Source organism: Capricornis sumatraensis, chromosome 1 (assembly GCF_032405125.1).
Source record: "Capricornis sumatraensis isolate serow.1 chromosome 1, serow.2, whole genome shotgun sequence".
NCBI lineage: Eukaryota > Metazoa > Chordata > Mammalia > Artiodactyla > Bovidae > Capricornis > Capricornis sumatraensis.
In genome coordinates, this window is record NC_091069.1 from 15,956,705 (window position 1) to 16,028,793 (window position 72,089).

Sequence of the window (72,089 nt, forward strand, 5' to 3'; positions counted from 1 at the left end):
CAGGGAGGCCTGGCGTTCTGCGATTCATGGGGTCGCAGAGTCGGACACGACTGAGCGACTGAACTGAACTGAACTGAACTGAACTGATAGTTTCCTTTGCAGTGCAAAAGCTTTTAAGCCTAATCAGTTTCCACTTGTTTACTTTTGTTTTTATTTCCATTACTCTAGGAGGTGGGTCATAAAGGGTCTTTATTTGATTTATGTCGTCGAGTGTTCTACCTATGTTTTCCTCTAATAGTTTTAGTTTCTGGTCTTACATTAGGTCTTTAATCCATTTTGAGTTTATTTTTGTATATGGTATTAAGAAGTGTTCTAATTTCATTCTTTTACATGCAGCTGTCCAGTTTTCCCAGCACCATTTATTGGAGAGGCTGTCTTTGCCCCATTGTATATTCTTGCCTCTTTTGTCAAAATTAAGGTACCCATAGGTGCATGGGTTTATTTATGGACTTTCTATCTTGTTCCATTGGCCTGTATTTCTGTTTTTGTGCCAGTACCATACTGTCTTGATGACTGTAGCTTTGTAGTATAATCTGAAGTCAGGAAGTTTGATGTCTCCAGCTCCATTCTTCTTTCTCATCTCAAGACTGCTTTGGCTATTCGAGGTCTTTTGTGTTTCCACATGAATTGTGAAATTTTTTGTTCTAGTTATGTGAAAAATGCCATTGGTAATTTGATAGGGCTCGTGCTGAATCTGTAGATTGCATTTAGTAGTATAGTAATTTTCACAATATTGATTCTTCCTATCCAGGAAAAACATGGAATATCTCTCAGTCTGTTTATGTCATCTTTGATCTTTTCATTAGTGCCTTATCATTTTCTGTTTACAGTTCTTTTGTCTCCTTAGGTACGTTTATTCCTTGATATTTAATTCTTTTTGTTGGAGTGGTGAATGGGATTGATTCCTTAATTTCTCTTTTTGATTTTTCATTGTTAATATATAGAAATGCAAGTGATTTGTGTGTCTTGATTTTGTATCCTGCTACTTTGCTAAATTCACTGATCAGCTCTAGTAATTTTCTGATACTATCTTTAGGGTTTTCTAAATGGCAATCCACTCCAACACTATTGCCTGGAAAATCCCATGGACAGAGGAGCCTGGTAGGCTATAGTCCATGGGGTCGCAAAGAATCGGACACGACTGAGTGATTTCACATTCACATGTACAGTGTCATGTCATCTGCAAACACTGAGAGCTTACTTCTTTTCCAATCTGTATTCCTTTTATTTCTTTTTCTTCTTTGATTGTTGTAGCTAGGATTTTCAGAACTATGTTGAATAGTAGTGGTGAAAGTGGGCACCCTTGTCTTGTTCCTAATCTTAGGGGGAATATTTTCAGTTTCTCACCATTGAGACTAATGTTTGCTGTATTCTTATCATATATGGCCTTTACTATGTTGAGGTAGGTTCCTTCTATGTCCATTTGTGAAGAGTTTTAATCATAAATGAGTGCTGAATTTTGTCAAAGGCTTTGTCTGCATCTATTGAGATTATCATATAGTTTTTATTTTTCAATTTGTCAATATGGTATATCACATTGATTGATTTGCATAAATTGAAGAATCCTTGCATTCCTGGAATAAATCTAACTTGATCATGGTGTATGAGCTTTTTGATTGTTGCTGAAATCTGTTTGCTAAAATTGTGTTGAGGATTTTTGCACTTATATTCATCAGTGATATTGGCCCATAGTTTTCCTTTTGTGTGTTGTCTTTATTTGGTTTTCGTATCAGGGTGATGGTGGCCTCGTAGAATGGGTTTGGAAGTGTTCCTTCCTCTGCAATTTTTTGAAAGAGTTTTAGAAGGACAGGCATTAGCTCTTCTCTAAATGTTTGATAGAATTCTCCTGTGAAGCCATCTGGTCCTGGGCTTTTGTTTTTTGGGAGATTTTTGATCACAGCTTCAATTTCAGTGCTTGTAATTGGGTTGTTCAGAATTTCTATTTCTTTCAGGTTCAGTCTTGGAAGACTGAACTTTTCTAAGAATCTGTCCATTTCTTCCAGGTTATCCATTTTATTGCCGCATAGTTGTTCATAATAGTCTCATATAATCCTTTGTATTTCTGCACTGTCTGTTGTAACCTCTCCTGTTTCATTTCTAACTTTGTTGATTGATTTGGTTCTTCTCTCATTATTTCTTGATGAGTCTGGCTAAAGGTTTGTCAATTTTGTTTATCTTCTCAAAGAACCAGCTTTTAGTGTTATTCATCTTTACTGTTGTTTCTTTCATTTCTTTTTCATTTATTTCTGCTCAGATCTTTATGATTTCTTTCCTTCTACTAATTTCAGGGGGGTTTTGTTCTTCTTTTTCCAGTTTCTTTAGGTGTAAAGTTAGGCTGTCTATTTGATGTTTTTTGTTTCTTGAGTAGGATTGTATTGCTATAAGCTTCCCTCTTAGGACCGCTTTTGCTGCATCCCATGGGTTTTGAGTTGTCATGTTTTCATTGTCATTTGTTTCTAGAAGTTTTTGATTCCCTTTTTGATTTCCTCAGTAACCTGTTGATTATTTAGAAATGTGTTGTTTAATCTCCATGTGTTTGTGTTTCTTACAGTTTTTTTTTTTTCTTGTAATAGATATCTAGTCTCATAGTGTTGTGGTCAAAGAAGATGGCTTGATACGGTTTCAGTTTTCTTAAATTTAATGAGGTTTGATTTGTGACCCAAGATGTGGTCTATCCTTGAGAATGTTCCATGTGCACTTGAGAAGAAAGTGTATTCTTCTGCATTTGGATGGAATGTCCTGAAGATATCAGAGAGATCCATCTCATCTGAAGTACCACTTAAGAACTGTGTTTCCTTATTAATTTTCTGTTTTGTTGATCTGTCCATTGGTGTGAGTGACATGTTAAAGTCTCCTACTATTACTGTGTTACTGTCAATTTCCCCTTTTATGTCTGTTAGTGTTTATCTTATGTATTGAGGTGCTCCAATGTTGGGTGCATAGATATTTACATTTGTTATGCCTTCCTCTCCGATTGATCCCTTGATCATTATGGAGTGTCCTTCCTTATCTCTTATAATCTTTATTTTAAGGTCTAATTTGTCTAATATGAGGATTGCTACTCTAGCATTCTTTTGCTTTCCATTTGCATGGAATATACTTTCCCATCCTCTCACTTTCAGTCTATATGTGTCTTGAGGTCTAAAGTGGGATTCTTGTAGACAGCATATATGGGTCTTGTTTTTGTATCCATTCAGCCAGTGTGTGTCTTTTGGTTGGAGCATTTAATCCATTTACATTTAAAGTAATTATTGATATATATGTTCCTATTGCCATTTTCTTAATTGTTTGAGGTTGATTTTATAAATCTTTTTTCTTCTCTTGTATTTCTTGACTATATAAGTCCATTTAACATTTGTTGTAAAGCTGGTTTGATGGTACTGAATTCTCTTAACTTTTGCTTGTCTGAAAAGCTTTTGATTTCTCCATCAATTTTGAATGAGATCCTTGTCAGGTACAGTAATCTTGGTTGTAGATTTTTCCCTTTCAGTACTTTAAATATATCCTGCTATTTCCTTCTGGCCCCCAGAGTTTCTGTTAAAAAATCAGCTGTTAAGTGTATGGGGTTTCCCTTGTATGTTACTTGTTGCTTCTCCCTTGCTGCTTTTAATATTCTTTCTTTGTGTTTAGTCTTTGTTAATTTGATTAATATGTGTCTTGGTGTGTTTCTCCTTGGGTTTATCCTGTATGGGACTCTTTGTGCCTCTTGAGGGGATTGACTATTTCCTTTCCTATGGTGGGGAATTTTTCAACTATAATCTCTTCAAAAATTTTCTCAAACCCTTTCTTTTTCTCTTCTTCCTCTTGGACCCCTATAATTCAAAGTTTGGTGCATGTGATATTGTCCTAGAGGTCTCTGAGACAATCTTCAGTTCTTTTCATTCTTTTTACTTTATTCTGCTCTTCAGAAGCTATTTTCACCATTTTATCTTCCAGCTCATGGATTCCTTCTTCTGCTTCAGCTATTCTGCTATTGATTCTTCCAGAGTATTTTTAATTTCAGTAATTGTGTTTGTCTCTACATGTTTATTCTTTAATTCTTCTAGGTCTTTGTTAATTGATTCTTGCATTTTCTCCATTTTCCTTTCAAGGTTTTTGATCATCTTTACTATCATTATTCTGAATTCTTTTTCAGGTAGTTTTCCTATTTCCTCTTCATTTATTTGGACTTCTGTGTTTCTATTTTGTTCTTTCATTTGTGCAGTATTTCTCTGCATTTTCATTATTACTTTTTTTTTAACTTATTGTGTTTGAGATCTCCTTTTCCCAGGCTTCAAGGTTGAATTTTTTCTTCCTTTTGGTTTCTGCCCTCTAAGGTTGGTCCAGTGGTTTGTGTAAGCTTCTTATAGGGTGAGATTTGTGCTGAGGTTTTGTTTGTTTGCTTGTTTTTCCTCTGATGGGCAAAGGTGACTGAGGTGGAAATCCTGTCTACTGATGATTGGGTTTGTATTTCTGTTTTGTTTGTTGTTTAGATGAGGTGTCCTGCACAGCATGCTATTGGTGGTTGGGTGATGCCAGGTCTTGTATTCAAGTGGTTTCCTTTATGTGAGTTCTCACTATTTGATATCCCCTAGGGTTAGTTCTGGAGAAGGCAATGGCAACCCACTCCAGTACTCTTGCTTGGAAAATCCCATGGGCAGAGGAGCCTGGTGGGCTGAAGTCCATGGGGTTGTGAAGAGTCGGACATGACTGAGCGACTTCACTTTCACTTTTCACTTTCATGCACTGGAAAAGGGACTGGCAACCCACTCCAGTGTTCTTGCCTGGAGAATCCCAGAGACGCCAGAGCCTGGTGGGCTGCCATCTATGGGGTCGCACAGTCAGACACGACTGAAGTGACTCAACAGGGTCAGTTCTCTGGTAGTGTAGGGTCTTGGAGTCAGTGCTCACACTCCAAACGCTCAGGGCTTGATCTCTGGTCAGGAACAAAGATTCCACAAGTGGTTTGTTATGGCATTAAGTGAAATTAAAACAAATATCCAAAAATGAGAAAACAAAGATGAACCCCAGACAAATGGCAGTTACAAAATCAGGCAAATAATAATTAAAATGATGGAATATACACTTATAGATATACACCCTTGAACAAAGTCAAAATAGTCCAACAAAAATAAAGTACAATAGATTGACCCAGTGAACAAAGGAAATAAAAAATTATATTTACCAGTTAAGAATAAAACAACTAAAGCACAAACTGGAAAGCAAAACTAAAGCAAGGTGCCAAGTGGGGGATAAAACAATGAAAACAAAGCTAACAAATACATTGAGAGGAAAGGAAAGAAAGAAGAGAAAGAAGAATAGATATGCAAAGTTAAATAGAGGTAGATGGAGAAGATTTATGTATATTAAAGATTAACTGCAAGGGGAAAAGAACAATAGGAGAGTCAACTAAAGGAATACATGTGGAAAAATATAATAGGTTAAAAAAGTTAAAAGTTAAAGTATAAAAAAGAGAAAAAAAGATGGAAGAACAAACGAAAAAAAAAAGGAAATCTCCATAGAACTGCAAAAGCCCAATGTAGATGCAGAGGTTTATAACAACAATCAAAAGTATGACTGAATATACATACATATATATATATATACACACACCCCCATAAGCAAAATCAAAACAGTCCAACAAAAATACAGTAGACTAACCCAGTGAACAAAGGAAACCTAAAATTATATCTACCAGAACAAAACTAACTACAGTAAAAACAGGAAAACAAAACTAAAACGAGGTGCCAATTGGGGAATAAAGCAATGAAAATAAAACTAACAAATATGTTGCGAGGAAAGGAAAGAAAGAAAAGAAAGACTAGTTATGCAAAGTTAGAGGTAGATGAAGAAGATGTATATACATTGAAGATTAAATGTAAGGGGAAAAAAGAGCAGTAGGAAAGGCAAACAAATGAATAAATGTAGAAAAAATATTATAGATTTAAGAAAATTAAAGTTATAGAATAGAGGAGAGGAAGAAAGGGAAACGCCACGAAACTCCAAAGTCTCAGCATATCTGGTTTTTTGTTTCTTTTTTTCAAATTTGGTGAGTGGCATTTCTGAGCTCTGTGTCTCTGAAGTAGACTCCCCTCACTTCTTACCTTGGAGGGCTTAAAGGAATGTTGTGACTTCTGTTCCAGGAGGTCAGACATGAGCCCTTTCTTTCCTGGACCTAGAGTGCCCAAACAGTTTTATTTTGTCTTTCACTGAGCCTCAGAACTTCTACATCAGAGGGGACAGTATGGAGCTCATTGACCAAACATTTGAATGTCCCAGAGATGCAGATCGGTCCAATGCCATTTTGCTTGGAATCGACCCTCACTTGTATCTGAGACTAAGCATTCCTACTTTTTCACCCTGCTCTACTCTATGGGATTCCCTGGTGGCTCAGACGGTAAAGCGTCTGCCTGCAATGCAGACCAGGATTCAATCCCCGGGTGAGGAAGATCCCCTGGAGAAGGAAATGGCAACCCACTACAGTACTCTTGACTAGAAAATTCCATGGATGGAGGAGCCCAGTGGACTACAGTCCATGGGGTCGCAGAGTCGGACATGACTGAGTGACTTCACTCACTACTTTATGAATGCAGATTCTTAGCAACGTGCACCTGGGTTGTTGTGCAAGGAATTTCCCAGGCAGGGATACTGGAGCAGGTTGCCATTTCCTTCTCCAGGGAATCTTCTCAACTGAGGGGCCAAGCTGATTCCTGCTTGCTAAGATTCAACCAAGGGTCTCTTCTCCTGTGGAGCTGGCCTCACTCCTCCAGTTCCTCCTGAGCAGTGAACCATCACAATTCTTCACCCCACTGGGTAGCGCTCAGAGCACTGCTTGCACTTATCAGACTGTCCCCACGTGTAGCATCCCTTTTGGATCACAGCATCTTGATGGTTGAAACCATGACTAACCCACCATTCAGTCCAACCTACATAATACCTATACTTTACATGTGACGCATACATGTTTGTTGAATGCATATTTCCTTCTAGGTACATAACATTTCTTTCTTATAAAAAGTCACACTGGCTGATTCTGAGTAGTGATATTGTGGAGCCAACAAATTTATTTTATATTTCACTGAGCCTCAGAACTTCTGCATCGGAGGGGACAGTATGGAGCTCATTCCCTAAACATTTGAATGGCTCAGAGATCCATATCAGTCCAATGTCATTTTGCTTGGAATCAACCCTCACTAATACCTGGAATTGAGCATTCCTACTTTTGTTCTTATATAGGAATGTTCTTATTTCAGGACATATTTTTGTTTGTTTTTATTTCAAGGTGGAGGCCAGAATACATTAATGATGAGGGGTCCAAGGAAGAGAATGTACATTGCAGATGACATTCTACTTTTTATCTTAATATGTACTACATTTTTCTTATCAAATGTGTTATGTTTCCATAGCAGCAGTAAGAAGAAATCAGGCTGATTGCAGAAATAAAATACTGTTTCACCTTGAAAATGCATCCTTTGCTGAATTTTGTTTAATATTAAAAAAAGGCAGTTTCTTTTCTATAATGAGTAAGTTATACAAATGCATAGATTATAACATCATGGTCTCTAGCATATGTACAAGGAGCAAGGATTGGATTTTGGTCTAAGGAGGATCATTCTTGAAGGTGAGAAATGTGAGCTAATAATTGGCAGGTGTAACAGTGGGGAAAAAGGTTAGCTAACAGATATGCCAGTTATTAATTGTAGAATTCAGAGCATGGTTTCTGGAGGAAATGATTGCTCGTGAATCCTGTCTTGAATGATAGGTCTGTGCCAGATAGTGAGGAATGATGGGCAAAGGGTGTGCATTCAGGTCACAGTGACCTGGGCTGCAAGCCCTCTTTCTCCAAGAGCTTCAGCTTGAGGGCTTTTTGACCTTCCTGAGGGCTGGTTTCCTCTTATTCAAAGTGCAGACAGTGACCTCAAACTCACAGCAGATAAGCGTCATTTACAGGGAATCATTTATACAAAGTGCTTGAGCAATCGTTTTCTAGATTGAACCATATCCTCTCAGCAAGAGGCCATGATCCCCACCCCCCAGGACCTCAGAATGTGACTATTTGGAATCCCGACCTTGACAGAGGTAACTGAGTTAGAATCTTGTCACTAGGGCGGGTCCTCATCTGATATCTCCAGTGTCCTTATAAAATGGGGAAATTCGGATACAGGGTCAGACACTCTTAGAGGGAAGAAGACAATGTACAGACACAGAGAAAAGACGGTCATGCGGCCGGGGTCATGCAGCTACCAGACTCCAAGGAACACCCGGAACCAGCAGAAGCTGGAGAGACGCTGGAGGACAGTCCAGCCTCCCCTCCTGTGGAGCTCATCCTGGACCAGTGACACAAAGTCACTGAGGCCTGACAGCATCTGGATGCTCAGAACTGGAAGAAGACTCTGTTGCAGTGCCGAGGTCAGGGTGGTAGCAGAGGACAGAAGGGAGAGGGAGGCAGGACCACGATCAGGAAGATTCCTGTCTCCCACATTCAGGAATCCGATCAAATTTGATCCATCCTACTACTTTGGTTGATTCTTAAAACCGGCAGTGGGAGAAACTGAGTGAGCAAGTGGAGGCGTCACGGTTCTCTGCGCATTTTCTATCATGAGCCTCTCCATCACTGCTCAGACTTTCTGAAGTGGCAGACGTAGTGACCCAGCCTTGCGTACAAATCTGTAGACTAAGGATGGTGATCTGTGTGGCAGTCAACCACGCCCAGGTCCCCAGCCCCCGGAAGGCCAGCATGGATGCCCAGGGCATCACAATTCATACAGCATAGACTTCCTTTTATCTTCTCCCCTCCGAAGCTCAGGGTCAGGAAACAGCCTCCCTTTGAAGATGTGATGAGACCATTTGCCTCCGTGCTGGTAGGATGCTGTCCCAGCAGGATGGCAGCTGCACATGCCCGCCTCCAAGCCCTGCTCAGGGGCTTGTGTGGGCGGCACCAGCCGTGGAAAAAAGCTGGAATCTAACAGGCGTGTGTTCTTCTGGCTGCTGCTCAGCTCCTCCCTGGTCTTGCAGCCCCAAGGAGGTCTCCCTCCTGGGAAGCCAGTGAGGAGGGAGCCGCCCCTGGACCAGTCCAAGGAGAGCTGGAGGTGGAGTGGAGGTGGACCTGCCCCTCCTCCGACCCACAGAGACCCGAAGGTACAGACACAGTGGGACTGACACCCCAAAGAGAGAGAACTGGCTGGGCTGATGGAACCAAAAAGCCAGTTTCACTAGGCACAAGTCTTTCTAGATAAACAGAGCCGTTGTGTATTAAGCTTTGTCATAAAACCAGTTTCCCCAGGTGCTCAGCTTCTCATCTAGCTCCTGGGTGTCAGGCTTCATGAAGTTTCCTTTCCCTCACCTCTTTCTGGGACCGCTGTGTGATGCCTCCAGAATGGTGGCCATGCAAACATGTGGGGAAATCTGTTAGTGGGGCCAGCCCTGTAATGCCAGTGCCCCCTCCCTTGGTGCCTGAAGCTGGTAGATTATAACCTTAGAGATCTGCTCAGAACAGACAATGCCAAGAATGTCTCTCAGCTACAACTGTTCCATCATGGATGCTTTTCCAAAAGCTTTTCTTGGTCCGTTGCATAGAAGCACAACAATCGTCACCATTTTCAGTGACTCTGGATTCAAAGACAAATTGTTTGCAACTGCTGAAAGCCGTAAAGCTAAAGTCTCCATCAGCTCCGAACACAGCATTTAGAATCCAGAACTGTCACATTGTTATGTTCTCTTAAGAAAATTAGCTTTGCTCCCTCCATCATTTATAGCAACTGCACATTGCACATGCATGCCCGGTCACTCAGTCATGTCAGGCTCTTTGCCACCCCACGGACTGTAGCCCCCCCAGGTTCCTCTGTCCAAGGAATTTTCCAGGCAAGAATACTGAAGTGGATTGCTATTTCCTACTGCAACAACTTATACATTATATATGCTGATATTATTGAATCATAGGCTTTTTACCCTAAAAGGGATTATGGAATCATCTAATCAGAATTTCTTTCATTTTATAAATGAAGAAACTAAGGACCAAATCACTGTGCTTCCCCCAGTTCTAGAAGCTAGTCATCAGGCTCGGCAGTCAGAACAATAGCCCAGCTCTTCCTCAGCATTGAGGTTTGGTGAGGGGAATGTTCTCTGGAGGACAGCCTGTGAGCAGCAGAACCCGTAGGGCTGTCTCTGGACTCCGGTGCCTGACTTCTGGAGTGCCCAACCTAATAACAAGGCTGGGTCGTCCTTTGAGTCTTTGCAGTTACCAGTTGGAGCCTGGACCTGATGGAACCATCTCTAAACAACAGAAATGTAGACTCCAAGGGCTCCGACTCAGCCAACTTCTGAGAAAAGCGGAGCTGCTCTCGACTGTACAAGTGGGTGGACTGCCCTGGTTGACCAGAAGGTGGTAGATGGGGGTGGGATGCAGACCATGAGAAGAGCTCCTCCAGATGGTCCTGATGCCACAGAGTTGGCTCTCATGGTGGGTGAGCATGGAGAGAGACCTGTCTCCTCACCTGCCCAGGTGACGGGAATGGCTGAAAACATCTGTACCTGCAGTGAAAGCAGGTGCAGATACCCAGGGAACTTTCTTTCCTGGGGCCTCAGCTGGGAAGAATATTAGGACCCTGAGCTGTGCTGCAATGGAAGCTTTTTTTCAGCGCAAGGAGCCAACAGAGTAACAGTTCAGTTCAGTTCAGTTCAGTTCAGTTGCTCAGTCGTGTCTGACTCTGCGACCCCATGAATCACAGCACGCCAGGCCTCCCTGTCCATCACCAACTCCTGGAGTTCACTCAGACTCATGTCCATCGCGTCAGTGATGCCATCCAGCCATCTTGGGGCTGCTCTAAATACAGAGGGACACTCATCCCTGAGACCTCTTGCTGGGTCATGGTCAGAGGCCTGTGCCCACACCCAGGAATGTCCAGTAGGTCCCAAGGCCATGAGACCATGTAGAGGGACTTAGAGAGGATGGGTCCAGGACACAGCTGCTGCCCAGGCCGGGACACTCCTTCTAGGAAGGGTGGGGCTGCATTCTTGCAGTGGTGTCACCCAGTCCTTCCGGGGATCGTCCTGGAAGCTGCCTGCTAGAAATGGAAAACTATGTATCCTTTAATTGCTCATGATCCCTGCAAAATTCCCGGGCGTGGTGCCTGTGGGGATGTCACTGGAGGGTCTCTTGGTTTTCAGAGAAAGAGGGCAACATGAACCTGGGTGGCTGCTGACGACGAGAATCTCTCTGCTCCTCTCTCCTTTTCACACTGTCTCTTCTTCCCTTCTTTATTTCTTCTACATTCTTATTTCTTCTACATTCTCGTCTATTTCACTGGAGAGATGAGAAGTTTTAAGTGTGGAGGGAATGTAGCTATGACTCTTTTTGCTTCATTGCGTTTGAAAGATAGAAGATCAAGCCTGGAGAGGAGTAGTGTTTTGAGGTAAAGAAAAGCAGAGCCCAGAGCCCAGACAATTCTTAATATGGGATGGAACATCATACTTCCTCACTGCTGGCCACCTCTTCTTCTTCACACACACCTTCTTTCACCTTAGCTCCTGAACAGTTGGACAATACATGAGCTTCTCCATCCACCGAGTCACAAATTTTAATAACACAGGTGGTTTCAGATTTTCTGCAGCCTTGGAAACAAAACAAAGCCACGTGACCTCAATGGATTTCAACTTCTGGTTCATAGAGTCATTTTTTGCTTCTGTGACTTCTAAACTCAGGTCCGTTATCCTCACCCTTGGAGGCCAAGTTCTCATCTCTACCTGGAGGAGGTTGGACTACAGGGTCTCTAAAGGTCATTGGGGCTACAACATTTTATCATCTTTCTAATCCTTTCCCTGTCATTGTTCTGTCTGGAAGATACATGTTGGGAGGAGTAGGATGTTTAAGACATTCCCGTCCGGTCAGCCTACACACTGAAGAGATTTATCTGTCATCCTTGAGGGTTGCTCTTTCTTAGATCTGCTCAAGAGTAAGCCATGGGACACAGCACTCCCTCCGTCCCATAATGCCCATGTTCCCGTGTGCAGCCACTGAACAGCTGTCGGTGTTCAGGGTGAGAGTTCCAGTACAGATTTTTTTTCCCCTTTGGCCACTTTCTGTGCTGCTTTTTGGATTAGTCTCTGGATCTGGCTGTTCCCATGAAAGCCAACTAGCTCACCCACATCTAAGAGGCAAGAATTATCTCGCAGTAACATTTCTACAATTTGGGGTTGTACTGAAGTCAGTCGGAACCTTGTACCCATCTTACAAGTGGGAAGTTATGGTGTATCTCATTAGGTAGACTCAGTAATACTTAGGAATACATTTTATTAAAACTATTTAAGACCTGTGCAAAAATAAGCACAAAATATTATAGAGAGAAGACAGAAAATGTCTAAATATGTAGAGGTAGTCTGAGTTTATGAAAAAGAAACATTAGAAGCTATAAATATAAGGCATAAATAAAATAAAAAATAAAATAAAAGCTTATAAATATAAGGTAATAAATGAAATATTTAAAACTATTAAGACTACAAGGAGATCAAACCAGTCAATCCTAAAGGAAATCAGTCCTGAATATTCATTGGAAGGACTGATGCTGAAGCTGAAACTCCAGTACTTTGGCCACCTGATGCAAAGAACTGGCTCATTGGAAAAGACTCTGAGGTGGGGAAAGATTGAAGGCAGGAGGAGAAGGGGATGATAGAGGATGAGATGGTTGGATGGCATCACTGACTCGATGGACATAAGTTTGAGCAAGCTCCAGAAGTTAGTGATGGACAGGGAAGCCTGGCGTGCTGCAGTCCATGGGATTGCAAAGAATCAGACATAACTGAGCGACTGAACTGAACTGGTTAAAGTATATATTTTCCCCAAACTTTCTATAGCTTCAATATGATCCTATAAAATTCTATGCATGCTGTTTTTGAAACAATTGTTGGGCTGTTTTTAAAAACTGATATGGAAATTCAAAATCTGAAAAATATCCAAAATATTATGAGAGTTGAAAATATGATCTAAATACTTGTGCCATGGGCCTAAAATGGGGAGGCTAAAACTCTAAGAATTCTAGCAAAAACCAAAGAAGAAAAATCCTGCAATTCTTAGGTAAGAAAAGAATTCTTAGAGAGGACCAACAAAGCACAAATCAGTAAAATATATGCATTTATGTTCCTCAAAGATGAAAACTTCTACTCTTTAAAGAGTTCACAATTAAGAAAAGAAAAAGTCATTGACTGTGAGAAAACATTCTCAGTCTCTATGACTGGAAGGGTTCTTATCTGAATCATGTAAATAATTTGTACAACTCAATACTAAGGGGAAAAAAAGTTTGATTATACATACATTAATCTTATTAGTTTATCTTTTTGTTTTTATTTTCTACTTCTATATAACAAAGTACCACAAATTTAGCAGCTTAAAATTTACTGTCTCAGGATTTCCACAGATTAGGAGTGCAGGCAGTGCTTAGCTTGGGTCCACTGCTAATAAGGCTCTTAAAACGATGTCACCCAGGGCTGAGGTCTCACCAGAAGCTAGGGCCCCACTTCCAAGTTCACCTGTTTGTTTCCAGGGATTGATTTCCTTGCAGGAGTGGCTTGTTCTCTGAGGCCAGCAATCTCTCATTCTAGAGCCTTTTACAAAAGTTTCACCAGATTAGGTTAGACACCCCTCCCCCCCAGGAAATCTCCCTGTTAATTAACTTAAAGGCAACTGATGAGACATTTTAATCACTGCTGCCAATCGCTGCACCCTGACTCTAGTCATGGGAATGACACCCATCACTCACAGGTCCTGACTGTACTCAGAGGAACGGATTACAAGAGCAGGTACGCTAAGGAGGCAGGGAATCTGGGGCTCAGGCTTAAGAATCCTATACACCATACTTTCCATATAACCCAATAATTCCACTGTGAAGGGTTCCCCAGATCAGTAAAAACATGCATTCACAAAAAGCCTGGTAAGGATATGCTGATACCAACCTTATTCATAATAATTCAAAACTGAAATAAACCAGTCCACCAGCAGTTTAATAAACAATCTGTAGTTTAGTCATGACTCACTAATGTAAGGAGGAAAAAAAAATGATATATGCTACAACCACTGATGGCTCAGTGGTTAAAAATATCTGCCTACTAAGCAGGAGACTGATGTTCACTCCCTGGGTTGGGAAGATCCCCTGGAAAAGGGAATGGCAACCCACTCCAGTATTCCTGCCAGGACAATCCCATGGACATAGGAGCCTGGCAGGCCACCGTCCATGGGGTTGCACAGAGTCAGACTGGACTGAATCGACTGAACAGCAGCAACAGCAACAACACAGATATGTCTCTAAAATCTATTGCGTGAAAAAAGTCAGGAATGAGAATTCATATATTACGGTTCCATTAATATGAAATTCTAAAACGGGCAAAATCAAAATCTAATCAGGAGAGTGATAGGAATCTGATCCTTGCTTTTATAAGGAAAGGAAGGGCTGACTGCAAAGGAGCAAGACGGAACTTCCAGAGTGATGGAAATACTTTATTTTTTTTTTTTTTTTTGGAGAGATCACAAATGCACATGTACGCGTTTGTCAAAACTCGTCAAACTATACGCTCAAACATGTGCCTACTATGTAAATTATGCAAATTATATCTCAATAAAGTTGATTTTTTAAAAAAGAATGTTTCTATCAAAACCAAGCAAAAACAAACTCCAGAGGCCAGATTATCTCAGAACACATTTGGAGATACTTCTCTGCTTGCGTATAATGTCATGTTCATGCTGAAATCCTGGCTGCCTAGTTTAGTTACTCAGTCACGTCTGACTGTTTTGTGACCTCATGGACTGTAGCCCCCCAGGCTCCTCTGCCATGGAATTTCCCAGGCAAGACTACTGGAGTGGGTCACCATTTCCTACTCCAGAAGATCTTCGTGACCCAGGGATTGAATCTGCATCTTCTGTGTTGGCAGGCGGATTCTTTACCGAGCCATCAGGGCAGCACCCTGCATGGAAACATCCCTGCCTTTAAACACGCCTGCCAGCCAATTAGGGGCCAGCATCTGGCATCTGTGATTGGCTTCATGTGTCTTGCAGTTTGTGGATCTTCTGGTATCTCCACAATTGGTTCATTTTCTGCCTGAAGCCTTTGTGCGTCAACGTAGTCCTTTTCTTTAGCAGAACAAGGAATAAGTTGAAAGAGAACATAGTTTCTAACATCTGTAGCAAAGTTGATCAGGATGGTTTAGCAAAAGGTTTTTTTTACAGGACTTCTTATTTTATACATGCACAGAGCAACATATTTCACAAGATTTATCTCCTTTACAAAAAGCAGTTCCAAAAATACACTACGTGAATTGTCAAAATTGTACTCTGCCACTTTGTCAAGGGAAAGGAGAGTTTGTCTTCACCAAGCATTACTGATCAGTTGACTAGCAAGCAGGCATGGGGAAGAAGGACTGTGAGGTGATGGGCTGTATCCCACTTGAATAATTGTAGACACTGGGGCTGCGGCAGGATCAGTGCGTGGGGGAGGGGCTTGGCATGTTCTCTGATTCTTCTACAGGAAGCTTGGAGGCCCATGGGCATGTCACGTACTTCTTGGCACCTAGTGGAGATTCAATAGATGAATGAATGTATATTTGATATATATTAATATTATATACAGTTACATATAATGCATATCCATTTTATGTGTGTTTGTGTGTGCTCAGTTGTGTCTGACTCTGTAACCCCACAGACTGTGGCCCACCAGGCTCCTCTCTATGGGATTTCCCAGGCAAGAATGCTGGAATGGGTTGCCATTTCCTACTCCAATATATAATATGTACATATATCAGTTCAGTTCAGTCACTCAGTAATGTCTGACTCTTTGCAGCCCCATGAACTGCAGCACGCCAGGCATCCCTGTCCATCACTAACTCCCAAAGTTTACTCAAACTCATGTCCATCTAGCTGGTGATGCCATCCAACCATCTCATCCCCTGTTGTCCCCTTTTCCATCCACTTTCAATCTTTCCCAGCATCAGAGTCTTTTCCAATGAGCCAGTTCTTCGCATCAGGTGGCCAAAGTATTGGAGTTTCAGCTTCAGCATCAGTCCTTCCAATGAATATTCAGGACTGAGTTCCTTTAAGATGGACTGGTTAAATATATAATAACATATATGTCCATTTTTTTCAAACAGAAATGCCCAATATATAGTCAAGGCTAATTAAATAATACTTGAAACATGTTATACTTATCTCAGATTTTAAATAATTGTGAATTATGAACCATAAGACACTATAAAGAAATGTCTTCAATTCATATAAAAGAGCTGGTGAAGATATCAAGACCATTATCAAAAGCATGTTTAAATGAGATCTCAAAAAATGTCACCTATTTCATTCTTATGACATCCTAGTAGAATACTGGCCAAACTGATAATTTTGCACAGGAGCAAATATGGCCAGAATGTTGCTAACTCTCTGTGTTTTAAAACAAAACACCTAACTATGTAGCTAGCAGTCCCTGGGGGTATTCATTTGACTTGCACCTGTTATCCAGCTGCTCACAGATGAGAAGGGAGTGCCTAGTATTTGGTGATTTCAATGTGTCCTGTACAATAAGGTCATAGGATGCACAGAGCCTGTAGGGAGAGATGCAGGATTGTTGTCTGGGATTCCTGCAGACAACTCTGTAACTGAGACATGAGAGAGGAGATATGTGACTCAGGGAATGAAAAAGTGGGCGAAAAAGACAGAAGAGTGAGAAGGGGCAGATCAGCGAACAGGTGAGTGCAGCTGGAGGAGAGGGGCGAGGGAGATGACCTTGCCAACTCAGCAAGGGCCGCATTTGCCACCTTAACACCCCTGACCTCTGAGTTGCAGGCTTCAAGTCAATGACATTGTGATAACGGTTTTATCACTATGAATTTCAAACCTTACCATATGCTCAGGGATGTTTGAAAGTATGTCAGCAACACACTAAGCTAAGCTCTAAGGATGCAAGTCATAAAGACAATCATTGACAGAAGATCGTGGAATAGCCAAAGGAAGTCACATGTGTGAAATGGATAAAAGTACACTCTTTCAGAATTGTCAAAAAGTAAGCACATTCCTGAAACACCTATATAGCAAATCCCCAAATATTTCATCCAGTGCTAAAAAATGGAACTCCAGACCACAAACAAAACCCTTGTCTTTTTTCACAATTCTATAATGCAAAGTGTAAGTCATGTTTTACCCATAATTTCTTCTTGAATGCTCAATTTTCAAAAGCAATCAGAGTGAGTCAGATCCAAGGGTCTGTATTTCACCAATTTACAGAGTATTAAATTTACTGTTTGGTGGGGTAGAGCCATAAATTAGAGAGGATTGCATATGGAGCATGTAAAAGGTATTCTACTGTGTGGGCTTCAACACAGTTACTTATTTTGTCCTAGCCAAAATAAGAAAACCATGCTGTGAATGTTAAATAGTTTTGTATTACTTAAAAAGCCTTTGGGTACAATTCAAGACCTTGACTTCACAAATATTAGGAATGGGACATTTTTAGTGCACGTTCTTATTAAGGCTGTTTAGTTCTAATGAGAATGAAATGCAGTGGTAATCACACTCATTTCCAGTTCTTTGTTCCTTTTTTAATTGAAAAGAACAAAACTTTAACAACCATTTACTCATGTCCTTTTAAGCACATGACAAATATTCATTCCAAACTGACAAAAATAAATCCAAAGGTCTCTACAACAAAGTGCTTGGCTGTTAATTATTAATGGTTAGAGTGAATTTAGGGGCTTCCCAGATGGCTCAGTGGTAAAGAATCCACCTGCCAATGCAGGAGAGACTAGAGACGCGGGTTGTGTCAGGAAGATCCTCTGGAGGAGGAAATGGCAACCCGACCCAGTATTCTTGCCTGGGAAATCCCATAGACAGAGGAGCCCCGAGGGCTAGTGTCCATGGGGTTGCAAAGCGTGGGATATGACTGAGCAACTGAGCATGCATGCACAGTAAATTTTCCGCAAAATATTTTGGGAGATTGAAAGCTAGATGATGTTTCCCTCTCTTCCATGTTACACAAGAATTTAAAAGAGTGCAGCAAAATGCACAAGGACAAAACGTCCTTAGTTCATGCCTCACTTGATAGGTGTTTGTGACAACCCCTGATGGAAGTTATCCTACTCCAAAACACAATTCCAAGTGGTTCTGACTTCTATTTTCATTCAAAAGTGATCACGGAAGTTGAGACGTTACCTGGAAGCAGATGATCAAATGTAGAGCTTGAGTTCTTCAGAATAACTATAAAACTCTTTCTACGTGTTTTAGTATTTCCTTCCTCAAGGTCCCTGACCTATGCACCACTGCTTTAAGAGACCTTCCCAAACAGCTCCTAATTCCTTTCAAACACCTGTGGACAATACTTTTGTATAAGAGATTCAGTTAGCTTCAGGACCTGTAGAATTGCCTTTTGCAGGTAGCTGTAATAAAAGTGTATAGCAGGAATCTTAGACCTTAAAGGACCTTTTTGTGCATTAATTTCTAACTTCCAACTTAATGCCATTATCTCCTTCAATTTAAGTACTCTTGGACAATTCTCAGTGGCAGAAAACAACACACTGCTTCAAAAAGAGTCATTGCTGGATAATCTCAGCTACCAAAATTCTTCCTTAAAATAGGAAGCTATCAACATTGTTGACCAAACATATCAAAATTAGCACAGGTTGTTACTATGTGTTTAGACTCATCTTTATTGACTGAATTTATTTCAATGGGTGTTTATTTGTTTCATAATTCAACTAACCGGAATAGCTGCAATAAGACTTCCTTATATTGCTTGAAAGATGAATATGCTAAGATGAGCTCTCTGGGGCTAGAGAAAAGCTTCATGTGTTAACTTTGTCAACATGTAACAACTTTGGGATCTGGCTCCTGACCAGTGCCCAGGATGACCTGCTCCTTTTAATGGAACCCAAGGTTGGTTTTGTGTCTGGGCAGCTGGGTTGCACCATTGACTTGTGTAGAGTTATTTGTAATGAAATATTGAGTTATTTATGCTCTGTCACCCTCTGTAACTTGGACAGTGCCAGTTTCACCAACTGAATTCATTGTTTCTAGTTCATCACAACATCAGTAGCAAAGTGATTATTATTAAGTGGTTCTTGTGTGGTAAGAAGAGTTCTGAGACTTTGATTTGCACTATTTCAATTAATTCTCAGAGAAGCACTGTCTGGCACACCAGTGGTAATTTGAAGCAAACTGCTTAAATCTTCGGAATACAAGAATTGTATCTGACTCTCTGTGTTATTACCTTCTTCTGGCGGTGGGAACTTAGAAAACTCACTTTCACTGGATGGGTTTCACTTGCCTAAACAATAAAATAAGTACTGTAATGGCTCCGTGAAATTATAGATAATACTCTAGAGGGTTAGAAATGACTACCAGAAAATCAAGAATGAAGAGATGCTTAAATTTCTGAAAAGTTTGCTTTAGTAAAGGGCATAGTACCATGATACTTAAAGTGTGGTTTGAGGCCAGCAGCACTGCCTGGGAACCCAGTGGACATTCGAATTCTCAGGCCCTGCCCCAGGCCCAGATCTACTGAATTAGAATCTGCAATGTCACAAGGCTCTCAGGTCATTCCTAAGCACGAGCAGCTCTGAAAGTGGGGTAGATTGTTGGGTTAAAGCTGCGTGGAGAGGGCAGGGCTGCTGTGTAAGTCCTAGCTTCATACACAGCAGCTGTTTGCACAAGTCATTTCAGCCTCTTCATGAAAAAAAAAGAAAGAAAGGAAAAGAAAAACACTACTACCTCAAGTTGCAGTTTAAAATAAACTAGATTAAATATACATAGGTGATCAATGCCCTACTAGAATATCACTGATATATTTTACATATTTGTTGAATCCAAACATGGGTATTTTAAAACCATGCTTTCTCTTCTCTGATTTTAAAAATAATACCTCTTCATTGCAGAAAACTAGCAAAATGCATTTTTATGTGCAGTTTTTATTTCCATTTAAAGCTGTAAAAGACAACTAAAATGTTTATGGGTATTCTGTCAAATTAAGTGGCTGTTGTAACAACAAAAAAAACCCAAAACACTTGCACTGCACTTTAGGAAATCAGATTCTATTTTCTTAAAGCAATTCTATGATAACAAGAACAGTACATGCAGTGTGTTTTGCATAATAAGCTTCATAAGGGGTAGAGGCAAGCGGAGCGAACCCAGAGTTGTGATTCTGGGAGAGGCAAGTACGGATCCAGAGGTGTCATTGAATAGATGGATGATGTCAGGCACGGCACTTATGTGTCCCGATCTGCAGTTTCTTCGCCTTTAAGTCTGTTGTTGAGAAGATTTAGTTGAGAGGAGAGGCTCAGCTCAGGGGCCGACATGGAGTATGCCCTTCATAAATGGTGATGATCTCTGTGCTAGGGTGCGAAGACACTCCGTTTCTGACAGCCCATTCAAAGAGAAACTTGGAACAAGGTTTCATATCTGTGTGAGATTCCAGATACACAACATAACCAAGGCAGGAAGGATAGGAGAGAGGGCTGAGAATTCTCCTTGTGATGGAATTTGACATTGCAAAGGCGACAATTCTCCTGTCAAAGCAGTGTAAACCACAGCTCTGTGATGGAAATGATTATATGAAATCACTTGACTATCTGCAAAATGCCCATGCCTTTTCAGACGGGGAATGATCAGAACACAGAGGACAGTCTAGGAGGACCAAGGTGTGTTTGTCAGGAGTTTATTAAAAGGATGGGTTGCGAATCACATTTCTAGTTGGTCTTTAAATATCTTTTCATGTTTTCTGGTCATTGGGAACCTTTTCAAGTGAGTCACTGGGTAAGTAAATAGTTCATTATTTGTCACACAGTGATAAAGATTCTATAGAAGATGTGGGTTCAATCCCTGTGTCGGGAAAATCCCCTGGAGAAGGGAATGACTACCCAGTCTCCAGTATTCTTGCCTGGGAGGTCCCATGGACAGAGGAGCCTGGTGGGCAACAATCCATGAGGTTGCAAAGAGTAGGGCATGATTGAGCACTCAGCACTCAAGATCATAATGGGGATGTAAGATAGCATAACTGATAGAATCTGGTTGAAAACCCACCAGGTAAGAATTGTGTGGAAGATGACAAACAAGCTTTGCCACAGAGAAAAAGTCTGAACTGAGTTCAAGAATCATTCCAAAGGAGCTACAAGAAACAGGTCACTTTTGTCTTTGTCCTACAATGTGTGGCTGCAAAATGCAGTTGGGGTGCAGGGAAGAGGTACACTGTGCTGAGGTGTGACGATCCTGCCCAAGGAGCCACGTGTCCGGAAGAGCATTTCTGAGCCCAGCCTGCTTTCCGAGTTGCCACACTTACATGTGTGATGGGCTCTATGTGTGTGATTAGCTCCAGCTTCCTGCCGACATACAAGGATTAGAGCCAGTTCCGCTCAGATGTCTCCTTCACTCTTCTCATTCTTGTCATAAGAGTTCTTCTGCTTTTAATGGAAAATGGAAAAAATGCAGTGTAAAAAATGATTCTCAGAGTAAAGGCTGAAGCAATTTTCTACAGAGTTTTGAAGAGAAATATGCAGACATAGACCACTTCCTAAACGCACTTGTTAATATGAAATATGCTTTCTAACCATGCCATCTTTGAATGGGTCAACATAGTTGTGACTCTATAATTGGTTCATATGCACTGAAATGGGCTTCCCTGGTAGCTCAGACTGTAAAGAATTCACCTGTAATTCAGGAGACCTGGGTTCAATCCCTGGGTGGGGAAGAGTCCCTGGGGGAGGGCATGGTAGCCCTCCAGTATTTTGTCTGGAGAATCCCATGGACAAAGGAACCTGGTGAGTTACAGTCCATAGGGTCACAAAGAGTCGGGCAAGATTGAGCAACTAACACTATGCATTGAGATGCTGTTTGGTTGAGGTCACTCTTGGGGAATCTCATGAGAAGGAGCATAGAGCAGCAACAGCAGGGAGCCTGCCCCAGGAACCCTGGACACCAGGAGAGAACACCATGCAAACATGTACACAGTTACATAAAATCAACATTTAACATGACAAGGGATGGGGCTCGAGGCAGCAGGGACTTCAGGCTGCTTGGATGGTTAGAGGGAGGTGGGGCTTCCGGGGGAGGAACATGGTACCCCAGAGGAATCCGGAGTCTCTGCAGGTCCTCTTCTGAAAGGTGGACAGATTCCAAGTGTGCAGAGAGGAGAAGGAAGGGGAGAACCATGAGCCACAGTTGCAGAAAGTGCTAGGTTTTGTCCTGGAAACATGGATTTTAAAATTCTTTTTCTGTAAGTCTCTCTCTGTGTTACTATAAAGTGTAAAAAAAAAACCTGTTAGAGCTCAATTACAAAATAATTTTCTATAACTAATTTTAAATTGGATACATGCACACCAATGTTCATTGCAGCACTGTTTACAATAGATAAGACATGGAAGCAACTGAAATGTCCATTGATCATACGATGGATGATTACTCAGCTATGAAGAAGAATGAAAAAGTATCACTTGTAAAAACACGGATGGACCTGGAGATTATCATATTAAGTGGTAAGTCAGACAGAGAAAGACAAATATCGTATGATATCACTTATGCATAGAATCTTTAAAAAAAGACACAAATGAACTTATTTGCAAAACAGAAACAAACTCACAGATTAAGAGAATGAATTCATGTTTACCAGTGAGGAGAGGGATAGATTAAGAGTTTGAGGTTGACAGTAACATGTGTACACAGTACTATATTTAAAGTAAAATGCCCTCCCATGAAATAAAGAAAAAAAGAAGTTGGGAGTAAATATATAGGAAATACGAAAAAATGACTTTTCTGGGTGATAGTATGTGTGTGTGTGTGTGGCCAAAATAAATATTAGCTGACTCAAGTAGACATATGAAAAATCCTTGGCCAGCCTTAACTCTTTAAAGTCAAATATTTACCTTCCTAGAGTTCTCAAAATAAAAGCTTCTAAACAATATTCTGTTTGGAAAACCATATTCTGATCACTAAACAATATTCTGTTTGGAGAATGACTATGATTGGTCTTATAGCCCAAGAGTTAAAGTTGGTTTTCTGTAGGTGAGTAATAGTGTGGGACACTCTACAAAAAGAGTGTCAGTAAATCAGGCAATGTTTGCTCTGTGGATATTACACACTTCCAAACATTGCTGAAGTTCCCCTGCAAAGGTACATATTCGTCTGTAAAATAAACACTCCCTGGAAGGTGCACACTGCACATCACCTGGCTTGACCACGAGCAGCCCAGCTACCATCTCCAACCTTCACACATGTTAGTAGAGATTTTGTTGTGGAAAACAAACTCAATCAACCAGACTCCCCTAACTCTGAGTTTGTAAATTGCTTAAAGAAGTCAGCTTGAGACCATTCTTTTATGGTGAAAGAGTAAGAATGATTTCAGGGTCACTTTTTAAGGCAACTTAATAGATTGAGCTATTTTTAAGTGCTGTGGGAAACATTTATTTGCAGGTCACTCCACCCTATGGATTTAAGCAAGTTCCCTCCAGATCCTCTTGGACACGTGGACTTGCAGTCACTTTGAGGGTTTTACTGTCAAAGTTTTGTTTTGTATGGGCTTAAAAGTTGCATGCATTTATATTGTTCTCAACTTTGTCTTCTGTGCCCAGTTTCTATGAATCTGGGACATTTTCTTTGAAGAAAGTTACACTGGTTACACTGAAACGGCAGAAATGGATTAGCTCACTCTTCTGGAGGCTACAAGCCTGAAGTCATGGTGTTGGCCACGAGCGAGGAACGGTTCCAGGCCAGTTTGCTGACTTGCGGTGTTTGGCTGACAATATCCTGTATTCCTTGGCTCAGAGACGCATCACTACCACATCTGCCTGCTTCTTCACCTGGTGTTCTCCCGGTGCCCAAAGTCCCCCTTTTTATAGCAACCCAGCCATATTAGATTAGAGCTCACTCTAAAGACCTGATGTTAATTTGATCATCTACAAAAACCTTATTTCCAAATTGGTCCCATCCACTCACTCGTACTGGAAGTTAAAACATGAACATCTTTTTAGGGGCCACAGTTTCACCCATAATACCATAAATCCTCTGGAGAAAGAAATGGCAACCCACTCCAGTATTCCTACCTGGGAAATCCCATGGACAGAGGAGCCTGGTGGGCTACAGTCCAGGGGGTCCCAAAGAGTTGAACACAATCAAACAACGGAACAGAACCATAGGACCTAGTGATCCCACATCCAGCTATTTTTCCTCAAAAGGCTTTGTGAACATTGTTGTTGTTGTTATTTAGTCAATAAGTCATATCCAGCTTTTTGCAACCCCATGAACTGTAGCCTTTCAGGTCTTCTGTCCATGGGATTTTACAGGCAAGAATACTGGAGTGGGTTGCCATTTCCTATTCCAGGGGATCTTCCTGATCCAGGGATAGAATCCACATCTCTTGCATCAGCAGGCTGGTTCTTTACCACTGAGCAACCAGGGAAGCCCTTGTGAAGATTATATGAAGTTTATTTGTTTTTAAGTTTAAAAAAAAATTTAAGTGTAGTCAATATATGATGATATGTTTAATTTCTGTCAGAGGAGGCAGCATGAAGAAAGTGACAACTGACGTCGTCTTAAAAGTTCTGGACAAGTAGATAGAGAGAAAAGGCAGTCCAGGTGGCGAAAGAGTAAAAGTCAGGTAAAGGAGATGGGGTGCATAGAAATATGTGGAAAACCTATATGTCACTGACAGGAGGAGGGAAGCATGGGCGAGGTGGGCTTTGGGGAAATATCACTGCATCAGGGGATGGTCCAGGAGGCCCTCAGCAGAGGAGCTCTGTGTTCCGAAGGCAATAAGGAAAGAAGGGACACACCTGGAACGGGAGAGTGATGATATTAGTGCTTTTGCAGCAAGCTTATCTTGCATGGGGTGCTGTGCAGTGTGATCAGAAAGGAGAGTACGGCACAGAGGCCACTCAGTGGTCTGTGAAAAAGGGAGGAGATGCCCCCTGACAGGAGCTCCCCCTGACAGCCTTCCCAAAGGCTGTCACTCAACTGACCTTGTACATATCACCCATTTTCTTTTAACATCAGTCCAGCAAAGGGTGTGTCTAAATGGTCAGAGAGGGTGTCGGTCCCTCTGGTTAGGCTAAAAGAGCAAGAATTACCCGTTAAGAAAAGCTCTTGATCATGCAGTGATACTGAAATAATGCAACTATCAGCTTTATCTTTGCAGAAAAAGCAGCAGCATTTTTTTCAGAATCAAATCTCTGGATCACCAGCATTAAAGATAATTCCAATGCCACCATTCTTCCAAGGCTAAATCTTACACTGCTGTTACTACATCATTCTTCTAGGGGAAGGCATCCAAGCATTTAGGGCTATAGCTCAAATTGTGCAGATTCCCAGATAGCCCCTCACAGCAACATCTTTCAAGGTCAATGGCCAGACAAATAGTCTCTGTGAGAAAATCTGAGAATGGCTTGATTGCATAGTAAACTCATAAAGTTGGTGATTCAGGGGGCAAAGTTGAAGGACTTCTAATCCTTTAATTTTATGTCACTCCTTGAATATGATCATAAAGGTAGACTTGGTATCCCCCTTTCAACTAATATATCAGGAGACTAAGAGAGGAAATGGTGGTGGTTTAGTTGCTAAGTCATATCTGACTCTTTGCAACCCTATGGACTATAGCCTGTCAGGCTCCTCTGTCCATGAGATTTTGCAGGCAAGAGTCCTAGAGTGGGTTGCCATTTCCTTCTCCAGGGGATCTTCCCCACTAGAGATTGAAACTGGGTCTCCTGCATTGCAGGTGGATTCTTTACTAGCTGAGCCACCAGGGAACCCAGTCCCTCACCCAAATGTCACATTCAGTTCAGTTCAGTTCAGTGGCTCAGTTGTGTCCAACTCTTTGAGACCCCATGAATCGCAGCACGCCAGGCCTCCCTGTCCATCACCAACTCCCGGAGTTCACTCAGACTCACATCCATTGAGTCGGTGATGCCATCCAGCCATCTCATCCTCTGTCATCCCCTTCTCCTCCTGCCCCCAATCCTTCCCAGCATCAGGGTCTTTTCCAACGAGTCAACTCTTCACACGAGGTGGCCAAAGTATTGGATTTTCAGCTTCAACATCAGTCCCTCCAATGAACACCCAAGACATATCTCCTTTAGGATGGACTGGTTTGGATCTTCTTTCACTCCAAGGGACTCTCAAGAGTCTTCTCTAACACCACAGTTCAAAAGCACCAATTCTTCGGCGCTCAGCTTTCTTCACCGTCCAGCTCTCATGTCCATACATGACTACTGGAAAAACCACACTCCTTCCCAACAAGTTGCTACCATTGCCTCCCTGTTTCTTCAGTGAAGCTGTGTCCTTTAGGACAAGCTCAGTGGCTGTGGGGTGAAAACCAGTCTGGAGAAAAGGCTTCAGGTCTCTCCAGATGGCTGGGGGATTGCAATGTACCAGGCAGACTTCTCACGTATGTAGCTTCAGGAAAGTGGAGGCTCCCTCAGGAAGGCAGCTCCGGATGCCGATCTGTCTCTCATACACAACAGATGAGTTTGAGAACAATTAAGTCGAATGCACTCATACACCATCTTGGTGAGTTCTCCAGGAAGCATTTTAAGCAGGAAGCAAAATGTTTATTACTATGTAAAGCTCTGAGTTTCCTGGATAAAAAAATCTGTTCCTGTATTTATTTATGCCTGTACTTCACATATACCTATGGAGAAGAGCAAAATATTTTAAGCAGGAGCCTCTCCACAAGGCAGGCTTGTATTTTTAAGGAAGATATTTGAAAGTAGTGATAGTTGGTGATCTGAGAACCAAAGGAGTCTGTGGTGGTGGTTTTAGTCTTTAAGTTGTGTCCAACACTTTTGACCCCATGTTCTGTACTGTAGTCGCCTCTGTCCATGGGATTTCACAGGCAAGAATACTCCAGTGGGTTGCCGTTTCCTTCTCCAGGGGATCTTCCTGACCCAGGGATTGAACCTATGTCTCATACACTTCAGTCTCTTCATTGCAGGCAGGTTCTTTACCAACTAAGCCACCAGGGAATCCCTTTTAAAGGAGTGTGTGGCTTAATGAAGAATTCAGCTGAAAGTTAAAACAAGTAAATAAGTCCCCAAGATGAATTGCTGGCTGATTTGAAATCCAGTCCTCATCTTTTGATTCCCTGCTTCTGCTGTCTCCCCAAATTCAGTGGCTCAAAACAATAGCAATTATTTGGGTTTCTTACATTAATTTTTATTGGAGTAAAGTTGATTTGCAATGTTGTGTTAGTTTTAGGTATACAGAAAAGCGAATCAGTTATATGTATACATATATCCACTTTTTTAAAGATTCTTTTCCCATATAGGTCATTACAGAGTGTTGAGTAGAGTTCCCTGTGTTATATGGTAGGTCCTTCTATGATGCGTGCTCAGTTGTATCCAACTCTTCGTGAACCCATGGACTATAGCCTGCCAGGCTCCTCAGTCCATGGAATGTACCAGTCAAGAATACTAGAGTGAGTTGCTGTCTCCTACTTCAGGGGATCTTGCTGGCCCAGGGATTGAACCTGTGGCTCCTGCATCTCCTGTGTTAGCAGGAGGGTTCTTTACCGTTAGCACCGAAGGGGTGTAGTGGTATGCAATTATTGTTTTAATTTGCATTTCCTGGTGAGAGATGATATTGCCTTCTTTTCCTATGCTGGTTTGCAATCTGTACATCTTTTCTGGTGATTTATCTGCTGAGGTCTTTGGCCCATTTTTCAAGTTGGTTTGTTCCTTTTCTGATGGTTGAGTTTTAAGAGCACTTTGTGTACTTTAGATAACAGTCTTTTAGTGGATGTGCCTTTTGCAAATATCTGCTCCCAATTGGTGGCTTGTCTTGTAGTTTCCTTGATATTGTCTTTTGCAGAACAGAAGCTTTGAATTTTAATGAAGTCCAGCTTGTCAATTATTTATTTCATGGATGGTGCCTTTGGTGTTGCATCTAAAAAAAAATTACCTTACCTAATGCCATTTAGGTTTTCTGCTGTGCTATCTTCTATGATTTTTATAGTTTTGTGTTCTTTATTTGGGTCTGAGATCTATTTTGACATGATATTTGTGAAGTGTGTAAGGTCTGTGTCTATATTCTTTTTTTTTTTTTCTTTTGCATTTGAGCACCTAGATGCTCCAGCACTGTTTGTTGAAAAAACTGTCTTTGCTCCTTTGTGTTGCCTTTGTCCGTGCATCAAAGATCAGTTGACCATTTGTGTAAGTCTATTTTTGGACTCTCTATTCATCTCATTGATCTATGTTTTTCTATCCTTTCACCAATACCAGGCTCTCTTGATTACTATCGCTTTATAGTAAGTCTTGAAGTCAGATAATGTCAGTTTTCCAACTTTCTTCTTCTCCAATATTAGGTTGGATATTCTTGGTCATAGCTTTCTCTATGGTTGAAAGAATATTGCCTCTGGAAACCCATGGGATCTCTCCCATTCCCTCAGTCTATGAGCTTTAAATCTCTTTTACATTATTTACAACATTATTTATTTACTTATTTTGATGTGAACAGTTTATAAATTCTTTATTGAATTTATTACAATGTTACTTCTTCTTTTTATGTTTTGGTTTTGTAGCATGTCTGATCTTAGCTCCCCAACCAGGTATCAGATCAGTACCCTCTGCATTGGAAGGCAAAGTCTTAATGACTGGACTGCCAGGGAATTCACCCCTTTTGAGGCTTTTAAGAGTGAAAATTGTGTAAATTAGGTTTCTGTCTTAGCCATGCCGTTGTTTTGACCTACATCACTACTGAGAGCTGAGTTGTACAGTTGTTAACGCACTCCTGTGCTTGGGCCATTGTTTATATTGCTGTGGTCACTTTACTTACATGTTGAGGCCACAGTACTATAGTGAAAAGTGAAAGTGTTATTTGCTCAGTTGCGTCCAACTCTGTGTGACCCCATGAACTGTAGCCTGCCAGGCTCCTCTGTGCATGGAATTTTCCAGGCAAGAATACTGGAGTGGTTTTCCATTCCCTTCTCCAGGGAATCTTCCCAACCCAGGGATGGAACACAGGTCTCCCACATTGCAGGCAGATTCTTTACCATCTGAACCACCAGGATACACTTATGTAATCCCAGGGATGTTGTTCTTCTTAGTGTGGCTTCAGAAACAACCTCAGTACATAGAACACTTTCAGAGAAAGTCTGTTTCCTGTTGAACCCTGCATAAGAATAACACGTCTTTACCCATGGTGAATTTAGAAATGTGATTCTCTGGGTTAAATGTCCTTTCCGTACATTGTTTTAGTTTTAGGACAAACATAGCATTTAACTTTGATTACACAGGGAGTAGATGTGAATTTAAACTAGTGGAACTCAATTATCAGACTGATTAAACAAGAAATATATGTTGTCTGTTTTAATCTGCTTAATTATTGAAACAAGCTTTTCTTTTAAAATTACTCCATTAGTCAAAAGAGCAAAATCAATGCATATTCAATATTAATTATACAACAGATTCGAAGTTGAGTCAAGTTTAGCACAGTCCAATAATATGGTTTTCTTATTGGTAAATTGAAAGTTCATTTACTGAAAGAGAGTAGGGTGCTTTTGACTGTATTTAGAATCAACATGAAGGCCAAATTCTAAATGTCAAAGCCATCTCAGACTCGAAGGGGTATGTTTAAGTGTATGCAAGTCTGGGTGAGGGGTGTAATATGGCTCTGTTCCCTCTGCTTCTAGAATAAAAACTTTTAAAAGACCCAAAGAATAAATTACCGAGATTCAATTTATAATTTTAAGATCTAGTCTAATTGGCCACAGCCATATAAATTGAGTCCAGGTAATTTATTCTTTGGGTCTTGACCAAAGAGAGGGCAAAACAAGCATGATTTTTCAATGATTTCCATGCCATGAAGTCTGAAAGTAGAATAGAGTTTATATGGGCAAGAAACAATTTTCTATTCTGGATACAATAATTCTCAATGCATACTGATTTCACACTTTCTAATTTGTCAGTTCTCTTATCTCGTGATGAATGGACAGAGAGAAAGAAGATGAAGGTAGCATGCCTTTTAGGATGCTTTGGGATTTTTATATATAAACAGACAGAGGGCTTCCCACCAATTTTTCACTTTTCCTATCTTCCTCTCCAAGTCTCCTGCACATATGTTTCCTAGAGTGTCTCTCTCAGATCTAAATCACCAAGTCGTGTATACCTTTCTCTTAAGAGACAGCATACAGACTCAATGTATGGAAAAACCAATACAGTATTGTAAAGTAAAATAAAGTAAAAAAAAAATAAATAAAGGAGAAAAAAAAAATAAGCCCTTAGAAATAAGTAATAAAGATAGACAGTGGTACAGCCATTAATCATGTGGTTGGCATTTAGGTCATTTTTGATGACTCACCGCTCATTTGCCAAACATTTGCTGCTTCCTGAAAACCCTTGTCTTCACACCTTTGTGTCTGCATTCCTTTCTGAGTGCTGCCTGCCTGGCAGATGGCTGTACATGCTTAGCTTCATTTCCTATCTTCAAGCTTCTACATCCAGCTCACATATCACTTATTCTTGCCACCCAATGTCCATTCAAATTTCTTCTGCTAAAACAATAGTCTTTTTTTTTGAGAGGCGTTCTTTTTTCAAGGCTCTTAACCTATGAAGATTGGATGGATCTGGCTTCACCTCCAAGCATTGTGATGGGTGAACACTGATTGGCCCACTCAAAATAAAACATTCACCTTAATTTGTTGTTGTTTAGTCACTAAGTCATGCATGACCCTTTGTGACCCATGGACTGCAGCACGCCAGGCTTCCCTGTCCTTCACCATCTAACGGAGTTTACACAAACTCATGTCCATTGAGTTGGTGATGCTTTCCAACCATCTCATCCTCTGCTGCCCCTTTCTCCTTTTGCCTTCAATCCTTCCCAGAATCAGGGTCTTAGCCAATGAGTCGGCTCTTCACAACAGGTGGTCAAAGTATTGGAGCTTCAACTTCAACATCAGTACTTCTAATGAACACCCAGGACTGATTTCCTTTAGAATGGACTGGTTGGATCTCCTTGCAGTCCAAGGGACTCTCAAGAGTCTACTCCAGCACCGCAGTTTAAAAGCATCAATTCTTCAGTGCTCAGCCTTCTTTACGGTCCAACTCACACACCCATAGATGACTACTGGGAAAACAAGAGCTTTGACCAGTAAGATACAAAAGACTTCTGCTGGACCCTCCTGAAAACATGCAAGTTAACGTTATGCCTGGTGTCCTTGAGCCTGGAAGAAATGTAGTACTGGAGCTGATGCAGACATCATGCCCTGACATGTGATTTGAAAATGTAGCCCCCTCCCACCTGCTGAATGGACCCAGCAGAGAAAAATAAGAGTCTGGTAAAGCCAACGGAGTTCCTCAACCCAATCCTCCCTGGAACAAGTATTAGCATCCCTACTCCATAGATACTCTCTCATTCTTTAAGGCAATTTGGGTTGTGTTTTTGGCTGTTTTCCATGGATAACACATTAACTGACATGCTTTGCCAACCATACCAGGCAGAATGGATGACTCCCTTCTCTGCATCCTCAAAATGCTTTGTTTATAGCACTATTGGATCACTTGTCAAATGGTTTATAGTTAGTTATATGTGTCTCTAAGCCTCTGGAGGGCATTAACTGTGGTTAATTTCTCTTTCCAACTCCCAGCTGCAAGCACAGAGCCTGGCACATGGTGGGGGCTCCATCAGGGTTTGTTCAATTAACTAACAATTTTACTGCTCTTCCTCTGTCAGCTTCAAATTGGCTTCCCTCTCTGTGTTTACAAGCTTCAACTCCCACAGAATGGGAATGTATCAGCACAATGTTTTAATGATTAAAATAATTAAAAGACAATAGAGCTACATTATCTTGATAACCTCCTCAAAGGTTGAACCAAGTTAGACACTGTTAACTAATTATCATCAGAGGGAAACCAAATGTAGGAAATTGTCAATTATCTGCCAAAAACTGTCACCATGGTTTTTAAGGCATATTTTTCTGGACTTAGGTTATTTCAATCCTTCTATAAGCGTCAGAGACCTTTGAAAAAAAATGAAGTATGAGTATCCTATTGATGAAAAGATAACCTTTCAGGGATTTTAGAGGAAAAGAAATAGCAATTCCTGAGAGTGCCTTCCAAAGCCTTATAAAAATGCTACCAGCTGAATTATTACAGTATTTCTACTTCATTTCAGAAAATCCATGCCTGCCATGTTTGAAACATACCAGCAAATTAGCCATCCAGACAGCACGAGTGCTTCCATTAGACTTCAGATCCTTGCTGAATCTCTCCCTTGCTCCCACATACAGCAAACAGCTGGCTCATGCTTCCCATGTGCATGTAATCAATAGAGCAGACTCGTCATTTTTTCACTCTGGTTGCTCGGCAAAATTATGCAGAGTGAGTTCACTCCCACTGTCCATATATTTATGTTTTATCACAATTTTCACAATATCCTTTCCTCACCTTAAATGAATGGAAAGATCATATTAGACTTTTGTCTATTATTTCTTGCCCTGATCACTAAAGCCAACACATGCTGCTTCTGTTTTTCCATAAGATACTGGCACATTTATCATTAATTGGCCTTAAGAGTGTTTTTTGTGCTGTGCTCAGTCACTTCCCAACTCTTTGCAACTCTATGGACTGAAGCCCACCACGCTCCTCTGTCCATGGGATTCTCCAGACAAGAATACTAGAGAGGGTTGCCATGTCCTCTTCCAGGGGATCTTCCTGACCCAGGGATCGAACCTAAGTCTCCTGTGTCTTCTGCATTTCAGGTGGATTCTTTACCGTTGAGCCACCAGGGAAGTTCAGTAGTCCATTATCATTAGGTAATGGTTTTTCCAGTGGTCATGTATGGATGTGGAAGTTGGACTGTGAAGAAAGCTGAGCACTGAAGAATTAATGCTTTTGAACTGTGGTGTTGGAGAAGACTCTTGAGAGTCCCTTGGACTGCAAGGATATCCAACCAGTCCATTCTAAAGGAGATCAGTCCTGGGTGTTCTTTGGAAGGAATGATGCTGAAGCTGAAACTCCAATACTATGGTCAACTCATGCAAAGAGTTAACTCACTGGAAAAGACTCTGATGCTGGGAGGGATTGGGGGCAGGAGGAGAAGGGAAAAACAGAGGATGAGATGGCTGGATGGCATCACCAACTTGATGGACAAAAGTTTGGATGAACTCCGGGAGTTGGTGATGGACAAGGAGGCCTGGTGTGCTGCAATTCATGGGGTCGCAGAGTCGGACACAACTGAGCGACTAAACTGAATGGACTAAATAATGCTCTTGAATTTCACCTTCAAAGTGTGGTTCCAGGAAGAGGAATAAAGTAATATGGTGGATGCTAGGACAATTGGCTGTTTCTGACTCTGGGTTTATGGTTCTTGGTGATATGTGAAAAATCACTTCTCTTTCCTTGACCTCACAGGCTTGTCAAAGAAAAGAAATTGGTATAGGTAGTCTATAAAGTGTTAGTCACTCAGTCTTGTCTGACTCTTTTGCAACCCCATGGACTGTAGCCCACCAGGTTCCTCTGTCCATGGGATTCTCCAGGCAAGAATACTGGAGTGGGTTGCCATTTCCTTCTCCGGGGGATCTTCCTAACCCAGGGATCAAACCTGCATTTTTTGAGTCTCCAGCATTGACAGGCAGTCTCCTGCTTTGAGCCACCTGATAAGACCACACTATAGTATGTGTGTGTGTGTGTGTGTATGTTAGTTGCTCAATTGTGTCTGACTCTTTTGCAACCCCATGGACTATAACCCATCAGGTTCCTCTGCCCATGAGATTCTCCAGGCAAGAATACTGGAGTGGGTTGCCATTGCCTTCTCCGGGGCTCTTTCTGACCCAGGGATGGAACCTGGGGCCTCCTGTATTACAGGTCAATGTTTTACTGTCTGAGCCAGCAGCAAAGCCCATAAGAACGGTAATAATATTATTTTTCTAATACTGTATTGATTTTCCCTGAGAAGGTGACTTGCCGATCCTTGTGTATGGAATGCAATGAAGGTTATTCACAGAACACTTAGAACATCTTGCTTACATTTGGCAATACACATTTCTTTCTTTCAAGTTACTTTGCCAGTTGTTAACCGGGGAACATAGGCTTGCTTAAAGCTCTCTTTCTTGTTTTGGAAATAAGGAACTGCAATCATGTGCAATAGAGCATTCCTTACCATTGAATCACACAGAATTGTGCTAGTATTAGAATAAATTCTTGGAATATTAATGAATTTTGAAATATATTACTTTAAGGGTTCTTCTTTGTGTTTGTTGATAATATAACTCAGACTGTCTGATCTAGAGAATTTCTAGTGGCTTGTAGAACTCTACTCAGGCCTGGCCTGCTCCACGAGAAGGCCTGCCTGGAGTCCTGAGCCTTGGTTAGACACCTCTTCTCTGTACCGCCCTGGTGCACACCAGCCTTTGCACCCCACGTGCCATCGTGTTTAGGTCCTTTCAATTATATCAATTTTCTACACATTGAACTCCGTGAAGACAGTAGTTTGTGTTCCTCTCTATATGCCTAAGACCCAGCCTAACAGACAGCACATTATAAAAATCACAGTCAGTGTATGGAAAGTAGATTTAGATAAAACTTATTAACAAAAGTCTTAAATAATACTGATAGACTAAATTGCAATGCAAGAGATGTGTATGGGAAATAGGAAATGAATTAACCAGGGCTGGGAAGACATAGAGGAAAAGAAATAACATTAGAAAAAGAAAAGTACGAATAAATATGAAAGGAAAGTAATGTGCTTTTTATGATTAAGAACTGTGATTAGTTCAATATGGCTCAGGAATGTTAGAAAGTCAGGTTGACGGGAAATTAGAAGAAGCTTTGAAGATTAGGCTGAGACTTAATGGACACGTCGATTGGCCAGGCTGAGATGTTTATGAATATATCCTGTGGGCAATTCAATCCTGCATGTGTGTTGTAAAGATAGAATCTCCCCAAGCCTCGGTTCCTCACATGTGAAGCCAAAAGGTTAGATTCCAAGGTGACCCCTAAGGTCTCTTTATGATCCTTTCTCTATGATCTAGGGCTGGACTGGCTTACTCCACACTGACAGCCCTTTGGAGAGTGTTCACCTCACTGGGTCAGCCTTCTCTAAGACAAGGAAGGGTATCAAGTAAACACAATTATCACCTTGGCCTGTTCATTTAGTTTTCTTTCCTAACTCTCTTTTTATTTGTTTTCTCTTTTTTGTTGATTTATAATTGACACATAACGTGATATCAGTTTCAAGTGTCAACATAATGATTTGCTATTTTTGTACACTAAGAAATGGTCACTGCAAAAAGTCTACTCTTTATCACCATCATATTTACAGATATTTTTTCTCATGAAGAAAACTTTTAAGATGTATTTTCTCAGCAACTTTCAAGTATGAAGTACAGTGTTAATATCTGTAGTCAGCATGCTGTACATGACGTCACCCAGGCTCACGCATTTTATAACTGGATGCTTATACGCTTTGACGCTCTTCAACCATTTTGCCCACTCTCTAGCCTTTCCTAAACATCTTGAAGACAATTCTTTAAGTAGCTCGTGCTCAGTTATGTCTAACTCTTTGTGACCCCGTGGACTGTAGTCCACCGGGCTCTTCTGTCCATGGGATTTCCCAGGTAAGAGTACTGGAGTGAACTGTCATTTCCTCCTCCAGGAAATCTGGAGAAGAAGATCCAGGGGATCTTCCCAATTCTTTACCTCAGGTCTTTAGAAGCATAAGATAATTAGTTCAAGAGAACCAAGCACATCTTACTGCCCTCAGAGAAGTGCCTTTCTGTGGGCACAGCTCAGTCAGAAACCAGGACTTAGAACCAGAGCTGGGTTGACTTCATATTGAGAAGGGTGGAGAAATTCTGAAAAGGAGCTGGAAACTGAGGCCAGAACTCCAGAGTATGTGGTGTAGGTATGAGCAAGGAAAGATCTGGAACTCTGAAGTCATTGTGGCCAGGCCCAGAGAGGGCCAAATTGACTCGAGGAACCCCAGCAGACTACTGCGGCTGGTTAGTTGTGTGTCCATGAGTTTGCATTCCTAACAGCTTCCCATGAGTATCTCCACTTGTGTTTCAGAGAAACATAGAGGCTCCGAGTTACTTCTGCTGGTTTGGAGGCAAACTGACCATGCAGAAGCTCAGGCTGGCCAATACAAAGGCACTTTGGCAAATAGCTCAGTGAAATGCATTTATTATCGTACATAGCAAGCAATTGGAGGAGGAAATGGTGACCCACTCCAGTATTCTTGCCTGGGAAATCCCAGGGACAGAAGAGCTGGGTGGGCTACAGTCCACACGGTGGCAAAGAGTCGGACACAACTGAGCCACTGAACAACAACAGTAGGAAGCAATTGGCATCGATCTGTGGCAAAATAAAAATGGGACATGGACCTTTGGGTATAAAAAATTTTTGTCTGCTATAATCTAGACTCAAAGAAAAAAAGACTTTATATTTGAGGAGTTCCTCTGACTGCTTCTTTCACAAGATGCTTCGACTCGGTCATTTATTCACACATGTGGGATAAAATATGATCCAAAACACATGAAGTAAGATTTTGAGCTTTTAGAGTTTTATAGGAACAACGAGGATCATAAAACACACCTCTATATACAGAGCCAGGTTCACACGTTTGTAATCTGTGTTGTTACACCAGGCCCATGCCTCAGCAGGGTCCCACCATTGGTTCAAAGCTCTGAGAGCACCACCTTGAAATTCTCATAATTTTTGAAAAAGAATTCAATATTTTTATTCTGTGCTGCAGTCCTATAAATTATGTAGTGATCCTGTCTGTGTGTGTGGATAGAAAGATGGATAGATAGATGACAGATGATTGATAGATGATGTATAGAAATAGATAATGATAATGATGATGATGATGGTGATATAGAGAAATCTGAGTGAAGAAAATCTCGGGGATGGGGATCTATTTTCTACCATATGTTGAGTGGTTGGACCTTTATTTTCCTGCATAGTCAGTCTTACTCTGCTCATTCACATCCTGCCTAAAGAGAACATTTTCATTCTGTTATTAATAGAGAATTTAAATGCTCTAAAGCACCTAATTTTTATGAGCTGCACTAAGATTAGTTTGCACGCTTCATTAAATGGAGTCAACATTATTTATGTGGGTATTTTAAAAGAGATTAGAAAGCCACTTTTTCCTGAAAAGGTAGTATATTTGTCAATAACCTTCTCTTGACTTCTCTTTATCATAACTTCATGCCTCAGGACCAGCTAATCCTCAGTGAGAAAGATGCCGCATGAACTCAAGATCATCCCGGATAAGCAAACTTGGACTTTGGGCCTGAGTTGCGCAGTGACTAAGGGAGACGCGTTCTGAAGGCCATTCTGTGACAGCTGAGGATCCTCATATGGAGAGAAAGGGTCACTATGACAAGATGAGTGTATTCTACAAAATAAGTTGATTGAGATTCTCTAAACCTCAGTGTTAATCCCCACCACATTATTATTTTGATGATTACATATGAGTGGTTTCCTGCCTTCCCATCATTCAGTTACTCTACATTTGGGTTACATAAAAATACATATGGACTTCCCGGATGGCTCAGTGGTAAAGAATCTGCCTGCCAGTGCAGAAGATGCAGGAGATGTGGGTTTGACTCCTGGTTTGGGAAGATCTCCTGGAGAAGGAAATAGCAAACCACTCCAGTATTCTTGCCCGTAAAATCCCATGGCCGGAGGAGCCTGGCAGGCTACATAGTCTGTGGGGTCACAGCATCTGACATGACTGAGCACACAAGCAAAAAAAAAATATATGTTTTCTTTCTAGTGAAGGAAAAATCAGTGATTCCTGAATTATTAGAGCTGGAAGGTTTATTTGGCATTACTCACTTCATTGTTTTACACTTGTTTAAGTATTTAGTATTAGCTTCAAATACCAAATATTTGAAACAACAATATCCATTAAATCCTGGCTTTAATAAACTAATGTTATGTTTTTCAAAGCAAACATACACACATATGCGTGTGTAACTACTTTTTCCTAAAGTGTATCTATGATGATCTAAAAAACGATTTATGTTTTTCTCTAAAAATATACTACAAGTTGAACAGAGGTATAATTCAAACTCCTCCTGGTACACATGGGCCAGTGAAAGCAGAATGAGCTTATTAAAATAAAAACATAGATTATCCCACAACCCAATTAAAAATCAGTCTTAAAAATAAATTTCATGATCTTTATTCTGCAATTTCTTACCTCCACCTCTTTGGAAAAGTCACTTAAAATCCTTGAGCCGCAGTTTTGTCATATGTGGGACCTGAGTTTAATCAGCATCCTAGCTCATAGGATATTCCAAAGCAAGGAGGAAAGTTAGTGGGAGGGGTGACAGTGACTGATGACATGTGACCTGATCAAGACAGTGAATATAATTCTGAGTGACAGAAGAGACCACCACCCAAGGTCACAGTGTCATCATAACACAGGGCTGGTTGACAGAGCATGAACAAAACCCAACTTTCCTAACTCTCCATTCAATGACCTTGGTGCCGAATGAAATAAGCTAATTAGATGTTGAATAAACTTCCCTGAAATCATGCTTCTGTTTCCAAAGCACTGGGTTTTTATATGGCTGATGGTGTTCACAGATCACTGATAACAATTTTTGATGAAAATATATGAGTACCGTATTGCCTAACGGTCACTGGTTCCATAATTCTTTTCTGACATGGTGGCCTCCCTGCAATTTATCTCTGAAGCAAAAGGTAGGATGGTTGGTTCCTTTCTGATTTTTCCTTTCAATCTAACATATGGTTCTGTTTAAATGTGTCCATGTTTGCAACTTACAGTTGACGTTTTTGGCACTCGGAATAGTATCTTGCAATTATACTTAGTTTAGAAAGAAGGGTTTGCTTTAACAGCAGAATGCATGAAATAAAAAAAGTGCAAGTCAAATTTATTGGCTGCTGAGAGTGCTCGAGAATGTAGACGTCTGGTCTGGGGGAACTCAATGGATTTCTGTTCTTGGTACATGCACCCACTTACGTGCTCGTGTCCACCCCCATCCTCACAGCCATTACATGAAAGCATCTGAGTGTTGTACAAGGCTAAAGCTTTTTGTGTTAATCTGTCCCATATGGAGTAGGCATTAAACAGACAGCGAATTCACTCAAGGCCTGGGGGTAAGCATGCATTTGTAACACGGGGACACTGTCAAGGGACTTGTGTAGCAAAGAATAAGGGGAAAAAAAATAGAGAAATGAGCAATAGAGAAATGTGAAAGTAGTACCTTCTAGGCTACATTTAGCCTGAAAACAATTGTTTTTGAAGACTATGGTGGTTGAGGACATGCACAAACAGCTGAGGGGGCTGTCCTTGGAGGAAGGCTACTTTCCTGCAATTCTGAGCCCAGGAAACACAGATTTTCTCTGTTTCTGGGTCTCCTTGCAGAAATTAGACCCAGAAAGAGAATGATTCAGTGAAACCCAATCATATCCCAGCACCAGATTCTAGACATGTGGAAATTAATGAAACACAGGAGTTCTGCAAATGTAACAGAAACTCACACGCAGACCCCTTTGTAATTTAAGCAGGACGATTTTATGTTTTAGGTGCTCAGCTTTAAGCAAGTGAGAGAGATATTGAGAGAGTTTGGTGGCTAGAGTATCTATACTCAAAGCAAGACATGATCAGGCCAGTTGGTCACATCTCAGCTGATCCCAGAGATCTGGCATGGCTCCAGGGCAACAGAAGTTTTTGGAGCAAACTAGGAGAGAGAGGCATTTGTATAGATGACCTTGGTTCAAGGATAGATTCACCCCCCTCCCCCCAGATGGGAGGAATGGAAACTTAATACCAAAACACAGCAATTAGATTGGTTTGTTTCTATAATGTCCTATGTATATTTCTGCTTGTTTATTAGATTTAAAATAGCTTATTCTAGAACGCGGATCCATTTTGTCTGGGCAATTTTACTCTTTATCTGTCCTCACACGGTTCTCAAAGGACTTTCTCAGGTGATGCAACCCTAACATCTATTAATGGAGACCTCTTACACAGAATGAACCCATGCAAAGCCTGAAGTCATTTACCAAGCAGAATACATGCCCTAGTGGGTTTGTGAAGAGATGGAGTTTGGAGTTGGATGATGTCTAAATTTTCATTTAGCTCTGAGGCTATTATTCAGTGAAAGTTCCCTGGCTTCAAAACACCTAGCAAACATGACTCCTTGGATTGTACTTCTACCCTGCTTCCAGGGTACAGAACAGCTCTGTGAGTCATTCAGATCAACATTCTTCTAGTTAGTGCAGTTCTGTTCAACAGATACTCAGAATGTGCTATGAGCCCAGTACCGAGGGCACAAAGTGAGAAAAACAGGCATAATCTCAGTTCCCATGGAGGTGACAGTTTCGAGGACCAAATGTCACTCAAAGAACCAGAATCAAAAGGACACCCATGAGAGTGCATAGACGCAGTTGGAAGGAAAAGAACATGATTTTATGCACCTCATTACCAAAGAGTCTGAGTCAGACTGGACAGTCAGGGAAGGATTCGTGGAGGAGGTGATATTTGAGCCAAAATCTGGAGTAAGAGAATTTAACATGGGAAAGGGGAACTTGAGAGATGGAACAGCTAAGCCCAAGGGGAAATTGTGACATTAAAAAAAAAAAAAAGCCTAGATAGAGGCCAGTGGTCCAGAGTAGAAAGGTGAAGAGAAGTGATGGACCTTCCCTAGTGCAGGAGCTGCTCACAGACTCAGAGATCAGGTGTTGATCCTAAAGGGTGGAGGAAGACACTGGTTTCTAAGCTGAAGGTTAACAAAATTGGAGTTGAATTTGAAAGCATCAATTTGGCATCCACTTACCTAGAAACAACCAAGCTGAAATATTCTTTATATCAATAGCCAGGAGATCAAACCAGTCAATCCTAAAGGAAATCAACCCTGAATATTCATTGGAAGGACTGATGCTGAAGCTGAAACTCCAATACTTCAGCCATCTGATGCAAAGAACTAACTCACTGGAAAAGACCCTGATGCTGAGAAAGATTGAAGGCAAAAGGAGAAGGGAATGGCAGTAGGTGAGATAGTTAGATAGTATCACCAACTCAATGGACATGAATTTGAGCAGACTCTGGGAGATAGTGAAGGACAGGAAAGCCTGGCATGCTGCAGTCCATGGGGTCACAGACAGTCAGACATGACTTAGGAACTGAACAACAAGTCTCTTTTACACTATCTTAGTAGATAATTCTCAGAAAATCTCCACTGGTAGGTGCCCGCTTGGCATATCAGTGGTTGGGCTAATTAGCACATGATATCTTAGACCTAGTGGATGCTACATATTGGGGTTTCCTGGCCATTTTGTGCAGAAGAGCTTTGATTTCCTTGAAAAGTTAAAGTCATTGGGAAAAAGCCAGGAGACACAGAGAGGTGTCTGAACAAAGACTGTGTTTGGAGAAGAAATAGAATTAACTAACAAGACTGAACAATGGAGTTTTGAGAAATGGGATGTGGGAAGAACAGCCCAGAAAGGAATCAGAAATCCAGTTTCCGATTAGATGGAACACAGATCCGCTTTGCACTTCTGTTTACTTGCTTATAAAATAGGATCTGTTCATTCACACAGCGCTTGTGCTCTTTCTTGTTTTTAAACAGTGCAGCCATGTACCAAATCCTGTGCTAAGCTCAAGGGATTAAAAAAAAAAAAAAAAGTGTGGGGCTAGCCTTCAAGTTGGTTTTCCAGGTGACTCAGTGGTAAAGAATCCACCTGCCAATGCAGGAGATGCTGGAGACTAGGTTCAATCCCTAGGTTGGGAAGATCCCTTGGAGTAGGAAATGGCAACTGACTCCAGGATTCTTATCTGGGAAATCCCATGGACAGAGGAGCCCAGTGGGCTCCAGTCAGTCCATGGGGGGGCGGGTTCCCAAAAGGGTCAGACATGACTGATAGACTGAGCATACACACAGCCTTCAAGTCGCTGGTATTCTCCCTGGGGAGGCAAAAACCCAGCATGTATCAAACCCTGACCCCCTTCTAGACACTGGGCTTGGCGCTTTCACATGCGTTCCATTTTTTTTTGGTTCTGAGCACAACCAAGTGAGATCAGAGACCTCTTGGCTCCCCTCTTACAACTGAGAAAACAGACTGAGAGAGAGGGGACCCTCGACTCAAGATCTGCAAGCGGCGGAGCCAAATGTCACACACAGGTCTGTGCAATTCTAGGCCCCTCGGCCACCCCACGGTAACAGTGTGAGCAAGTCATGAGAGAGCAGACCAAGGAGTGTTTGCACTGAGGTATGTGGCAGGAATGAGGGCAGCAGGGTGCGGAGACGCCAAGAATAGCCCCTCTGCCGCCGTGCAGGGCTGTCCCCAGGATCACAGGCGCTGATGGACTTGAAAGCGCCCTGGACACTAAAAAGTGCCATGTAAATAGAAGGGATTACTCTCACCCACACAACCGGATCTGCTAAGTGGAGGCTCTGAGTAACTCTCAGGGTGAGGTTGCAGGCTGGGACGGTGGCTATTTCATTCATTCATTTCCAGGACTTTCTTGGCATTCGAGACACCACCGCAGGGGTGGGTCTGCCAGCCAGCAGTCCCACACTTTTTAAATGGAAGCCAAAACCTGACAGCTGTGTGGGGACATTCCTGGGCCCTGAGTGCTGGAATGACACTTAAGGTTTTTAATCTCCAAGCCGAGAGGGAAAGGGTTGATCTAGCCTGGAGCGGTCCCAAGGAGCACCCTCCTTCTCTCCCTCTCCTGGGCCTGAGACTCCAGAACTCAGAATCAGAGTCCTCCAGTGGTCAGCAACTCCCCACCCTACCAACCCCAGCCCCTCAGCTGTTTCTGGTGGGATTGCCTGGGTTGGGCTGAATCACGTCTCTACCTTGCTGCTGAGGCAGGGTGGCGAGGCGGGGAAGCAGGGGGTGCTCAGGAATGGCTTGGGGACAAAGCCTGTTTCAGATTACAGGGGTTTTCCAGGCTGCCCTGGGTGGGGGCTGCGTGGATTATAAACAGCTGTGTTCAGTAGCCAGCGAGTGACACCAGGGCTTTGTGACCTGGCTGGAATCCTTGCGGAGGCATCTGTGGCCAGGCTCGGGGCGGAAATTCTCACACTGGCAGTCCGGGTGTTGTGGTTAGTGTGGGCACTGCCCGTCTGAATGTGTGTGTTAGCGTGTGTCCCGGGGGAGGGGGGGATACAGAGCGGGTGACACTCTTGCTTTTTCCTTGTCAGGAGAATTATCCTCTCAAGTAGAAAAGCAGAGAGACGGAGACAAGAGAAAAGGCGGAACCGGAGGGTCAGATGATGAGCATCTCCGTGCTGGGAGCGGAGGAGGAGGTGGAGACCTTCCTGACTTCCAGCCACGTGGGAAGAGACGTTTCTGAGGAGTATCAGAAAGACTCTGTGGTTTACACAAACGTTGTTGTTCAGCTGCTAAGTCGTGTCCAGTTCTTTGGGACCCCATGGATGGCAGCACGCCAGGCTTCCCTGTCCTTCACTGTCTCCCGGAGTTTGCTCAAGCTCATGTCCACTGAGTTGGTGATGCCATTCAGCCATCTCATCCTCAGTCATCCCCTTCTCCTGCCTTCAATCTTTCCTGGCATCAGGGTCTTTTCCAATGAATTGGTTCTTTGCATCAGGTGGTCAAAGTATTGGAGCTTCAGCTTTAGCATCAGTCCTTCCAATGAATATTCAGGGTTGATTTCCTTTAGGGTTGACTGGTTTGATCTCCTTACTGTCCAAGGGAATCTCAAGAGTCTTCTTGCAGGTGGTGCTAGTGGTAAAGAACCCACCTGCCAATGTAGGAGACGCAAGATATGGGGATTCAGTTCCTGGGTCAGGAAGATGCCCTGGAGGAGGTCATCGAAATGCACTCCAGTATTCTTGCCTGGAAAATCACATGGACAGAGGAGCCTGGTGGGCTACAGTCCATCGGGTTGCAAAGAGTCGGACACTACTGAAGTAACTTAGCATGCAATAAGAGTTTCAGGTTTTCAGGACTCCCATGTGGCACAATACCTACTAGGACTTGAAATACCTTTTCCAAAAAATGAGTCAGTCTAGATAAGCCACCTGAATATTAAATGCAATGTTTCTCTGAAAGAAAACTGCAGAAGTGTCATCCATGAAGGACCACAAATGTGCCTAACTTTGGACCTGGTATCCACACACATCATAGCTCCCATCCACAGAAGCTCTGGCCTTGTGCTGATTTAAGTAAACCATGCAGCACTCTTTTACTTATATTTTTGTGAGGACCGTGGGGTCACAGACAAAGGGTTATTTTCATGTCTGTCTTCAGCACTATTATTTTAAGAAATTAATATCACCCACCTTATCTAGGAATGCTTTTAGGGTCATGATCTGACCCGAACCATGAATGAACCCCAAACTGAATGGAACCATATTAATTTGCAAAACCAGCCACTGAAACTGAAACCGTGTAGTGATTTTTAGCTGAAATGTACACTGAAACGACATCTAAAAACGTGACTTGGCTTGATATATGTCGAAAGCTAATGAAGGGATGTAAAAACGTCTCTGACCGATGGGTCATCCAAGCCTTATTTGTAATATGAGTCAAAGCACATGCAGTGTGACTAAAATAATTAAAGAAGAGAAAAACCATGCAAGACCTTTGCCACGATTGAGCCATCAGCTTTCCAGACGGTTCTGTTGGGGAAAGTGAGGGTGGGGTGGGAGGCAGCCAAGGCTGGGAGGGGAACAGGGGCTGAGGGAGCAAGGCTGAGCCTGGGAGTCGGGCTGGGAGGAGAGAACGTGAAATAGTGAGTGGCGGATCTCTTCCTGGGGATTTCAATGAACAGACTGAAGCCTTCTCTTAACGCTGATGAAAAAGGAATATGCCAGATGGCAAGAGATCCTCACACTGATGACATAATTGAATTAGAAACTTGCCTGGGTCCACGCCACTTTGGGATACTACTTTTAGTTTAAAGTACGGCTTTGTGGTGGTAGATCCAGATTGGGGATGCAGGGTCAGGGAGGATAAAGAAAGAAAGAAACTAGAAGGACTTCCCTTGTTTCTTGCACGAAGGACTCCCTGAGAAAGCAGCCCCCGAAGGCCCTGATTCCTCTGCGGTCCCTGCCCCCACGCCCAGGCCTCCAGATTGACCGTCATGTCCATCCTGTCTTAGCCTCGCCCATCTGTGGACAGACAAATGACTGTATGAATGCCCCAAATACTCTCCTTGCTCTTCCATCCTCCTCTTTGCACCATGCCATGCCAGCCTGAAATGCATTCATTCAGGGTCCTTTTCCCCTGATTCTCCATCTCCATCTCCATCTCATTCAAATTCCTCCATTCCCTTGCTTGGGTGTTTGCATATTTGGTCTCTCAGTAGCGTCTGACTCTTGAGACCCCACGGAGCCCTCTAGGCTCCTCTGTCCATGGGATTTCCCAGGCAAGAAGACTGGAGTGGGTTGCCATTTCCTTCTCCAGGGGACCTTCCCAAACCAGGGATCAAACTCACGCCTCTTGTGTCTCATGCCTTGGCAGACAGATTCTTTACCACCGTGCCACTTGGGAAGCCCTCATTCCCTTGCTTAGCTGCTTTGAAATAATCCTTTTCCTTCAAATACCCTCTACTTGAATTATCATCTTATCTTTCTTTTTACTTTAATAGTTGTATTCACTTCCTAGGGTTGTCTTAACCATGGTTTACAAAGCATTCAGCCTAAAACAGCAGCAATTTATTTTCTTTCAGTTTTGGAAGCTAGAAGCCCCAAACTGAGATGCTTGAAAGGTTGTGCTCCCCTCACAAATTTTAGAAAAATGGCACGTGTTGAATTCTGTTCCCCCAAATTCACATACTGAAGTCCTAATGTCCAGTTCCTTGGAATGTGACTTTGTGACTTAATTTGGAAATAGGTTGATTGTAGAGGTAATTAGCTAAGATGAGGTCATACTAGAGTAGAGTGGCCCCACTCCAATCCAACTAGTGTCCTTGTGAAAGGGGGGCAAGGCGATACAGCAGAAGCCCAGGGAGAATAGCAAGTGAGGATGAAGCCAGAGAGTGGAGTCATGCATCTAGAGGGAATACCAGACAGTGTCAGCAAATCACCCTCGTCGGGAGAGGGCAGGGCCTGGCCCTTCTCCTCCCTGAGGACCTCCAGAGGGACCATGGGCCCCCAGCATCTCGATTTCAGACTTTCTCCTCCAGAACTGTGAGACAATAACTGCCCATTACCAAAGCCATCAGCTGGTAGTGCTTTGTCCTGGCTGCTTGAGCAGACATGGGGAGACCTGTTCCCTGCCTCCCCCAGCTCTGCTGACTGCCAGCCATCCTGAGCACCCCCTGGTTTGCAGCCGCCCCCTCCGAGCCCTGCCTCATCATCACACAGGTTTCTCCTGTAGCTCTGGGGCCACACTTCCCTCCTCTTACGAGTCATCTTGGCTGAGCACCGCCCGAATGGCTTCGTCTTAGCCTAATTCCATCTGCTAAGACTCTATTTTCAAATCAGATCACATTCACAGGTGCTGAGGCTGAGGACTCTCTTTCTGGGGGACACAATTCAATCCAGACTCCTTGAATGGGTTAAGCATGCTCCTTGTTTCTTCCTCAGAACCCGGTTACTCTTCCATCTTTTCAATGCAAAGTGCATCCTGCTGTAGACACCCCGAACTGGGGTCATACCACTTTCCTCTTCATCATTTTAGTCTCCGACGTTCTCTTCTCTTCCTTTCCCTGACCTTGATGAGATTGCCTCCCAACCACTTTGAGAGCAGACTTCCCACCTTTCTGATTTCCTGGGCCTTCTGCTGTGGGCCTGCTCCCCAGGCCTGGCACTCAAAGCACTGGTGATTCAAGCTGTATCCGCCTGCCTCCCTCCCCTCCTCCCTCCCTCTTTTCCCTCTTTCCTCCCCTCATCCATCCTCCTTCTCCTTCATTCTCTGAGCACGGAGATCATGTGATTTAGGCACCAGCAGAGTCGGACACGACTGAAGCAACTTAGCAGCAGCAGCAGCAGTCCTCACACAGAATAAACACACGATAGCTCTTGAAGGAAAGAACAAAGACTTGAATGAATGGGACCTTGTGAATTTTCAGAAAGGGAGAGTGACACAGCCTCCACTTGTGGTCTCTTTATCCCGCCTTGAGAGATGGGCCCAGTGAGGCACTCATCATGTTCTGCTCAGTTGCACCCCGAGGTAAAGAAAGGAACAACTCTGCGGTGTAGTGGAGGAAGGATCTGAGGGCTGTGGACACAGGCTGATCACTGCTCCCTCTCCCCAGGATGCATGGGTGATGTTTCAGGGGCACCTGGGCTCCAAGAGCCTGCCCACCAGTGGCGGCTCTCAAAGTCCTTGTCTGACTGTGAAATGAATGAACATCAAGGACAAATGTCCTCCTTCACAGGGACATGACAGAGACAAATAGAATATTCTTACTTCTCTAGTGGAAACATTTAAATCCTAGCACGAAAGACTAGAAGTAAAGAAAAACATCATAAAGTGGGCAGTAAGAAAACATCTTGAATCTGGACAGGAACAAGGGCGGGCTGCACCCACCAGTCAGGAGGTGTTTTGCAACTGCCCTGGGCTCCCCATTCAGCAGACCACCCCCCAGTGCAGGTGTGAACAGGTGTGCTCTCTACTTGGATGGAATTCAAAACCTTCACTTCACATGAAGGACCTTTGAGCCTGAGAGGATTCAAAACAAGGTCTTTAAAGTTATATGGAAACAGTCTCATTGTGAGAGCCCTTCTCTGAAACAGGAAAGCATGGGGATGGCTTTACACGAGGCACCATGCCACCCAGGTCCTTTTGACATTGGCTTGTGCAGTTAAAGAAATGACATGATTTGGGTAATTGAAAATTTGCAAGGACCATGATAGAATAGTAAAAATGAGTAATAATGGGTTGTTTCAATTTCTTCTCATTTCCAATTCAGAGCAGGAAATGAGACAGCACATTAGGTCAATGGTTATGAACTAATTAAGGGGCAAACTAAAAGCAATTTCAATTTTAAATAGGTTATGCACAGAATATGCAATACCTTACAAGTCTGTCCACTTACAGGCTTACAGCTTGGTTTCTAAGGAAGATAATATGGGTTTCCATCCTAGTTCTTTCATTTCTTAGCTGTGTAACATCAGGCAATTTACCCCAATTCTTTGGATCTGGATTTGCTCATCCGCAATATATACACCTCACAGACTCTTGTTAAAATGTTACTGTATAGCTCATGTCAGCATCCTTTCTGCAGAGCTGGCTAGAGGATCTGTGTGTGATATTTTTAATCAGCATCTGACTTCAGATTGGGGGAAGCCAGAAAGGAAAACATCTCACTAAAAATTAAAATCAGCTGGTTGGGACCTCACCCCTAGATTCTAGCATTCCTTGCTTTGGTACGTTAAGCTGTTCATTAAATATTCATGGGTACTGTTCATCTCTGAATCTACCTGGTAACCCTGGAGGAAAAAGCACATCCTGTGTCCTTTGAAAGGTTACCCCGAGGTAACGGACATGCTTGGATGCTGGTTGTGGGCAATCGAAGAACAGGCGATGATGGAATGAGGAATGAGGGAGGCTGGAAAAAAGGCAGGTCAATTTAAGGGCAGGACTTGGCTTCTGAGCCACACCAGCCAGAAGCCTGCCTTGGGCTACTTAGACCCAGAAACTGCTCTGTGTGTTCTCACGTGGGTGGGAAGTGCACCTCGCCCCAGGAGCCCCTGATTGAGATCACAAGGAGAGATGCCTAGAAAGCACACAGGACTTTTCCTGCAGCCCACTTGCAAACTCCACCGTTTCTCAAAAAGACTAGATCAGCAGATTCTATCTTCAAAAAGATGACCTCATCAACACAGAAACCATTTGTATCTATAAAAGGCAGAGTAACTGGTAACTACCAAAGTGAAATATTTTTGCTGCCTGTTTGAGGTTTCTTTATGTCTTGTCCTAATGGATTCCAGTCAGAAATAATGGTGAAATAGGGTCCAGAGCTCGTGAGTGGTGACATGCTTTGTGCTCCAATTACTCAACTAAAGATCTTTACAGTTTGCATTGCACAGTGATTCACACATCAAAAAGGTCGTTCACCAGGGCGGTTTCATCTCATTCATGTTGGAGGGTCATTTTGCCTTTGAGAGAGAATTGGTGAGAGAGTGACTTGAAATAATATTTGCACCACAGGAGAAGAGTCCCTTTCCAATTTTCAGCAAGGAAACTGACCAAGATCAGGGAAGGAAGTGTGGGGCTGGTCCCAAAGCATGTGTTCTCTGTAGCATATGGATCCTGGGCAAACAGCCCTGAGTGGTGGATATTACTGTGTTTTATTCAATAGACGAGGAAACTGAGATTGACACAGGTTAAGCAATAGGGCACAGGCTCTATGATTAGTTGATAGAAGAACTGGGATTTAAACGTGTTTTCTAGCTATATATGTGGTTTTACTTAAATGATACTGAGAGACATATCAATGTAGCCTGCTTATAAAAAGTATTCTCATGGGATAGGCATAATAGCATATCTGACCAAAAAGAGAAAGTAATTTGTAAAGGCAGACTGAGGTTGATAACTCTTGTGTCTTGCTGTTACCTGGATGATGAAAGCACAGATTTTGAATTATGCCTTTGCTTCCATGGCAAAGTCACAGGAATAGAGAAGAGCAGGGGAAGCATGAACCAGGAGAAAGAGGAAGATGGATGCTTTGACCCACTGACTGTGCAGCTTGGTGAAGGTGGCCTGGTTCTGGAGAAGGAGAAGGACCTGGAGAAATATCAACAACCTCAGATATGCAATTACACCAGTCTAATGGCAGGAAGTGAAGAGAAGCTAAAGAGTCTCTTGATGAGGGTGAAAAAGGCATCATCAACTGGTGGCTGAAGACTTTTCAGAGGCACCCAGTTCACGGGAGTGTTGCTTTCTAATACTCTAGAGATGCCACTTTGCTGACAAAGGTCCACATAGTCAAAGCTATGGTTTTTCCAGTAGTCATGTATGGATGTGAGAGTTGGACCATAAAGAAGGTTGAGAGCCAAAGAATTGATGTTTTCAAACTGTGGTTCTGAAGAAGACTCTTGAGAGTCCCTTGGACTGCAAGGAGATCAGACCAGCATATCCTAAAGGAAATCAACCTTGAATATTCACTGGAAGGCCTGATGAAACTGAAAGTCCAATATTTTGGCCACCTGATGTGAAGAACTGACTCATGGAACAGATCCTGATGCTGGGAAAGGTTGAAGGCAAAAGGAGAAGTGGGGGTCAGAGGAGGGGCTGGTTAAATAGCATCACCAACTTAACAAACACAACTTTGAGCAAACTCTGGGAGAGAGTGGAAGCCTGGAGTGCAGCAGTGCATGGGATTGCGAAGAGTCAAACGTGACTTCGTGACGGAACAACACCACCACCGAAAGGTTTGTCAAGCTTTCCTTCCCAGGAGCAAGCGTCTCTTAATTTCATGGCTGCAGTCACCATCTGCGGTGATTTTGGAGCCCCACAAAATAAAATTTGCCACAGTTTCCATTTTCCCCCTTCTATTTGCCATAAAATGATGGGACCAAATGCCACAATCTTAGATTTTTTTGAATGTTGAGTTTCACGCCAGCTTTTTCACCCTCATCAAGAGACTCTTTAGTTTCTCTTCACTTCCCACCATTAGACTGGTATTGCATATCTGAGGTTGTTGATATTTCTCATAGCCACTGTCAACATGCAGAAAGTTATCAAACCCACGTGATACAGCTCAGGTGACTCTGGCTGTGTGACAAATCACCCCAGAGCTGTGTGTCTTGAAACAATGATCACATCCATTCCACTCACAGACCTGAAACTTGGGTGAGACTTGATGGGGGTAAGGCTCCTTTGCTGCTTAAAGGCTGGCATCATTGAGAAGCTCACCCACTCAGGTCTGGTGACTGATGTGGTCACTGGCTATAGCCTCAGCTGGGCCTTTCAACCAGGACCCCTGTGTGGTGTCTAGCCAGGTCACCTGAGCGTCACCACAATATGGTGCCCAGTTTCCCAGGGCAGGGTCTCAAGGTTCAGAGGGCCAAGCAAAGCAGTCCTACTTTTCATGAGCTTGCCTCTTGAGTCACATGATGTCACCTCTGTCACATTCAATTAGAAGTGAGTTACTAACGCTGACATGTATTCAAAAGGAGGTGAGTTGGACTCTGCACATTAGGAGTGGAGTGCCAAAGGACTTAGGAGCATATCTTTAAAATCATCACAAATATTCCCTCTGGATAAGGGAGGAACAGCTACCCTGGAACCCCTTGGTCTTCCTCCTGCCACTAGAATATTCTTACTTTTCTCATTTTGTGTCTCATCTTTTCTAGAATGTTAGCTACATGAGATGATATCACTTTTGCTCAATATCAGATTATGAACATATAGCACACTTGTCTAAACGTTTTCCGCATAAATAGTGTTTCACTGCACTCACTTGTTTACTACGTTTTCTTATCCTGCCATTGCCCGAAGGCTTGAGCTGTGCTTTATGTAGCTTCATAATCCACTCTCCAGGCGTGATAGGGTATAATACAGGGCAAGAACAATAGCTACTTGCGACAGGAATTAATCAGTGCATGGTGACAACTGCCTTTGTTACCTGGGCATATATGTGATATTTGTGTGGAGGTGTTTTTGAAAGTCTTTTTATTTGTCTGCTAGCTTCTGTGAGAACAGACATTTTTCCTGCAACTCTTCATTCAAGTCTAGGAAAGTATTTAGTACATAGATAACACATTGGCTTCCCTTGTGGCTCAGCTGACAAAGAATCCCCCTGCAATGCGGGAGACTGGGGTTCAGTCCCTGGGTTGGGAAGATCCCCTGGAGAGTGGAAAGGCTATCGATTCCAGTATTCTGGCCTGGAGAATTCCATAGACTGTAAAGTCCATGGGGTCTCAGACACAACTGAATGACTTTCACTTCACTAACATATAAAGGAGAAAAGGAAAGATATACCCATTTGAATGCAGAGTTCCAAAGAATAGCAGGGAGAGATAAGAAAGCCTTCCTCAACAATCAACGCAAAGAAATAGAGGAAAATATTAGAATGGGGAATACTAGAGATCTCTTCAGGAAAATTAGAGATACCAAGGGAACATTTCATGCAAAGATGGGCACAATAAAAGACAGAAATAGTATGGACCTAACAGAAGCAGAAGATATTAAGAAGAGGTGGCAAGAATACACAGAAGAACTATACAAAAAAGATCTTCATGACTCAGATAATCACAATGGTGTGATCACTCACCTAGAGCCAGACATCCTCGAATGCGAAGTCAAGTGGTCCTGAGGAAGCATCACTATGAACAAAGCTAGTGGAGGTGATGGAATTCTAGTTGAGCTGTTTCAAATCCTGAAAGATGATGCTGTGAAAGTGCTTCACTCAATATGCCAGCAAATCTGCAAAACTCAGCAGTGGCCACAGGACTGGAAAATGTTGGTTTTCATTCCAATCCCAAAGAAAGGCAATGCCAAAGAATGCTCAAACTACTGCACGATTGCACTCATCTCACAGGCTAGCAAAGTAACACTCAAAATTCCACAAGCTAGGCTTCAACAGTATGTGAACCGTGAACTTCCAGATGTTCAAGCTTTTTTTAGAAATGGCAGAACCAGAGATTAAATTGCCAACATCCACTGGATCATCAAAAAAGAAAGAGAGTTCCAGAAAAACATCTACTTTGGCTTTATTAACTATGCCAAAGCCTTTGACTATGTGAATCACAACAAACTGTGGAAAATTCTGAAAGAGATGGGAATACCAGACCATCTGACCTGCCTCCTGAGAAATCTGTATGCAGGTCAGGAAGCAATAGTTAGAACTGGACATGGAACAACAGACTGGTTCCAAATTGGGAAAAGAGTATGTCAAGGCTGCGTATTGTCATCCTGCTTATTTAACTTATATGCAGAGCACATCATGAGAAACACTGGACTGGAAGAAGCACAAGCTGGAATCAAGATTGCTGGGAGAAATATCAATAACCTCAGATACTCAGATGACACCACCCTTACGGCAGAAATCGAAGAAGAACTAAAGATCCTCTTGATGAAAGTGGAAGAGGAGAGTGAAAAAGTTGGCTGAAGACTCAACATTCAGAAAACTAAGATCATGGCATCTGTTCCCATCGCTTCATGGCAAATAGATGGGGAAACAGTGAGAGACTTTATTTTTTGGGAGTTCCAAAATCACTGCAGATGGTGACTGCAGCCATGAAATTAAAAGATGCTTGCTCCTTGGAAGAAAAGCTATGACCAACCTAAACAGCATGTTAAGAAGCAGAGACATTTTTTTTTTTACCAACAAAGATCCATCTAGTCAAAGCTATGGTTTTTCCAGTAGTCATATATGGATGCGAGAGTTGGACCATAAAGAAAGCTGAGCTCTGAAGAATCGATGCCTACAAACTGTGGTGCTGGAGAAGACTCTTGAGAGTCCATTGGATATCAAGAAGATCAAATGAGTCCATCCTAAAGGAAACCAACCCTGAATATTCATTGGAAGGACAGATTCTGAAGCTCCAATACTTTGGCCACATGATGCGAAGAGCTGACTCATTTGAAAAGACCCTGATGCTGGGAATGATTGAAAGTGGGAGGAGAAGGGGATGGCAGAGGATGAGAGGTTGGATGGCGTCACTAACGGGATGGACATGAGTTTGAACAGGCTCCGGGAAATGATGAAGGACAGGGAGGCCTGGTGTGCTGGAGTGCATGGGGTCACAAAGAATAGGAAGTGATTTTGTAACTGAATAACCGTAAAGATAGCTGGGGAAGAGCCGGGTTGACTGTGGTGAAGAGTAATAAAGACAGGTCACATTGACATGGAGTGAGTCCTGTTCATGGTGGTTTTGCATCCGTCAACTCATTTAGTTCATGCAGCACCTGGATCAGCCCAGCGTCAGGTAGTGCTTTCCTGTCATGTAGATAAGGATGCTGATGCATCTGCGCCTTCCAAGGTCTGGCGGAGTCACAGAGCTCAGAAGGGTGAGTGACCTAAAATCCGTGAGTCTTCAGGAACTCCAGTGATTGCCCATCTGTTGGCCATGCTGCTTTGAAAGCTACAAGAAGATGGCTTTTAAGGAAAGCTATTATAAGGGTGACGCTGAAGGGACTTTGCAACCCACTAGCCTAACTGCTTGCAAGCCTGTGGGCATGGTGCAGCCCGAGAACCACGTCACTGGCATGAATCTGTGCAGTTCAGTGACTATTAGAACTGGCACTGGGACCCAGGTCTCCCTGGTCTCAGGTCTATGCCCCTCTTCTGTGTCTCTCACGTTCCTCCAATAAGACAATCCCTATTCTAATGTGCATTATTAGTTTCCTATGTGGTTTCACTTTAAAAAATACCCATGTCTCCCCAGTCAACCATATCCTCTCCATATGGAGTTTAAACTCATATAAATCAAATGAGAACATGACATGCAGGAATGAAGGAATGACTGCTGGATTTTTTTCTTAAGATTAAAATGACTTCGATGAATAGGTATTTATGGGAAAACACTCGAATCTTGACACATACCTTAATGCTGAAAACATATTTTATTGGCTTCATAAATAAAGGGGAGGAACTTTAACAGAAGCCTTGAAATTAATCGCGGCTGAACACGATGATTTCTTGGCTGGCATCTTTTGCAGGGAATGGGTTGTGAACCCCTGCATGGCTGGAGCCCTGGCAGAGAGCAGACCGGGCGTCAGAGCAGTGGCATCACAGGAGCCTGCATCTTGGAGACACGTGAGGGCTCAGAGCTTGGGGACGAGACAGTTAATGCCTCCCCGTGCGAGCGAGTTATATCACACAGCGCCAGTGCGAGGTCAGCAGTCTGGCTGGAGCCCGGACGGGGCTGAGTGTGCCAAGCGATGCCAGGCACCCAGGCAGCCCTGGAGAGGGTTTCCACGTCTAGGTTTCGTTCCGCAGCTTGGAAGAGGCTTTGACGATCGCCTGGAGAAGGGAAACAAGAAGCTGCATCCATGATTCCCAGACCAGCCACTTTGGAGCACGGACTTCTCCCAGCTGGAGCCCATTGCTGCTGGGACAAAGGGAGCCTGGGCTGAGACCCAGCTCAGGTGAGATCGGCTGCGGGCTTTGAGGTCCTGTCCCTGCCGTGTTAGGAGAGCGGAAGTCTGTCTGCTGGGACTGGATGCTGCCATCAGGCAGATTGATGGCTGAATGCTGTTGCCTTTTCTCTAATTCCTTTTTAAGAAGCGTGAGCTAGTCTGACGATGCTCTTTGGTCAGAAAGCCACTCTAAAATCAGGGAGCTGATTTCCTAGAGAATCCAGCAGCTGGGGGATTCTGGCTCAGGCTCTCAGCAGCGTCAGCGGCAGACCAGAGTCGGATTAGCTCGTCCCCAGAGGCGACTTCTCCATGGCGCCCCCAGATTAGTACTAGGATGGTGGCTATGCAATATGCCAGGGGACCTGGGGTGCTGACTTCTAATGCAGAACCCATCCTGTGGTTACCAGGGAGCTACATGGTCTCGGGAAAGATCAGGTAACCTCTTGGCATTTTAGTTCTTCACTGAAAAACGTGATTAATATTTGCTGCGACAGGTTTGAGCTCCTTGGGGTCAGAATTGTGTCCTGTTTACCTTTGTGGCCTGAGTCCTTGGCACAGGATCTGGTGAGCAGAGTGCCTAAAAATTACACACCAGCTATTATAGTGGTTTCAAACAGAAAACAGCAATAAAACATGGGTGTGAACTTGGAAAGGCCATGGCACCTAGGTTATCATCGCAGGGAACCCAGTTAGCCGTTCAGATCCTTTGCAGAAAGAAGGAACAGAGCAGAATCCTGTGTGGTGATGTTGCCATGAATTGAGATCTGACAGCTGTGAGGCTAATGGGGGTACCCGGTTGGTTCCCCAGCCCAGGTGGCCTGCGCTTTGGGTGAAGTGAGATCCCGGTGACAGATCTCAGGGACAGAGAAGTGTAAGAGCCTGAGAATTTGGGGGACAGTCTGCATGAAGCCTAGCTACAAATGCCCAAAAGCTCCAATGACCTTGAGCCATACTCACGTTGGTGTCAGTCTCCAAGATGTCTGACCCACTGGGTGCGGCCTGTCACTGGCAAGCCCCGTGGCAAACAGGATTCATAATTGGACAAATACCTGCTTTTGATCGCCAGAAAAGCCCTCCAAATGGCACCTCTAGCTGAACTCTTGAAAAGGCAGGTATGACTGTTCCTTTCTTGGTTGACACTGTCAAGCCTCCTCTCTGCCTCTAGGGCTGTGTTCAGTCTTCCTCTTGTGACCACCAGGCTGATTCCAGCCTCCGAGACCTGTCTCCTGCTCCCCTGTGCCCTCTGGTCTCGTTTCCGGACTCTCTGCTCCACGCGGAGCCTGCTCTGTGCTCATATTTTCCTGCTGGCTCTCTGGTGCTCTTGTCATCACATCTGTTTCCATGGGACCCTCTGCCTGTAGCTGGGAGCCTGTATCACTTGTATTCTTTGCTTAAGACCAAGCTTAGCTGCAGCTTCCTCCAACAAGCTCTCTGGGGCTCATTCAGGATCTTCTCTTCCTGCTCTGAAAGCATCCTGTGTTGTTTCTATTCCATTGCATTGCAATCACCCTGCTGGAGGACGGGGGATGTGACTTGGGCATCCTGGTGCACTCAGAGCCCGACCTGCAGTAGAGAGAGCCCTGTCTGACCACATGTAGAAAGAAAAGCTGTCTACTTCTGGGAAAGGCTTCAGAGGCTTCCAAGATTTCTGTGGTTCTCCCCAGGATGGGAACCCAACAACAAGATCAGGGAACTAAAACAGGAACGCAGAGTCCAGACACCAGGACTCGGGGCATCAGGGGGGCCCTGGCTCAGAAAGCTGAGCAGGAAGGTTCACCGGGACCAGGGCACCGAGACCCTCCCACGGGGCTCCATGACTGCCAGCCTGGGTTCACCCTGGACGGGGACACTGAGGCATGGAGCTAAAGACCAAATCTAGGTTGGAATGCTGGGGTGGGCAGTAATGGTCAAGCTGCATTATCCCAAGTGTTCATACTTGCATCACCTGGCTCTCACAGGACCGTGCATTGCAGTGTGATGTCGGGGCATTTGCACAGAGAGACCTGTGAGACTGTGAGTTTGTCCCCAAATCAAAATCCATGGCCCCCTGGTGTGGAAGGAAATGGGGCCACTCCTGCCCTGGGAATCTGGGTGCACAGGCAGACTCCTGGCCCCAGAAGCCGGGCACATGGAGGAAAAGCCCCTGAGTGCCCCTTTGCACAGAACTCACTAGGGGAAGGTTAAATAAAAACACACAGGTGACAAGCGGTGTCTGTGAGTCATAAACTGCCTTGTGACAAATACATCTCAGACTGGTTTAGACGTGAAGGGACATTTTGGGGGTCAGGTAACCAAAGGGATCAAAACACGATTTTGCTCCTGTTCCCAGCTGAGTCTAGGGGTTCAGTGAAGTCAACAGAAATCCACGGGTGTTTGTGTTTGTTTGGTTGTTTTCCCCACCTCTCTCTCAGGTCTGCTTTTTTAATGAGATGGTTTCATTCACAAGCAAACAATGCCCAGAGGGCAGGGCAGAGGCTACCTCTGATGGTTCTAATTAGTAAGCTCCAAGACAGAAGACCTCTTTCCCCAGAGTTCAAGAGAAATCCCAGTGTCCTTTGTGCGGCCTCATTTGGCTCCCAATTCCATTCTCCATTCACGGCTCAGACAGTAAGGAATCTGCTATAGTGCGGGAGACCTGGATTCAGTCCCTGGGTGGGGAAGATCCCCTGGCGAAGGAAATGGCTACCCACTCCAGCATTCTTGCCTGGAGAACTCCATGGACAGAGGAGACAGCTAAGGGGTTTTGTTTTTGTTTTTGTTTTTAATTGGAATATAGTTGCTTTACCATGTTGTGCTGGTTTCTGCTGCATAACTAAGTGAGTCAGCCGTAGGTCTATTTACCCCCTCCCTCTTGGACATCCCTCCAGTGCCCCCCATCCTAATCATCTTTTTCGCATGGCTAAGAAAACCAAAAATGAGATGAAAAGACAGCCCTCAGAATGAGAGATAATATTTTCAAACAAATCAACTGACAAGGGATTATTCTCCAAAATATACAAACAGCCCATGTAGCTCAATATCAGAAAAACAGACAACCCAATCAAAAATTGGGTGAAAGACCTCAACAAACATTTCTCCAAAGAAGACACAGACGGCCAACACACACATGAAAAGATGCTCAACATCGCCCATTATTAGAGAAATGCAAATCAAAACTACTAGGAGGTATCATCTCACACCACTCAGAATGGTCATTATGAGAAAATCTATCAGCAATAAATGCTGGAGAGGGTGTGGAGAAAAGGGAGCCCTCTTACATTGTTGGTGGGAACGTGAATTGGTGCAGCCACAATGGAGAATAATACGGAGATTCCTTAAAAAAAAACTAGCGATAAAACTACAGTATGATCCAGCAATCCCACTACTGGGCATACACCTCAGAAAACCTGAATTCAAAAAGACATGCACCTCAGTGTTCAGTGCAGCTCTGTTTACAATAGTCAGGACGGGGCATTTACAACAAGGCTTTGAGATTCTGGGTAAATCAGTGCAAGAGGTTATTTTCTGTTTCTTTTGTGGACATTGGCCATTTTACTAATCGGTGAGATTGCTCAGGGGCTTTCCTCGTAGCTCAACTGGTAAAGAATCTGCCTGTAATGCAGGAGGCCTGGGTTTGATCCCTGGGTTAGAAGATTGATTCCTGGGTTGGGAAGATCCGTTGGAGAAGGGATAGGCTACCCATTCCAGTATTCTTGGGCTTCCCTGGTGGTTCAGCTGGTAGAGAATCCACTTGCAATGCGGGAGACCTGGGTTCGATCCCTGGGTTCGATCCCTGGGTTAGGAAGATCCCCTGGAGAAGGGAAAGGCTATCCACTCCAGTACTCTGGCCTGGAGAATTCCATGGGCTGAGATTGCTCAGAGTCTAACTTCCATCTCCTGTAAGTACTTCAGTTGTGACATGAATTTTCCACTCTGTAAAATGGTGTGGAATATCCAAACTCAATTTAATTGTTCTCAATTAATCTCGTTTGATCTAACAGTCATTAAATCCCTCGATGGGTCACTGAAGGGGCCCTGGGAAGGGCAGGTGTTCACAGCCCCCATCCTAGACAAAGCCTTGATTCCCTTGGCAGAGAGACAATCCAGGTCTTTTGATGAAAGTTCTCTGGATAGTTTAAGGCGAAAAACAGAATACTTTCTCTAAGTTCAGTTTAAATATACAACATAAGGCACTCTCTAAAGAGGACCCTCAGTTACCAACCTGTTTGCATGACGTGTGTGTGCGGCTCAGTCATGTCTGACTCTTTATGATCCCATGGACTGTAGCCAGCCAGGCTCCTCTATCCATGGGATTTTCCCAGGCAAGAACACTTGAGAGGGCTGCCATTCCCTTCTCCAGGGGACCTTCCCAACCCAGGGGTCGAACCTCATCTCCTGCATTGGCAGGCAGATTCTTTACCACTGAGTTACCAGAGAAGCCCGATTTTCAAGATATTTTCTGTATGAAATGTGCACATTCATCCACAGAAACACAGGAGATGAGCAGGATCTTCTTGAACGCCCTGTAGCTGGATATCATTTTTGTTTGGTTATCTTTGGCTTAACATTTATGAGACGTGTGCTTGGATGCCCTTGAGCCTCTCAACACCTTCCTTACTGAGTTCAAGACTCTGTGGCCCTTGCTTGGTGAATTAGTTGTGCGGACTATTTCTGTGACAGGAGGTGAAACTGAAGGCTTTTATTGCCCTGGACCTGACATAGAAAAGTTGTCCCTGGGAAGGCTGGTCCCTTCAGCTCAGAGCTGACAAACTCAAGTGGCCACACAGGTGAGGCTGACAGCAAGAAAGGGTGATGCCAGTCAGGTACAGGGGAGCAGCGAGTGCCTGTCCTGCCTGGGGCTGACTTGCTGAAGACCCTAGTCCAGCATTGCAGGAAGTCAGAACCTGAACTTGGAGTCTCCTGGCCATGAGAGCCCCGGTGCACCCAAACACCTTGGTGGGAGGGAGGGGTCTGAGGGCCCCAAGTTTGTCACATCTGCTTGGTGCCCTCAACAGAACAGAGGCACCTCCCGCTGGGAGGCCCAGTCCCCAAAACCAGACCGAGAATGGCTTAGAAGTGGTTAGCGGTTGGAAGATACAGAAACAGAATCAATTTGAATGAAAGCATCTTTAAAAGAAGTTTCAGCTCTGGTTTGCCTCAGGCCTTACCACTCCCTGGTATCTTACCCTAGCTCCCAGGCCTGCATCTGTGCTTCCGCTCTGTTCCCTATAGGCGTCTGCACGGTAGGCTGTGTGTACAAACAGAGGGCTCCTGGGTGGCGCTAGTGGTAAAGAATCTGCCTGTCAAGGCAGGAGATGCAAGAGACACAAGTTCAATCCCTGGATCAGAAGATCCCCTGGAGGAGGGAATAGCAACCCACTCTTGCCTGAAAAGTTGCATGGACCAGAGCCCAGCGGGTACAGTCCACAGGTTGCAGGGTTGCAAACAGTCAGATGCAATTGAGTACGCACGCACAAACAGATGGGTATTTTAGTTTCTTGTCTGTTCGGGTGTGACTCACTGGAGATCTAGGGTCGAACCAAAAAATGCAGGACCAAAAATTGTTATAAATGACATCCTGTGGCCCACAGAGTGGGCCTTGGCCTTGGGAAGGGGGAGGGGGTTTCCTTTCCACCCGAACTTTCCCCTTCTGGTCTGTAACGTGCTAATTGTGACATTGGAAACAAAATGCCTGAAGCGTGGATCACAGCACTCGATCCATAACAGAAACTCAATGTATGAAACCTAATTATTGCTGCCATGAGCATCTTATGAGGAATATTTTTATTAGAATAACCACCTCACTGGACCCAAATACACAAATAGCCTTGGAGTCACTGCAGAAAGGCCTGTGTTCACAAGCTTACAGGGCTCCTCTGCCAGGGGTTTCTTAGGACAAACACAATAGAGGCGAAATTCTAAAGCCCCAATTAAGTGGAAAAGGTCGCTTTTACGGTAACAATAGGGCAGAGCTAAGCAACAACAAAAAAAAAGCTACTTAGTTTGGCAACCTTTGTTCCGAAGAATCTTCTGAAGAAGCCCCCCTGGAACCTTTTGAATGGGGCCTGAGCCAGGCTTCTTAATCCCCTGCCTGTCTCACATAGGGTTAATTGAAAGCTGGGGAGGAGGGGGCGTCCCCTTTTGTGGCAGACGCTGGTCAAAGAACAAAAACCAATCTCCAGGTTCCAAAGGGCTGCTTCCTCCATCTCTGTGCTAAAACCACCCGGTGACCCCTCTTCCTTCTCGGCCCGGAGGGGTGGAGAGGAAGGTCAATCTTGCCAACACACCGAATTTACTGGAAAAGGTGGGAAGCTCCACCTCAAGCTCCAAATTTGAACGCAGACCCCCAGCCCCCGTCAGACACTGTGGCCCTTCTTCATCTGGGGGGGCCACAGACGTCCCTCTGGCTCCGGTCGCAGCTTGGTCTGGAGGCCTCCACTCCCCACCCCAGCCCCACCCCCAAACAGCAGGTTGCACCCGGTAATTAAACCTCTGGGGCCCAGAGATTTTGGACTCCAGGTTTGGAGAAACATGACAGAAAACCTGCCCCCAGCTCCTCCTGCTAGCCTGTGGGAATTTTCTTTAGTTACACATGGCTTCCCAGGTAAACAAGCTTGGAAGAGAAAAAAAAAAAAAAGTCACTGGCGGGAATTAAATTAGCACCTTAGCGTTGCTTGTAATGAAGCAGTCTGCTTAATGAGATGAGCATGAACTGGTTAGGTTGAAAACAGAAGAGTGTAGCCAAAAGTGGAGGCTTTGCTCCCGCTTTCATAGGTCCTTTGCGGAACATCCTTATTAAATACGATGATTTCTTAAATACGAAGGTGCTTTGTTTACAATCGACAGATTGGAGTCATGCGGATCCGGCTCTTGTTACCTAAGGACTGTGCTACAGGGGTGCATGCGTCCTCATTCTCTGGGCTCCCTTTCTGGAAACGCTCATGGTTCCACCGTCTGTCTGGGAGTCTGGTCTGAGGGTGAAGGAAGGCTCTATAAGGCCATGCCCTGAACATTTAGGATGTGGGTGGCGCTGCTGAGGTCCACTCATCTGGGACTTGGACACTGCCTCCGGCACCCACAGGCCAAGAGCCGTCGGGCACATGGCGGGGTGCAGTAACTCACCCGGGACCACAGACGGCACGTGATGACATCCAGGCTCAAGGGGAGCTCTGCTGATCAGAGCCATGCTTCCAGCACAGACCGAGGCCCCCAGACTCCGTGCCCATATGGTGCAGGAGTGTCCACACAGTCCCCAGCATCTGTGTCCAAGGAAAGGGACCGTCTTGCCTGACCTGGGGTTTGAGGTCCACCTGGGAACGTGGAGTCTGCCCAGGTGTCCCTGAGGCTACAGTTCACAGACGGGCACTTCGGCTCGGGCATAATCACAGGGCAAGTCTGCTGGTCGGGCTTCCCTGAGAGCTCAGCTGGCAAAGAGTCCGCCTGCAGTGCAGGAGACCCTGGAGACCCCGGTTTGATTCCTGGGTCAGAAGATACGCTGGAGAAGGGATTGGCTACCCACTCCAGAATTCTTGGGCTTCCCTGGTGGCTCTGCTGGTAAAGAATCCACCAGCAATGCCGGAGACCTAGGTTCAACCGCTGGGTTGGAAAGATCCTCTGGAGAAGGGAAAGGCGACCCACTCCGGTATTCTGGCCTGGAGAATTCCATGGACTGTGTAGTCCATGGGGTCACAAAGAGTCGGACACGAATGAGCGACTTTCACTTAATGTCTACTGGTCGGGGGAAGAAAGAAGGACACCTTCAAACATGTGCCGGGGATGCGCGTGCAGGCCGCTCTTGCGAGACCTGTGTGTGTCCAGGGTCACCCCGTGGTTTTTCACGGGGGAGGCTGGGTCTCCTGGTGTTCTTCCAAGGGTGGACGTGGGCACCCCCCAGCCTGAAATGTGTCCTTCCAGGGACACAGAGGGAAGAAGGTAGGTGTCTTCAGCAGCCTCCCTTGACCTGGCTCCCCGCCATTCCTCCAATAAGGAGCGCATCCTTGTTGCATGAGGTGAAGACAGGAGACCCGGTTCCCAATGGGCCTCACTGCCTCCCAACGGCGTGACCAAAGCAGACTGCTGAGTCGGTCCTCAGTCCCTCAGTCATCTTGAAGCTCCATTTTCGGCCTGATAAACCCATGTCCAAAGGATCGTGATGATTAAAAAAAAAAAAAAGAAACCCAGAGCCGGGACGATTCAATGGGAGGACGGTGCAGATGAAGTTCGCTGCTGACCGGAGCCCCGCATAGGAGGAGATGGACATTCAGCATTGTTAGGCGGCAGTGACTGGTCCCTTCATCCTCTCGCCATCCCCAGTGTCCTCATCCTGCCTTCATTGTCCCGAGGATGGACGTGGGGAGGCCTCCAGGAGGGGGTTCAGGGGAAGCAGGGAGACGGCATTTTCCTTTTCGTCCCCCTCAAAGCACGTTCTGTAGAGACTTCCACATCAGGGTCAGCAGACAAAGCTAGTTGTTCAGATAGAGATGGTGATGGGAGACGGGCTGTTTAGATGCCAGGTTCTGGGCGTTTGGAACCAGTGGTCACTACAATGGCTGTGGTCGTAGAGCTTATGATAGCAGGGATAGAAGAAGGAGTTGACGGTCAGTGAATATTTACTCTACGTCCCAGATGCTCTTTATTTACCCGGATTTTCTATTTCTTACAAAAACCATAGAGGTAGTAGGGGTTTCATTTTCCCTGTGAACAGACAAGGGGTCTATCAGTTGGAGGAATGAAACGCTTGGCCCAGGCACCACCTAGCCAGTGGCCAGGGCAGCTCTGGAGGATCTGTGTATCCATGGCTCCCTGTCTGCCTTGTCACAACACATCCTCCCCTCTGGGCTTATTTCCTTGGGAACAGAGGTCTTGGGGAAGAAAGCTCTGGGTGTGTGTGTGTGAGGCCGAGAGCACGGTGGATTCTAGTGAGCGCCTCATGAGTGATGGTTTCCCCAGCCTCCTTCATCCCAGGCACAATTCAAACCCCCGGTACAGCCAAGGGACCCCGGGTTCCATCTGAAATGAGCTGTGGGCAGGGACCTTGGCTGGCACTCCCCCTAGTGGCAGTCAGCAGAACCGCCCTGTTCCCTTTGGGCAAGCCCCTCCTTGACTTCATCTCTCGATAGACTGCAAGTTTCTTGAAGGCAAGGTCTCTCCAGCAGTTTACTGTCCACCGATGTCTTCTGAAAGCTGGGATCACAGGGCATCGAACAAGGCACGGTGACTTTCTGTGAGCAGCTATCGTCAAGGGGACAGAGGATAGGAACCTAGGCAGGACAAACACACAGACATCCGAGGATGGTTTTGGGAGCAGAGAAAGGAACGCCTGACTCTGCTCAGGAGAAGTGATCTGAAAAGGCGCTGGGGGTGGGGAGCAGCATTGGGTCTCCACCTAATAAAGGCACCTGCTTCAACAGGTGGGTTCCTGGGCAGCGGGGCAGGGCAGGGGGTGAAGCCGTCAGAGCTAAAGAAACCCCAGGGACAATGGAGTTGGTCTCCAGCAGTGGGGGAGAGAGTGTGAGGAGATGGCAGGTGAATTTCCCAGCTGATGGATGCTCTTTACCATCTCCATTTTAAACAATTTAATTTTGGCTGTTCTGTGTCTTTGTTGCTGTGCTTTTCTCTACCTGCAGCAAGCAGGTGAAGTAAAAGTTGCTTAGTCGTGTCTGACTCTTTGTGAGTCCATGGGCTGTATATTCTGGCCTGTACTGGAGTGGGTAGCCTATCCCTTCTCCAGGGAATCTTCTCAACCAAGGGATCGAACCCAGGTCTCCGGCATTGCAGGTGGATTCTTTCCTAGCTGAGCCACCAGGGAAGCCCAAGAATTCTGGAGTGGGTAGCCTATCCCTTCTCCAGTGGATCTTCCTGGCCTAGGAATTGAACTGGGGTCTCCTACATTGCAGGCAGATTCTTTATCAACTGAGCTCTCAGGGAAGACTGCGGCAAGCAGGGACTGCTCTCTAATTGCGGCCATGGGCTTCTCATTGCAGTGGCTTCTCTTGTTGCTGAGCACAGGCTCTAGGGCACTTGGGCTTGTGTAGCTGCAACAGGTGGACTCAGTAGTTGCAACTCCTGGGCTCTAGAGCACAGGCTTAGTTGCTCTGCAGCATGTGGGATCTTCCTGTATCAGGGATTGAACCCGTGTCTCCTTCATTGGCAGGCAGATTCTAGGGAAGTCCCAGCGTCTCTGTCTTTGAAAAATCATCTGTAAGATGCACAGCAACACCTGGATGGATACTTAAGAGAAGCCAAGAATTTTAAAATTAAAAAAAAAATAATTAGAAAACTCAAACGGAGAATGAAACAGGAATAAGATCCTCAGATATTAACATTTCCCCCCCACCAAAGTTTCAGCTTATCATTTACCTCGCGAGTTATCCCTAATGAGGACAGTGGCCAATAGTTGAATACATAAGTTGTAAAGTTCAAAGCCAAATAGCAACACAGGCCTAGTCTCCTATGTAAGTGATCCATGCCTAGTGTGCACTCATCGGCGTGCACTCGGTAAGCGTTTTTGGTCCAGACCGTGTGTACAGGGTCCCCACAGGGTTGGAGCACAGAGTCAGCAGGGTTGTGAGAGGCTGAGCTCACATCACAGAACAGAAGAGACGCCCGTCCACGCTCAGGCATCTGAATACCCCTTTGGCTGTGCGGCTCTCTGTGTGAGCTCCTGCACCTCTTTGCCTGGACGCCTCTTGGAAGGAAGATGTGTACCTCAGCCAGGGTGGGCCTCACCCCGAAGCAAGAGCTGAGGACCGCCGCCTCCCTGGATGGCTTCTCAGCAGGTGGGCAGGCGAGACCCTGCCCAGAGATGTCACAAGGCGGGCTGGCAGGGGCCCGGCTGACCTGGAGCTATAGACAGCTCCTGAGCCACAGCCTTGGGCCTTGCACTCGTGAAACCTCAGCTCAGAGTCAGGGGTGAAGCTCCATGGGGTCTTGCCCTGCTTGCCTGAGGTGGGGTCCCCCGTGATGAGCCCCCGGTCTCCCCTGACCTTCAGTCCCCTCCTTGAGTCCTTCTCGCCTTCTCAGTGGATGCGCTTTAAAGCCGTTGGAGCCCACACTTGTGTTTCGCTTCTGCTGTCAGAGACCCAAGGCAGCACCAGGTCCCCTGCCCTCAGAGCTCCTGTTCAGGGACAGACCAGGCAAGGAAGGACCACCTCCCCGCGGCTGAGGAAGTCCCCGTAGGCGTGAGGGAAGTACTCAGTTGCCTAAGGCGCAAGCAGGAACTTAACTACAACTCATCTCTCCAAGCTACTGTGTTTTTTTGATTTTTTTTTAAGAAGGAGAAAGCACTGCTTTGATCTTAAACGAGACAAATGTTCTTTGGATGGGCCCACCGCGGGGCATCAGGAGCAGGACTTGGCAGGGCTCCGGAGCCAGCAGGCACCAGGCCAGGTGGTGATTTCTTCTGGGGCATTTCCCCTGGTGGCCGGGGGTGGGAAAGGGTGGTGTGAACAGACCAGGCTGGAGGCTGTTGTCACTGGGTGGGGGTTGGGTTTCACTCTGATTTGTTCACAGGTGGCTTCCCGGGGAGAGGCTGTGTTTCAGCAGAGCCCCCGTCCTGCCTCCCTGCCCCCGCCCCTAGGGGCACACGTGTACAGTTAGGGGAACACAGCGGGGCTGGAGCTTTCCACCATACACCCCGCCCCGCAGAGTCTGCTGAGCCCCTTCTCAAATGTCCAGATTCCCTCTGCCGGGTTCCCCAGAACAGATGTCAGCCTGGCTCCTATGACATTCGCTCATGAACTTCACAGATGCTGAGTGACGGACCCCTGGCTGTTGCATGTACTTTGCTGCACGTTCCGAAAGCACGCTGGTGTGGTTTTGTAGAGACTCTGCTCCCGGTGAAATTCTGATTTCTGTTCTCATCAGCCTTGCCCTAGAACTTTGCCAGGGAAGAGGAACCCTAGCAGCCCCCAGCCTTCCTGCTAGAGGGAATGGCAGACTTAGGAAAAGGAGGTGTTTATCCAGGTTTGCCAGGTTCAGGGACCGGCTTGGGGCTCAAATCTCTGCTCTGAATTTCTCATCCATCTGGGCTCTTTATGTCTCAAAATCTAACTCCATATTATCAGAACTTTTACAGATGGCACATTTAAAAATAAATGGTTCCGTAATTTTAATTTTTTAAAGACTTTATTATTTTAGAGCAGCTTTAGGTTCACAGCAACATCAAGGGAACACACAGAGACTTCCCATGTGCCCCAGATCCCATAGACGCACAGCACCCCCCCCATCATCAACACCCCCACCAGAGCAGGACCTCAGTTATGCCTGATGAACCTGCCCTAACGTGTCACCATCACCCAGAGTCTACAGTTTACATGAGGGTCCCCTCTGGCTGTTCTGCGTTCTGTGAGTTTGGACAGTGTGTGATGACACGAACCCACCTTTACGGGTCTCACCGAGTGGTTTCGCTGCCCTAAACCGCGCTGTGCCCTGTCCATTCATTCTGACTCCCAGTCCCTGGAAACCACTCACCTCTTTACTGTGTTCATAGTTTTTCCTTCTTTGATGTTTTTTGAGGTTTCATTGCTAGCCCGAGTGGTTATATGAGTAAAGAGTTCCACCCACCACAGCCTAGGGGTCAGATCGGCCAGGTGTCCACCTTCAGGACAGAAGCATTTCAGGAAACCCCTGACAATAGCTTCCTTGTAAGTATCAGAGTCTTCCTGTCTCCATGGCGACATGGTTCCACCCCTGCTCTGAAAACTGATGTCCCTTCTGGATTCTGTTGCGTGTCCTTCTCTTATACCCTCCACCTTTGCTCTTTGGTACACACCCCACCTGGGCACCCATATCCTGGGTTCCTGCCCAGCTTTCTGGGCTCTCCCAAGCTCTTTCGACCTAGCTCCTCAGGCAGGACTTGGTGGTTGTGCTGACCGCTGCTCCTGTCCCTGGAGATGCTGGCTGGGTTTCAGAGGGATCTCCTTAGATAAATCTCCAAAGAAACAACAGATGCCATGTTTAAGCTGGTCTTTCTGATGTGGTGCACTACCTATCCCAGAGTCTGAGGTCTTGTCTCAGGGTTTCTAGGACTTTGGGTACAAAGCCATCACTCGCTGAGCTGGACTCCCTGGCTTCAACCACAGCCCTGAGTCAGTGTGTGGGGTGAGTCCGCCTCCAATGCAGGGGGCCCCGGGCTGCTGGGGGAGGCACTGTGGTGTGGAAGAGCCCGTGAGGCTGAGTGCTCTGGGATGGGGGACATCGTCTCCTCACTTGCCAGTGCACCTTTCTGTTCTTACGAGGCCATGAGACTAGGGATCCTGCAGACGTCTGGGCTGCTGGCTGCAGCTATGTGTCCCACCCCCCGACACACACACTGCCCGGAAGCCGTGGACGAGGTGCTGGTGGCCACGCCCTGCGACGGAACACCCGCACCACGTTGCAGATGCTGCCACATTTCCACGTGACCATTCACTCATGGTGGGGGCCCCCTCCCATTGTGGAGAACCACAGCCCACCCCTTCCCTGTCTGCTCCCACCTGGGCTATTGTCCTGCCCTCTCTGGCTGGTCCAGAGCAGCTGGGGTCATGGAAACTACTCAAGACCAAGGGTCAGAAGGCTCAGATTCTAGACTCCCTCTGCCACCATGAACCGGGACCGCGAACTGGTCGCTTTCCCTGACTTTGGTTTCCAGTGGACACAGTGGGGGTGTCTCTATGCATTCCTGGTTCTCTACGCAGAGCCCCTGTCTGGTTTCTCTGTGCCAAAAAATACTCATAACTAGGTTCTAACCTCAGATGCTTGGGCTTGGGAAGTTGGAACAGGGTTCAGACAGAAGAAACTCGGGGCACAAACAGCTGCAGAGATGCTGATGGGCTCTGCTGGGTCTCGGTTACAGCGTTCCCCTAAGTAGTCCTTGCTGGATCTGTGATCGCACCCCCAACATCACACCAGCAGCCTGGCCCCGTCGGGACAGCATCCCCAGGCTGTGATGCTGTGCGTGAGATGCAGCCTACAATTGTACGTCTTCTGCTGCTCTGTCGGCTCCAGATGCTCTGGGATCCCCGGGTCATAAGTCGAGGATCAGTTGTTGTTCAGCAGCGCAGCCGTGTGTGACTCTTTGCAACCCCAAGGACTGCAGCACACTAGGCTTTCCTGTCCTTCACTGTCTCCTCGAGTTTGCTCAGAGTCATGTCCATTGAGTTGATGATACCATCCAACTATTTCATCCTCTGTCATCCCCTTCTTCTCCCACCTTCAATCTTTCCCAGCATCAGCATCTTTTCCAATGAGTTGGCTCTTCTCATCAGGTGGCCAAAGTCTTGGAACTTCAGCATCAGTCCTTCCAATGAATATTCAGGGTGGATTTGCTTTAGGATGGACTGGAAATCAGCAGGGACCTCCAGTTATAAGTGAGATTGAATCAATCCTAAGATGCTGTCTGGGAGCAGCACAGGAGCAGCCCCTGCATGGCCAGCATTCGCAAAGCCATGACCAGGTGTTCATGGTGGAGCCCCGAGTCCCCAAGGACTTTCCTTGAACAGAAGGACAGCCCTGGAGTTGTAGCCCTGCAGAGTCTGGCCTCATTCATCTAGGTGCCCACCCTTCACTGGGCAGCTCCACTTGCTGAGGTTACCCTCGCTGACAGGCACTCACTCCCAGCAGCAGAGAGATGAGACGCGACCTCTGCTGCTGTCCTGGCCCCTTTGCCTATGGATTAAATATGTCAGTAGAAACGGTGCTAATAATTAAGTTTGTCGGGAAAAGTTACTGAGGTTTCCTTGGTATTTCTCCCCCCTTCTGTGGATAGGTTTTCTTTCTGAGAAAATAGGCAAGACCGTGTGGTCTCCTGCCTCTGGGATTACTAATATTCCACACCACAGGCCCCGGAGCAGAGGAGTCGAGGCAGCTAGATGGCATTCAAGGCCTTGCATGTGAAAGCCTGGGCTTCCCAAGAGGAATCGTGCTGGACAGGCCGGCGGAGGAAGCCACAGGGATGCGGGGGGTGCAGGGATGGGAGGCCAAGAAAAGGCCCCAGAAGGCTTGGGCGGAGCTTGGGATAACTTCCTGTCGCTGACATCATTGTGACTGTGGTCCAGGGAGTCCCCAGGACTCTGCTCACATCTGAGATGCTGGGGGATATGAGGATAATGGACACAGGCCTTGGGGACAGGGACAAAGAATCCCTGTATCCACACTCAGCTCAGATGCAGCCCACCTCAAAGGGAGCACAGGAACTGAACAGGAGTTTATCCTTGGGGCCCTCAGGGCTGAAGAACAGAGAAGGTGTCCCTGAGCGGTTGGACTATACAGAGCCTTCTGGAATTTTGTTCAAGTCTGGGAGGGAGGGCTAAAGATATGACTCATTTGCAGTGAGAAGGTTGAAGAAGCATTTGGATCAGATTTTATTTAACTTGGAGAAGTAATGGCACGTGATAGCTCTTCTGGGGCCTAACGGGCTTGCGGGCCCTCACAGAGGGAAGGGGGTAGAAGGTGATGTGATGGCCTGTCTCCTGGTGTTCATCTCCAGGGAAACGGAAGTTGTCTTCAGGAGACGGAGAGGTACAGGGCCCACACCGCCACAATGCTGAGAGCGGAGCGGGGAGTGCCCTCCACCCAGCCCCAGCACAGCTGGGCTCGAGCTATGCCAGCATCTTCAGTGGAGACAGTGAGGGAGGGGAGGAGAAAGTGCAGCAAGACAGGAGGGTGTGTGTGTGTGTGGTGTGTGTGGTGGTGGTGTGTGTTTGTGTATGTGTGTGGTGTGTGTGTGTGGTGTGTGTGCATGCACTGTGTGTGTGGTGTGTGTGTGTGCATGCACTGTGTGTGTGTGTGGTATGTGTATGTGTGTGATATATGTGTGTGTGATGTGTGTGTAGTGTGTGTGTGTGCGTGGTGTGTCTGGTAGGGTGTGTGTGGTGTGTATGTGTGTGTGTGGTGTGTGTGTGCATGTGTGTGTGTGTGTGTTGTGTGTATGTGAGTCATGAGTGTATATATGTGGTGTGTGTGTGGTGGTGTGTGTATGGTGTGTGTGCGATATGTGTGCTGTGGCGTGTTCATGTGTGTGTGTGTGTGGTGTGTGTATATGAGTGATGTGTGTATATGTGGTGTGTGTGGTGTGTGCATGTGTGTGTGGTATGTGTCTATATGTGGTGTGTGTGTGTGCAGTGTATGTATGTGTGCGATGTGTGTGTGCAGTGTGTGTGTGTGCAGTGTGTGTGTGGGGTGTGTGTGTGTGTGTGGTGTGTGTATGAGTCATGTGTGTATATATGTGGGGTGTGTGTGGTGGTGTGTGTGTGTGCAGTGTGTGTGTGTGCGATATGTGTGCTGTGGTGTGTTCATGTGTGTGTGTGTGGTGTGTGTATATGAGTGATGTGTGTATATGTGGTGTGTGTGTGTGGTGTTTGCAGTGTGTGTGTGTGTGTGTGTGTGCAGTGTGTGTATATGAGTGATGTGTGTATTGTGGTGTGTGTGTGTGGTGTGTGCATGTGTGTGTGGTGTGTGTATATATGTGGTGTGTGTGTGCAGTGTGTGTGTGTGTGTATATATGTGGTGTGTGTGGTGTGTGCATGTGTGTGTGGTGTGTGTATATATGTGGTGTGTGTGTGCAGTGTGTGTGTGTGTGCGGTGTGTGTATATGAGTGATGTGTGTATATGTGGTGTGTGTGTGTGTGGTGTGTGCATGTGTGTGTGATGTGTGTATATATGTGGTGTGTGTGTGTGCAGTGCATGTGTGTGTGCGGTGTGTGTGTGTGGTACAGGAGTAGACCAAGCTACACAAATATTTCATTGAGTCCCAAGTTGGGCTAGTCAGGAATAAACACTTTCTGGCTGGTAAACGTTCCGTAGCATTTCAGCGTAAGTCGGTGTTCGTTTTTTATGAGGAGTTTTACGTTTTTCTTTTGTGCTGGAGTGTGGTTGATTTCCACTGCTGTGCTCATTTCGGGTGCACAGCAACATGACTCAGTTATCCACATGAATGCACCTGTTCCTTTTCAAATCCTTTTCCCATTTAGGGAAATTGAGTAGAGTTCCCTGTACGATAGAGCAGGTCCTCGTTGGTTATCTATTTTATATGTAGTAATGCATATATGTTAATCCCAAATGACTAACTTATTCATCCTCACCCTCATCTCTTCCCTTTGGTAACCAAAAGGTTGTTTTCTATGTATGTGAGTCTGTTTCTGTTTTGTAAAATGGAAGTTCATTTGTATCTCTGTTTTAGATTCTACACGCAAGTGATTAAGTGATAAAAATGTATGAGCTTTAAACACACACACACA